The sequence below is a fragment of the Amphiura filiformis genome, unplaced genomic scaffold (assembly GCF_039555335.1).
Source record: "Amphiura filiformis unplaced genomic scaffold, Afil_fr2py scaffold_149, whole genome shotgun sequence".
NCBI lineage: Eukaryota > Metazoa > Echinodermata > Ophiuroidea > Amphilepidida > Amphiuridae > Amphiura > Amphiura filiformis.
The window spans coordinates 57,733-129,821 of NW_027305613.1; the positions used below are offsets into that span (position 1 = coordinate 57,733).

At 36.4% G+C, this 72,089-nt stretch overlaps 1 protein-coding gene across 1 annotated transcript; it reads right to left on the bottom strand.

The window, feature by feature from the left end:
- Positions 1–3,037: 3,037 nt before the first annotated feature.
- On the bottom strand, positions 3,038–47,258 carry LOC140145146 (receptor-interacting serine/threonine-protein kinase 2-like). Its single transcript, XM_072166924.1, has 4 exons — positions 47,186–47,258; positions 46,408–46,604; positions 4,740–4,900; positions 3,038–3,365 (listed from the first exon to the last, which is right to left on the bottom strand). Exons 1-4 carry the CDS (start codon positions 47,256–47,258, stop codon positions 3,038–3,040), a joined length of 759 nt encoding a protein of 252 aa, XP_072023025.1.
- Positions 47,259–72,089: the final 24,831 nt, after the last annotated feature.

A 72,089-nucleotide genomic window follows, 5' to 3' on the forward strand; every position in this document is an offset into this window, starting at 1 on the left:
TAATATGTTGTGAACTGACTTACACTGTTGTTGTTGTGGCCATGCATGCATCCCTTCCACTGACTAGTTCATATGTGGTGACAGCAAATCTGAAACATCAATTTAAATCACTGTTGTGAAAAATGATGTAAAACTACTGCCCTTAGAAAAAAACTTTCAGTTTAGCATTTCGCCATCGTTAGCCATTGTTTCGATGGCAATTTTAGTTACCAGAGGGAGTCTCATCGGTTGATTTTTTAAATTTATGACCAATTGATCCAGTGGGCATCATCAACTGATGACGTCATTTCATACAACAAAGGATCAACTGACATTCACTATTGAGGAAAGCAAAGAATTGCCGAAACTGTACATGGAAAACTGTGCGTTTTTCTTGGAATTTTACAATGAAAACTTGGATTTCTCAATTCCTGATGAATCTCTTCAAAGATAAAATAATATTTATCTTACGTGTATATATCCCAGAATTCATCTGGTTCTGTAGCTGTAGGGCTTGAGGCTTCAGGTGGGATGTGAGATCGTGTTCCAGAAACATGAGCGTGTTGACGAGATGTCATACTGCTAACGGCAAGACCCAAATCTCCTATCTACATAAATATATAAATAATAATAATAATAATAATAAATAACCCTGAAGAAATTGTAAACAGCAACCGAATTAAAGTTTTTGTATTTAATAAAATTTAACATCAACACATGTGATGTGATCAAACAAAATTAAGTTCTTTGCTCAAATCTATTTTCACTCAGTTTAGGCTAAATATGTTACAATAGCTGCCCTATAGACATTTGACAATTTCTGCATTTTATATACAGTACACACCTATAAATATGACACCTGGCAGCTATTACAGATGGAAATTTAAACCCTCAAAATGAATTGGTCAAGTCTCTTGTACCATATTGTTGTCATTTATGGGAAATAATTAATTAACAAACAAACAAATTAAAACACATGAATTTGCAAGATCAACATATGACTCGCTTTCAAATATCATGTCACACATTCTCTTCACTTTTACTTTCCTATGTAATTTACTGAGAAACCAAAACATTTAAAACTTTTTAAAGTAATTATGGTATTAAAAGCATCTCTGAATGGTTAAATTGATTGTAAATCTACTGCTGCAGTTAATCAGCACTGCCACAATGAGTACCAGTATAGTACCTGGCACCTGCAATGATCCATTTATGTATCCCATGTAAAGTTATATTTTTCACATATTCTTTAAAACTTTGAAAATCTAAATCTTTAGGGGTTAATTGCAAGTGTCAAGTTGATGGTGCATACCTCTAATGTCTCCAGAAGACAAGTTGCTTTTCGTAAGTTTCAAACAAGAAATATTGGCATAGAGGAGTGTCAGTTCTAGTTGTCACACCTGCATGCTTTCCAAACTTTTGTATTGTCATGTATCCATTAAAGAAAGCGACCTCTTGGAGTTTCAGAGTTATGAGACGTATAAGCTAGCATGTGTGAATGCTTGCACGTGATGACCTGCACGCATATACTGATGTTGCATGCATGCAGGACACCATCCATGCATGTGCTTCCCTTGTTATTTGTACCAAATACTGTCATCCGAACACTAAAAAACTGCATGTGTGCATTACACATCAAAGCAAAAGTGCGGATGCTTGCCAAAAATGTGTGCTTTTCATCCTACCTTATTCTCATACTGTGCGAGGGATAAGTAAAAGAAGGCCCAATCTCTAATAGCTGGGTTTGTAAATCAAGGTTTGTATATACTTTTTTAATACAAAGATTATGCAAATAACTCATTAATATTCAAAATTATGTAAATAACTCATTACTATTCAAAACTATGCAAATAACCTGACACAAAACTATACAGCACAAGAGGTGATCATAATCTGTCATCCTACCATCATCATTAGCCTTTGGCTGCAGAGTAAAACACTTGCACAATCAACTCAAGAAAAAATATTTCACACTATGAAACTCAACTAGAAAAGTATGTCTCCTGCGGTGTATCTGTTGTTTTACTGTGAATTCATATGTTAAAACCAGGTGAGGTTTTCACAAGCTTTGCTGTCTCACCTGCCCCATTTTACTTGTTTTGTTGTTTATTGTTGTTTTGATATGGAAATAAAGTTGATTTGATTTGATCAAACAAAACTTTGATGCCTGAGCTATCAGTCAGTGACGTGATTAATGACTTGTAAAGCAACACAACCACTTACAGCTACTCTGAAGTACAAAGTTCAGACGCGACGCACACATTGTGCCCACTTTGAAGGCACGAATACCTACAGCACAGCACTACGCACTGTTAACGCGCTGTATACGCGCGCGTTGTCACTTTGTACTTCAGAGTGGACAAACTGTACATGTATTACTGATTACTGACTGGTGACTATGGCTGCAAGTTTCTCATTACAACACTGGAGATTATAGTCTGATAAGCTGAACTAGCATGACACATGCACCTAGTCCTACTTTAGGGGGGTGCATATAATTTTGGATGCGTTATTCCTAAGTGTTCTGCTTGTCAGAAATAAACATACATACACAAAAGGGTTTGTCTGCACTAACAATGTTTCAGACTAGCAGCTAGTATATGGAATCAACAGGCAGGTCCCATCAAATTGCAATTCTTAATGTTGAGAAGATGTTTCAACTCCGGGGGGGGGGGCACTCACATTTCGGTCTGTACGCATGCGTGACCAAAAAAACAAGGAAAAGGCGGTGTTTTTTTAGGCAAGGCAAGTTAGGCGAGTGACACATTTAGGGTCTAAAAAACACTGATTTTCAAGAATAAGGGTAGTTTTCTGAAACTGAGCAACTTGTTTAGGGTACCTTTTCAAATTTTTGGTAAATTACGAGTTCAAAAAGGGTACATTTTTTCATTTTTACTAGCCAAAAAACTCATTAGTGGGTAAATTTTATATTAAATTACCTTATTAAGGGCCTAAATTTGCTGTTAGGGTAAAACTCATTTAGGGGTGTTCATCAAAGAAAATTTGGTCACGCATGCGTACCCTATCATACTTGAGTGGCCCCCCTGGGTTTCAACTATTAGACAAATCTATAGCATACCTTTGCATCAAATGCATTGTCCACAAATACATTTTCTAGTTTCAAATCGCGATGTATTATCGGCGGGTTAAGGGTGTGGAGATAATTCATGCCGAATGCTATATCTTGAACCATTTTGACCTTTCTGGACCAGCAGTCACACTTCATGTACTTCTTCTCAAATTCCTTCAGCGAGCCATTCTCAAAGAACTCCATGACGATGCCAATATCCCCAGGATTCTTTATCAAGCCCATGATCCTAACGAGGTAAGGAGATGACACCACTCGAAACATCCTATCTGCCTCTTTTTGGACATCTGCTGTAAGGCTGTAATTAACAAAGAATCCAAAATGATTTAGGAAAACAGTACAGAAATGCTATATGTAAAGAGTGATAATTATTGCGCAGCCCCATACAAGCTTCCACACACAGGAAATGATTTAAATATGTGGTAATAGATTTTGTCCCCATACATGTTTCCATGTTCAACTCGCTATACTGTATATCAGCTTTTATCAAAATATATAAAATCTTCCAAAGCCACTGCATGCATGCATTCCATGTGATGCAATGCTCAATGCAATCACCCTACATTGTAAGTAATAATAAATATGCACAATTTCGTTGGCTGGGCCAGCAAAACAGCGGTATCATGCAGTAGCCGATGACGTGTTTGGCACCCGAGGGGTCTGGGGTTCAAATCCCAACTTCTTTGTTCGTTTTCGAAATATTCAATGCAGAAAAGACCCAAAATATGAATATTGATCCAGGTCTTATGAGAAATGTCACCTCCCTGGTGGGGAAAATATTTTAATCATATTATTTATTTTTTCTCTTTCTGACACCATTCAGTGGGTCATACTTTCTTGATGAAAATGACCCAAAATATGTATAATTATTGACCCGGGTCTTATGATGAGTGTCACCCATGGGTGGGGAAATGTTTGTATTATATTCTTTACTTTTTTCTTTCATTTGACACCACTTGGGAGTCATGACTTCTTGGCATTTCGAGATTGCCTCATTCATAGGAAGTCATATCAAGCTTCATGTTACCGAGAATTGCAGAAAAAATCCCTCACTTCAAAGTGAATCTTTCTGGCGCCTTTGTTATTTGGCCTAACATGGTATAAATGTTTACGTTTATAAGTATATGCTTGTAATTGAATTATTCTGCATACCTATTGACCACTTTTGACCACAAAACTCTGAACACCCCAAAGGCACACTGTAACAACAATGCATGTGTGCAAGAGATGTCACTGTATGATGCTGCTTGTGGGAGAAGCAGTTTGACAGAAGAAGAAAGAAGAACTAGAAGATAGTCATTCGTTGTTGCCAACCGGGAGTGACCTCTTTGTGACCTTTGACCCTAAATATGTGAAAAACCTACAGACACTAACTAATGACGGCAATGCATGTAAGTCAGTTAAACTAATACCGTAAACGTTCGCCTAATGGAGCACCTGGGCTCCTTTGCCTTTGAGTAAATTTCATATGCAAATAGAGAGCTCCCTCCTCTGAAATCCCAACAAGAATTAAAGTTCCGTGCCCTTCATTTGATGGTGGGAATTTTACGGGAGGGCACTTTTAGGTTGTGGCTAAAATTCCACTTATGTCAAGGGAGCCCATAGCACCATTAGGCGAACGTTTACGGTATAGGCTGATACCATTTCATGGTTCAGCAAAATGATAACTTACCTGACTCCTGTTAATCTCTTCACAGCTACATGTCCCCAGTTGACATGTTTGGCTTTATACACTGCTCCAAAGCCACCTACTCCAAGTACCTTGCCTAGGGTGATGTCTTTGAAATTAATAAGGGTCAAACCAGGACCAGATGTAGATGCCATTTTGTCTTTCTGTGTTAGAAAACAAAATTGAGGTATCATTATTACAACATTCTACAAAACAGCAGGAGAAAAATCGCAGTCAAAATTACTCAATTTTAGTGGCCCAGAATTGGCTGATTTTACATTTTACAAGATTTTAGCAAAAAGTAAAAAAAAAATCTCCGAAAATGCACAATCGGGCTCGTTTTGTTTTTCTTTGTCGTCTTATGCAGACATTTTCTGTATTAGATAAAAAATTGGCTACCTGGAAGCTCCTGGAAGTGTTTTAAATCTATGGAAATGGTACTTGGTAACTGAACACCAAGGAAACTAATTTGAAAATTTAAAGTGCCAAAAATTGTTAGGTGCCTTTATTTTAAACTTCCAACTCTGATACTGAACTAAAAGAATCATTTCGTATTACTGATGATCCCCAAGCATGCTCTGAAAGACCATCAGACTTAACAGTAAAAATTAGATGCTAGTATATTTTGTTTAAAAGTTAAAATGCATTTTATTACTTTTCATCTCAATGTTTGGTTCATATTTGATGTCCAGTTATATAATCTGTTAGTGTTAGCATAAACATAACCCTTGCATATCAAGCTAATCTCGTAGGAGGGCTACACACATATGATCATGTAATGTTTTATGATTTTTTACCATCGTTTCAGGTTTATCAAATCTTATTTTGGTTCTCAGGTCCCCACAAAAGACCTGGAAAGGTATCAATATACATCCCCTCATTTGTAGATGACATTCCAATGTATAATCATGTTAAAGTTTGAAGAATTAAGCTACCATTTACAGAACCAAAGTTATAAGAGAAGAGGTAGAACTTATTGAATGACCCTCATACTTCCAATACTACTTAACAATGAGTAGAATGGGCCAAAAATAGGAAAATTATGACAATTATAATTTTCCCCGGTATTTAGACCATTTTGTCCCGTACCCCTCCCCCTTAAACAGAAATCATTTTAGAGTCTAGAAAATTATTATTATATTTTAGGTTTCTTTTTCATTAAGGGATGGGGTATGAACGTTTGGACAGTATTTATTGTGGGACATTAGAGCACATCAGACATATCGAATTGCATTCTGAATACGAAGAATGTCCTTCTGATATCAAATAATTTTGATTTTTTGAAATTAGCAATTTAATACACATTTTATGGCAAATAATTAAAAATTGATATTTTTGATATTTACCAGTACTTGAAGTAAACTTTATAAATCTGATGATTTATACTTAAAGTGTATGTAGGTGGGATGAAAAGCGGATCAATTGAAAATTTTGACCTTTTGTATTGAAGATATGGATTTTTTTCCCAAAACACAAAAAAAAATTAGGTCTTTTGGGGAAAAAATCCATATCTTCAATATGAAAGGTCAAAATTTTCAATTGATCGTCGGCTTTTCCTCCCAGCTACATACACTTTAAGAATATATCATTAGATTTATAAAATTTACTTCGAGGACTGTTATATATAAAAAATGTGAAAAATATCAAATTTTAATAATTTGTCATAATATTTGTATTATATTGTGAATTTAAAAAAATGAAAATTATTTGATATCAGAAAGACATTCTTCGTATTCATAATGCAATTCGATATGTCTGATGTGCTCTCATGTCCCACAAAAATACTGTCATAACGCTTAAAACGCTCATTCCAGATCCCTTAAAGGGGCAGTGAGAGATTTCGCAGGAAAATTGAATGAGAACATTTCACTTTATATTGATAAAAGGGATCCAGAGAAACCTACCGCAGTGGTAATTTCAAGAAAAAAAACAGTAAATAGTAAAATAAACGACATTTTATGAGCGTTTACGTTAGCGTGCCTAGATCTTGAGTTTTGCACTCGCGTTGCATTATGGGATTGAGCCAAGGCAATTCGGTAACGATTTGACAGCTGTGGTGACAACTCGCGATACGTAAACAATTGACCGTCGATCGGGCACATGGACCCCGGGACATGGACCCCGGACATGGACATGTGTACAAACTATGTAAACAGCAAATTACGCCGTACTAATTATATTCATTTTCTTTTGAAAAGATAAATGATTTCATGTCAATATATCCCGGCAATATATTGTCCACTATCGTGTTTAATTTCCCACTATAAAATTCAAATAAGAACAGCTTATACATGAAGAACCATGCACGTACATGTAAAGGAAGTATTCCAGTAAGCTTTAATATGTATACAATTTCCTTCAGTGCATGACGATTACGTGTAATCAGTGGCAGACCCAGGATTTTTTTCGGAGGGGGACTTGGGGAAGTGAATTTCAGGGGGATCAACCAATTTTGTAGCAAAAGTTGCAGCAAAAATTGGAAATGTGTGTGATTTTTTTTTTTGGGGGAGTCAAGTTGCCTAAAAAAATGGGGGGCAAGAGAAATACCCCTTGCCCCCCAGTCCCAAATTTACAAAAAGTCAGCATCAATAAAATTTCGACCCCCTTATTTCGACAACAATTTTATGACCCAAACACCCCCTCCCCACCACCACAGTCCACCACCAATACACCTTACCCCCGGCAGGCTAAAATTGTATTGAAATCTGTCTTTTGAATAACATAAATACACTATCTGTGGACATCTTGTGACTTCCTACATTTTGGTCATCACAAATTTTATGACCCCCCATGTTTCTTTATGACCCCCCCCCTCCCCCGTATATTTGGGACCCCCTTCCGAAGAAAGTGACAGCTCCCTAATGCGGGGTCATACGATATCAGAAAACCCTAGAGAAAATCCAATCAGGATCATAGTAACACATTGACCCTTTATGCAAACCACAGATACTGTATTCAAACCCACATCCTAAACCTAACCAATAAACACAATCAAAAGCCAGAAGTGTAAACTAAGTCAGAATTTTGTTTCAACTTATACAAATTGCATTTGCGGGTTAAACAATTTCACAAAGCACAAACTCCTAGAAACACAAGTGCATACCCACACACAAAAGTATCCATAAATCACTTGCAAATATAATTTTCTAAAATTCTGACATGCTTTTTACACTTCTGACTTTTGCTTTTTACATTTACGCTTCAACCACTTGTGATATCAAGTGACTTGAAATGACTTGACTTGCCCTGAATTTTTGGTGACTTGTTATAACTGGGGTCTGGGGTGGACTCAACATTCATACTGGTATTCAGTGCTTGGGTAAGCTTTTTGAACTCAACAATGTCATCAGGGTGCTGCCAGTTCTTAGGAGGGGTCCCAAATAAGTGGAGGATCATGATAGGTTTGGCATAGGCTACAAAAGGGGTCAAATTGTTTTCCACTAAATGTGTGGAACATGGAGGGGTTTTTTTACAATTGAAATTGAAAAATGAAAAAGATTGTAAATGAGGTATCATCATGGCCCTCCAACCTATCCAATGCTTAAAAACCTTGTTTACTTTCAAATTTCAGGGACAGGGTTCTGTCCCTTGTAACTGACAGTGCCCATATAACTTTATAGTTGCTGATATGGATAAGGGGGGTGGGGTCATAAATATTATCAACTTCACTTCAGATACATGTAGGTGACAAAAACAATGCAATCTGGTCACTGATAGCCCCCCCATTCCTTTCCAAAGAAAATAGCCCCACAGGCCCTTCACTGCATGCACACTATAATATCCCCATATTATATAGCCACTCAGTCAATGCGTACATCTACCTGGAAGACACAGGGCATGTGTATGCCAAAAATAATTTCTCTCTTGGACCACTCACAGAGTGAATGGGCCATGTACTGTATGAACACTATGTGTTGATGATCCAGGATCAAACCACTGGTACAGCTACAAACATATAAGAACATGGAAAGTGGACACAGTATTGAAGAAATTGAAGTCTTTTATGGAAATTAATTTAATTACTCTTTTATTTTATTCTGCTCCTTTTCTTTTAATATATCACATTGTAAATTACAATAATTATACAAAAACACCTCACTTTTCCCAGAACATGGGTATAGTATTATAGTATAGTATAGTATAGTATAGTATAGTATAGTATAGTATAGTATAGTATAGTAAAGTCCCATGTTTGAGTAAAGTTCCACCCCTAGTTTTTTGACAAATTCCACAAATTGTCCAAAAATTGGATTTTATTTTTGGATTTGGAGTGTCCCTGGACCAAAGAGCTAAATGCTAGGATCAGCCATGGTTGACTTTTCAAAAATTAAAAAGTTACATTTTGTGTTTTCAATATGCAAAGTTATAATTGGCACTTCAAAATGCATTGGATTTGTATCCATTTTGAAATATGTCAATAGACTAATGACATGAATAGGCCTACAAATAATAACTTATGTTAAACTTTTCATAATTTAAAACTTTATGCTTATGAACACTGCTCACGGGTTCCCGCCCAAGATTAGATAACCCGGGCAGGAAATTCCCTGCCCAGGAACCCGAAATTTCAACAAAAAATTATTTTTCCAGTATTGGAGTGTGTCCCTGGACCTAGAGCTAAATGCTGGGATCATTCATGGTTGTTGTGTTGTTTTTTTATGCGAAGTGATATTTGTGTTCATGTTATACCGGTACTCGATTTCAATATATATATACAAATTCAATGCATTTTGAAATCATTAAGGGGGTACTACACCCCTGTGGTAAATTTGTGACTATTTTTGCTTTTTCTCAAAAACTTATAACACACTGGTAAAAAAAGTTATGTATAATATAGGGGCAATGAATCCAGTTCCTACACTGGAATTTCAGTGACACAAGACAAGCGGTTCGTTATTTAGGATAAAAAATGAGGTACCGCTAGGATGTACCTCGTATCCGATCATATATACTGAACCGCTTGTCTTGAGTCAATTAAATTTCAGTGTAGTAATTGGATTCCTTGCCCCAATAATATACATAACTTTTGTTACCAGTGTGTTATTATTTTTGAGAAAATGCAAAATGGTCACAAATTTACTACAGGTGTAGTACCTTAATAGAGTATGAACAATGGAACATGAATACAAATTATCAATTTGTATATTAAAAACATAAACCTTTTTTTTTGTAAGTCGACCATGAATGATCCTAGCATTTATAAAAAATAGCTCTACGTGTAGGTCCAGAGACAACCGAAAAAGGAATAAAATATTTGTTAAAAAATTTTGGGTACCATATTACCAGCCCGAAAAATGAGTCGGTTACCCGGGCACAAATTTATTACCTGAAAATCCATGGCTTAAGGTGGTACTACACCCCTAGATAAATTTGTGACTATTTTTCTCAAAAAATAATAACACACTGACACTGGTAGTAACAAAAGTTATGTATATTATAGGGGCAAGGAATCCAGTTACTACACTGGAATAATTATTTCAGTGACTCTAGACAAACGGTACATTATTTATGATAAGAAAAGAGGTACCGCTAGAGTACCTAATTTCTTAATGTAAATGAACCACTTGTCTTGAATCACTGAAATTTCAATGAAGTAATTGGATTCCTTGCCCCTATGATATACATAACTTTTGTTACCAATGCATAGCTATTTTTTGATACCAATGCATAGCTATTTTTTGAGAAAAATGCAAAATTAGTCACAAAATTTATCAGGGTGTGTAGTACCACCTTAATGAACACCATTTACTACTTGTTGTATGTAGTACATGATCAACTACATAACAATACGATGACATTTCATCAACTTTGAATGTCAGTCAAAGGTCTCATATCAGGTGTCACATCCCCGGGGTCACATCGCAAAAAAGAGCTATCGATCATGCGATGGCATTTCTTCTTGAATTGAGTCCCTGCTGGCATGGCTGGCAGCTGCCATCAAGTCATTTCCAGTTTATCACCATCCCATGCCATGGAAGCTAGAGTTAGACTCGAGTAAATCATTCTTGAATGCTCCGTTGATTTTCCATGATGTTCCCCCCCTTTTCATGTTTTTATCATGTACATTAGAGTACATTTGCACCCCATTCATGCATTTGCTCCTATTTGCCCAGCATGTGAAGTAATGCTTTGATCACTACTAATTCATGTGCAATAGTTATAGCACTGACTAGTCTGGTAATAGTGGTATTGATGTACTTCACCATTAGGCTCATCAGAATGTTTATCGCGTCCTCACTTACACAGGATCGGCTACATACATACATGGTACTAGTAGTTGATGTTGCAAATAATGAAATTGCAATGCATATTGAACATGCATCCAGTTGCTGAACAGAGAGAAGAAGTGCATGCTGTCGGATTCTACACTCGTGCGTAGGTACCGGTATTTTCGTCTCAGACTGAACACAGTACATACATCGTCATCACACGCATAGCGGTTGAAATGTAAAGTTTTCCAACTTCAGTTGGTTCCTGAGGATGACTAAACTGAAGCGCAAGCAAACTGACCCTTGAAGCTAAAGAAACATATCGTCCTGGGTGTATCGCACCATGTACAACAACACTGTTTCACTCGCTCGCCAACTCATCATCTGCCAACATCAACATCAACAACGTAACGTAAATGTTATGGCTCATTCCCATGATGCAATGCACGCATTAACCTAAAATCAACGGGAATTTATGTATAGATCTATACTTTTATTAGAAAATCATGAAATTTTACCCGAAAGACGCCGAATTTCGCTTAACTATTTCAGATTAAGATTTGTATAATATGTATAACCATTACGTATATGTAAAAAACCAGACTTTGAGCTAGTTTGACCGAAATTGAGGGCGTTCTGTGCGCGATATCTCTCAATGCCCCTTTAAGTTTGGTATATACTTTGGGGTGAGTTTTAAGAATCCCAGCTGCACACACACCCAAAATCACACCTACATGTACAAAATCAACAACCTCTCCCCCATAAATGAACAGTCTGTATCGACTGCTTGCATGCCCAGGAAACACTGCCGGACCAGGCAGCATGTTGCCTGCCCAGGCAACATAAGCCTTTGTAAATCTTCCGAATTTGGCAGACTAAGCTTTCTGGCTAAACTGCAATTTGCTCTGTTGAGATGTGGCTAAGCACTGAAGCATTATGAGGTTTGATTGGGTTAAAGCTTTTAATATGGTTTTAAGAATTTTAAGAAACTTCAAAATGGCCAAAAAGTGAGTTAATTTAAGGCTTTCTGGTTCTCAACCCCAAATGCAGTCAGTGTATTAAAGACAAAATAGGTTTCAAAAATACCTAATGACAATTACTTATCATTCACTTCAAGGCATTAGTAACTATTTTCAACTGTTACGATTTGGTTGTTCTCAGCATCTTGTGAATGGTAACTTTGGCAAAAATTACATTGATCATTTCATAGTGAGTGTGTAGAAGGATTCAAATATCAGATATACTTTTGTAGGTTCTGTGGCTCTATAGTTATGTTGTAAAGAGGGCTGAGACCACATCACCTTTGTAAAACGCACATAACTCATGAACAACAATAAATCACTGAAGCAAGTTTTCAAAGTATATAATTTGTAGACTGAACTTCTGCAAAACATCAAGGTGTTATTTTTCAAAAATATATTGATTTAGCCAATGAAAATGGATCTTTTTGGCGGCTTCAACCAACAATACTTAGTCAACCCTTAAAGCAATTTATAAACAATGTTAATTTGTTTACTGTTCGCAGCATGGGATCACTGAATGAATGGGACCTTTCCAAAAGTAATAAAATTTTAACAGAAAGTCATTTGAAAGCAGCACAAGTTTATGTTTACTATCAGCCGACACAGTGTGTTTACCTGTTAGTATTGTTAAGGGTCAATGATTTCTGAACGTCACTGGTATGTATGTCTATTGTGTTTTGAAATCAACTATCAGCCCAATATTTCTATGAACTTATACATTTAGTAACGGTATTTATTACACTGAAATTGAAGTTCTCTGTATAATAACAAGCAATGCTGTAACTAATAAATAATAATAAAGAAATAAATGTGGACCTAAATAAAACAATTTAAAACAATAATATTTATCTGAATTACTTGCAAAATACAGAAATAACAACAAATAATAATACATAAGTTTACCCCTGAGAGCACATCACCCACAAAATTGCATTCAGAATACGAGAAATGTCCTTCTAATATCAAATAATTTTGATTTTTTTTTAATTTGCGATATAATTGAAATTTTATGGCAAATTATTAAAAATTGACATTTTTGACATAACAGTCCTTGAAGTTAACTATGTAGACTTTATAAATTTATGCTACATACTTCAAGTACTTCTTAATTGCAAAGATAGTCTACCTATTATATTATACTTCAAGTATATGTAGCTGGCACCTGGCAGGGTTGGCACGATCAATTGATTTAAATCAAATGATTCTGAATTGATATAAAGTACTCTAATGCTACACTATAATTATCCCTAAACCAAATGCTAAACTGAGTCATAAACCTAACCATAAACTGAACCCATCCAAAATTCTAAACTATAGGCTAATCCATAAAATGATCCTGATCCTAAATGCTAATCCCAAAACCTAATCCTAAACTGAACCCAATCTTAATTCTAAACAATTATCCCTAACCCAAATTCTAAACTGAACCCTAAGCCTAATCCCATACCACATTTCTTTTAATTAAATACTAACCTCTAAACTGAACCCATCCTAAATTCTAAACCAGAACCTGACACTAAACTATCTCCTCATCCCAGATGCTAAGCCACAATCTCTTAACACAAGCCAATGCTAAACCCTAATAACTGAACCTCAACCAATCCCTAAAGGTAATCATAAACTGGACTAACCCTAAATTCTAAACCATAATCCAAACACCGTGAGTCCTTATCCGAAGTGGTAAACCCTAATCCCATAACCTGATCCTAAACTGAACACTTACACTAAAGTTATTGATCCTGCCTGTATCCCTAAATCCAAATCTAAACTACATGGATACAATCCCTAAACAAATGTTCAACCCTTCTCCCTAAACCTTAATTATTATCATTGAATATGATAAGATGACATAATAATATGATAACAGACAAAGGTAAATTGTCTGACTGTCACAGATACAACAGGCAGCCAACAAAAAATAATATAGAAATATGCAAAAGTAGAGCAAACTTACTGCAACTGACTATAGATTTTGTCTCATCCAAGTGGTATATTCCCGGGGCACTCAACTTTGGACAACTAATTAATACAGAGTCAAGTTCAATTGAACACAGTTGCCATTGTGTGGCTAACACACATATTTGGGCTAATATTGACTGCTAAACACCCTATACTAATTGCATAATTAGAAATTGGGCTCCTTTCCAGCTTTGCACAAGTGTGAACAAAGTGGCAACTCTGTCATAACATTCACAAGTCAAAGGAATGCTACAATCCAAGTTACTTTCATGTGACCACACCACTGTGCTTTTTCTTATTTTCATTATTACACAAGTTTACATTGTTCTTCTCTGTAAACTAAAATAATAACAAATAAACATAATTTCTTTTGAGTTCATTGATAAAAAATAACAAATATTGCTCACACCTCTGAGTGAAATAATTATTCAAAACACAGTCACTGCTTGTTCACTCTTTGATGTGCATTGCAGGATAATCATACCCAACATACACAGTACAAGCTTGATACTTGAAAATGGTAAAAGTGGCTTCACTCATGTTCAGATGCACCCAAAGTATTATAAATAGAAGCCAACTAAAGTGCTTCTGATAGCCTAGATATTACTTAGGCCAAACAAAATTGTTTTATTGGAGTAACCGTAATCCGACCTATTCTAAAATTGGGCCAACCCTAGACTTTAAAAAAAAACACCTACCCCCCATGCTATGCAGTGTTCTTCTTCAAAAAAGAATACAACTAACACGAAAAACTGCAATTGCAGAACACAAAGGAAACTGTTTTTATCATTGTGTGATTTATTTGACTGTGAGATCATGTATCGTATTCATTCCATTAACTGCCCATGCCCCTATAAGTGCCCACCCAGTGCCTTTATACAACAAGCAAACTGTGATATTAATTTATTAACTGCCAGTGTAAATCTGAATCATATGGTCTGAAACCGCCCATGCCCCTATAAGTAGGGATGCCCACTGTCAATACAGTTTACACTAGAACGATTTTTCATTTACTGTGTGCGTGCAGTCACACACGTATTGTCTATGGAGAAACTGATCGATACAAGAAATCCCAGGCCTGTTAAATGGCGTACATACTTGTTTTGATCCAAATGTAGGCCTATATCAGGGTGTTTCAAGAAATTCCTGATTCCACCAGAAAACATTAACCAAACTTTTTCCTGTTTGGTCAGTAAATAGAGAGGACATTCCTTCATGAAGAGATCAACTTTTTTAATGAAAAATTTAATGAGATGAGAACTACAACAGGTTGAAGTGACACCATTCCGTGCATCAGGTGTTCAAACGCAATTATCTCCGAATTTGGAGTGAATCAGACAAGCAAACTTACATACTCATAAAATTTAACTATTTTTGAAGACAAAATGTGTAGGATGTTAAGAAATTTAAGAATGTTTAAGCCTACCACGGCCCATCTCAAATCGTGCACTTCTCACTACCATGTCCATTTCATATGCTGGGCATATGCTATCCATCATGGCTTCCATGCACACACAGTGTATTGCTCAATGTAGTAAAGATAACCTTTGAGTTGGAGCAAATTTCTCAAAATTGGTAGTGATTAATGTTACCAAACTTATGCCATGATGAAATATAATAATTTTTGAAGATAAAATGTGCTGACCTTAAAAGATTGAACAATGTTTAAGACTACCGCTTTTCATTTGAAATAATGCACTTATTGTTCATCTCCTCTATGGAGATATTTTCCATGGCGGCCATCTATGATCATGCTTGAGGTTTCACCAAACAAACCATGGGTTTTGAGGTCTTATATTTTTTGTTGTATGTCAACAAAATTGATTAAATTTTCAGGATGATCTTATTTTCATGTTGTTATAAGCAAATATAATGTTCCAGATAAGCTAGTTAATAAATACATTAAGAAAAAGTACCTTAAAGTTGTACTTTCTGTTAGTATTCCTTTTTGGACTTTAACTTTTTAAAATGTTCTAGCAGCCCTATATAAAACCGTGACACTCGAAAAGGCCATATCTCTGGAATGAAACGTCCGATTAAGATTATTTAAACGCCAAAATGTTTCTTTCATCAATTCCCAGCCAATAAGTTAGGTCTGAATCAATTTAAAAGTACTTCAATTTTTAGTGGACATGCCTACTATAAGTGCCCACCCAGTGACTTTACAACAAGCAAACTGTGATATTAGCTTTATTAACTGCCTGTAAAAATCTGAATCATATGGTCTGAAACCGCCCATGCCCCTATAAGTGCCCACCCAGTGACTTTACAACAAGCAAACTGTGATATTAGTTTATTAACTGCCAGTGTAAATCTGAATCATATGGTCTGAAACCGCCCATGCCCCTATAAGTGCCCACCCAGTGACTTTACAACAAGCAAACTGTGATATTAGTTTATTAACTGCCAGTGTAAATCTGAATCATATGGTCTGAAACCGCCCATGCCCCTATAAGCGCCCACCCAGTGACTTTACAACAAGCAAACTGTGATATTAGTTTATTAACTGCCTGTGTAAATCTGAATCATATGGTCTGAAACCGTCCATGCCCCTTTAGCGCCCACCCAGTGACTTTACAACAAGCAAACTGTGATATTAGTTTATTAACTGCCAGTGTAAATCTGAATCATATGGTCTGAAACCGTCCATGCAAAATAAGCGCCCACCTAAAATGACAATGTTAAGGGCCCTGGGCGGTTAATACGGTATATTCAATATAGTACAGGAAGTGGAAAAGGAAAAAAATGCCTGCCCTACCCTATTTTGCAATGGCCCCTTACTCCCATACACCAATTTTATTTTTTAAACAGGAAATAGTGTGCCATTGTGTTTTGTTTTGTTTTTTTACTTTTTACTTGAAATAAATTTATGCAACTGTATATTTATTTTTGTTGCAGCCCGCAGTTAACTTGCACAGTAAACAAGTGTTATTAATCATCAAAATTCAGATTTTGGTACCTTTGTCATTGTTATAGATGTGCTAACATAGCCTGCGAGTGGTTCAGCCGAAAGACGTATATTTAAGACAAAATAAGACATTTTACACGAATCTGCAATTTAGATACTGACAGCTATCTAAATTAGATACATGTATTTCATAATTTGAATGGGGCTTCAACTTCATCAGTACTGCTTTTTTCTTTGTTTTTTGCCAAATTTGTCATTTCAAAAATACCAAATGACAATTTGAATGACTTATCCTTCACTTTTAAGCAATTTATAAACAATTTGAACTTTTTTTACACTTGCACTGGGATCACTGAATGGGTCTTTAATAGAAGCATACATTACAGCAATATCACTTTCACTATTGCCACCTTTGGCCTGGCTGCACTCATTTTGGTGAAAATCGTACCACAGATTCTAGAAGGAAGGGGGCCTACTACCATGCTCAAGGGTATAAGAACAACCATCAAATAACATGGCTTAACTGTGACACTATACATTGCACTCATTTTGGTGAATATCAGACCTACCACCACTGATACTTCAGGGTATATAAGACCAACCATCAAATGACATGGCTTAACTGTGAAATAACTGGTGAATATCAGACCTACCACCACTGATACTTCAGGGTATATAAGACCAACCATCAAATAACATGGCTTAACTGTGACACTATACATTGCACTCATTTTAGTGAATATCAGACCTACCACCACTGGATACTTCAGGGTATATAAGACCAACCATCAAATGACATGGCTTAACTGTGAAATAACTGGTGAATATCAGACCTACCACCACTGATACTTCAGGGTATATAAGACCAACCATCAAATGACATGACTTAACTGTGACACTATACATTGCACTAATTTTAGTGAATATCAGACCTACCACCATACTGCAGGGTAGGGCCTATAAGACCAACCATCAACAAACCATGAGGGTGAGGGACTCGGAGAGATTAAAAACCAACAAATCAAACTTTACTCCAATAAAAATATTGGCTAAGCTTTACTATACCCTACCACATTTGGCCGTCGCCGAAGCTACCCTAGTTTTAGCCCTGCTACACCGACGGCGCGAAACTCGATGATAGGATTACATTGAATGATGTATGGATTAACTCAGTGCAATAAATAAATCACTTAATTCAGCAAATTAACGAACGAGAGAGATTCAAAACAACATTGTAGTAATTTAATTAATAATGCCACTATATAATAAAGTTTTCAATCCCATCAATTGAAAACCAATTTAACCCCTGCAGAATTAATACTGTGGTCCCCCGTTGGTAGGGCCTATTGTGTGAATTTGTGTACTGTTGCTAAGTCGCGTGGTACACAGGCGTTGTTTTGCATTCCGATCATTTCTTGTTTCGTCATTATTTTGTCAGATTCAACAAGACTAGGTTGTGTTTAAAAAATTTTCTTTCCGAAGTTTTTTAGTGAACATATTTTTACAATTGAACCATCGTTCATAATAAGTAGTAATCCCAGTAGCTTTATATATTAATTTGGTTAGTGTAATTACAATATTACGTGGATTTTCATTGATGAATTTCGTCGGAAAAATACAACAAAATCTGTGCGGCGGTTTGGAATTCAGTTCAAGAACTTTGAGTGGAACATTGGGGAGAAAAGCTGGACTTAAAAGGATCGAATTTTATGTCTATTTGCACTATCACCGAGCATCTCGCCAGGTGCATGATGGCTGATAATTCATCAGTTATTGAAGTGCGATCATAGGCTGTAGTATGATAGTTCCAGTTTGGACTCCTTTCTACGACTCCTAAGTCTTTTTACGTGAACGGAAAATCGATGTTTAATTGAGTTTACGCACGAAACAACCAGCTGCAGCAAGGAGTATTAAAAGTCATCAATATGATAAGTGGAAATTGTGACATTGGCTGAGATTCTCTTAATATTTTTGTTATAAAATGATAAATATTTGGAAAAAACTAACCCGAGTGATAGAGGCGAAGTTGCTGGTATACATGCGGTATGTGACAATTCTACGTGAACGGGTCACCCAGCAAATGCAATTCAATGACCAAGCAAGGTGTCCGTCGGCCGTCATCCGGCAGAGGTGTTGAGATCCCGAGTTGAGATCAAGATGACGAGTTGATTTGGTGAGAAATTTGCTTTTATAATCAATCCCGGTTTTAGTAGTAAAGCCTAAAGGTAGAGCACATTTGTAAAAAATGGGCATTGGAAGTAATAACATTGGGTCGCCTGAGTGCGATTTATTTTAATAATTTCACTTCACAAAAAGGAGTTCAAACTTTTTTCAAACTGTGAGATTCGCATTCGCAAAAGCAGAACGCAAAACCAGGTTGCCAAAAAATTTCTGCTTGATTTGCTGGCCAAATAATCGAAGTCTCCAAAAATTCTTTTAATTTGGTTTATGGAACAGGAAACTATCTGAAGTCGCGGGAGCCAAATATTGTAAAGTCGTAAAAAATTGTCCTTAATCATTGGTTTTGAGACAGGAATTGTCAAAAGTCGCGAAAATAAATAAATAATTTTTTTCAAAATTCGCCCAATTGGGCTACCAAATCGCGGGTTTGGCAATACTTAATGGCGGTCTCGATGATTGAGTAAATTCTTTACCGTCAATCAGTCCTGGGGTTTATGCAAATAGCCAATTTCTATGGCGCGTTATCAACCCCATAGATTAAATGATCAAACCCATTTACGAAATTACGAGAAATTACATCAGTAATTCATTAATGAGATGACGTCATTCGAACATGTACCACGTATACAAAGATATTTACATTGTTGAATGCGATATCAAGTTGTGTTCGGAACGAAATTTGAGTGCCAATAAAGAGCAGTTATGATTTAAAATGTTTATTATTTAGTTTAAATTTGGGTTTCCACATATAATTTGCATCGTTCACAGAATGTATCAACTTAATTGTAAGTAAAACATCGGACTTCTGCAGGATGAAATAGGCGCGTGGTATAGGTTGCAGAATTCGACATGCTTGATTTTCTAGAATCCATGGACGGGAAAGATCGAATCACTTCCCTGGTTAAAAACACATGGATCAGAAACAACAACCGTGGGTGGTCAAAACCCTTTATATAATCATGCTGATGCACGGCGTGCCTGGTTTTAGTTGAAAACAAACTGTATTGTTGTGGCTGCAATATCCGGGCATTGTAGGGATTATAAAATAATCCCAGGGTTTCAGTCCTGAAAAGGTTAAGATGCGGAGCCATGCGAGGTGTGCTGTGACTCCTGCTTTGCATAAAACATATAAAATGCCTCTTCTTTGTCCAATCGTGGGACAGGAGTCATTCACAGGCCGCGCTTGGGAGGCGTTGGCGTTTTTTCGGTAACTAGTGTCGGGAAAATTTACAAGCAGTTAATTGTATTCCCATCCGAAGTAAAAAATAATAATAATAAAATAAGATAAAATCTTTGCGTCCATTTACATCAGTGAATAGAGCACAAGCTTTTGCTGATACAAGCGGCAGCCAAAAATCAGTCAATCAATAAATATGAATAGTGCTCCAAGTTTTTGCTGATACAAAGCGACATCTAAAAATCGTGCAATAAATAAATAAATAAAATGAAATAAAATGAAAAAATAAATAAATAAATAAATAAATAAATAGCCTATGGGCATATAAATAAATGGGAAATATATATATATTAATCAAAATTATATATAGCCTATGGGCATATAAATAAATAAATAAATAAATAAATAAAAATTATAGCCTCAGGGCATATGAATAAACGAAAAAATTAATAAATAAATTGAAAATAATATATAGCCTATGGGCATATTAATGAAAAAAAAAAAAAAAAAAAAAAAGTTTCTGGTAGGGCATATATGGTAGCCAGTCACTCCGTGTGGAGACACACTCCGTCCTGATGGGACCAGGCTCAAACAAAATGTTCAAGCCAGCGTTAAAAAGCCTATAAACATACTGGCCTATATGCAAAGAGACGTGAAAAACTAATTTGAAGAACAAGAACAAGGAAAGGGGTGTCACATCCAGACTTTGCAAGATAAAAGTGACACTGAACGCTGATATAAATAATCTGTTTACATTTATATAGTAGGCATTTTGATCTGCCAAGATCGTAAACAAGTGTTGTGCGATATGCAATATAGTAACATCGCTATGCGGTGCATTAGTGATGCGCGGTATATGATATCCTGGATATTACAAGTGGGATATTCGTGAATCATTTAGTCTGATTAAATAATGTTAGTGGCTTTTGAAAAAGCTTGAAATTACTGGAAGTCAAATTTTGGTTGGATTTTCATGAAAATTCCTGGACAATTGTTTAAAGCAATCGGTAAGGGTTAGGATAGGTGAACAGATTTCCTTTTTAGCGTAAAATACTAACATCGAAGGGCAGCATTATAATTTAACAATTTTGGAGGTCGTATATACCTGTAAATTACAGAAAATATTAACAGTGAGTGGCAGCCCTATAATTTAACAATTGGAAGATCGTTTTATGGGTTTTCTGACATATGCATAGGTGTTGGCACACAATGTCATCGACCCTATATCTTCATAGCAGAAATCGCCATGGTAGGTTGAATCCACAGCCACGATTGGCCATTTGGTTCAGACCTTTGAAGCTCTTTGAGACGAATAATTAGTCGAGGGACATGACTAAGGCTACTCACAATAGCGGGGTAATTGATCTTGGTTTTGCGTGAATAAGCTTGTATACCCCATTGAAGTCAATGGGCATCGACTTTTATACTGCCTGGTAGTGCGTGCAGCTGTACTACACGATGTAGTGCATCCAGGTCCAGCGCAATATAAAATTAGAGTTTTGGTCCGATTTTGAGTTCAAAGCGCATGGCCAATTTTCAAAGCGCATTCTAGCGACCATCATATCTGTTCAACACGTATTTTTCAAGTGTATGAGACCACATCTGGTTTCTTGAGAAAAATTCATTTACGGGAGATATTCATCATTTTCTAACCCGGTATCCGAAGATTTTCGTCTGATATCAAAATCGTGCATAGCAATTCACGTATCGATCCCCTGTATTCATTTTAGTGTCTCTGCTACACCAAATAATTATTAGCCAGGCGGTGTCGGTGTGTGGCATTTAAGGAACTCATAGAAAATGTATCATCAGGAAATTGTAGAGTCATCTGATGTAAAATAAGTTTGGTGGATCATGGTACGATTCCTTATATTTACTTGCCCAAATTAACTCGGCATAGTGTTTTATTACATTTGGGTTTAATCTACTTGGCAGCATCTTTGTGAAGCTCGCCTAGATAGTGGGAACAGAGCACTGCCTTTCCACTTGGACCTTCTGGCATATTTAAAAACGTTGAAAAGTAAATAAAGAGGTAAATAAATAAACAAAATAAATGGAAAAATAATCATGTTCAAGATCAATTCAATTTTCAACTTTTGAGTATATAGTAAGGTAGTTTTATTAATCATCAGGCTTGTATATATGCAAAAGCCTTTGCTTGCACAATTTGCTTCCCTTTTTCTGTCTTCTTCATTGCAGATTATATCAGGTAACAGAAGGGAAGACGTGTTGCTTGTTGTGAGACTGGAGATTTGTTTATGACCACAATATTTGACGGTGATCTCATCATCAAGGGTTTACTTCAGTTTAGACCATAGACCATTTACATGGAGCCACATAACAGCTACATTGCAGCAATCAATGACTTATATTTGCACATTTTGAATTAATATCGAATGTTGCACGTTGCTTTATTTACAAGCTATGTACAATGGAAGAATCATTTCAAGTGCTTTAAAAAACCCAACATAAAATGGAGACAATCTGGTAAGAATCACAAATCACGTTACAATTATTGTACGTCGTCGTTGTCTTGTGGGTCATAAGTAATATGACTGACCTGGTATTGTGATTTTAAGAGTGTTGTTTCAACTCTGCCTGTCCAATCCAAGATGATGCATGTTGAGCATTCACAAGTTGGTTTTGAATGTCATCTGACCAATAGACCTCTGTTCCCAAAGTCCTGCAGTTGCTGCAGTCAATCTTCTGACATTCTGAACATTTGACAGGTATGTACACTTGTACAGCATCATCAATTATACTTTCAGTTGTCAGGTACTCAAAATTCTTGTTTAATGTAAGTATCCATAACAGTTGGAATGCACACTGAATATGTGCACATGATATAGTGGATTAAGGAGATGTAAATTTAATGCCAAGAACACTTAAGAATTCAATTGTCAGATTGGTATAAGTTAATAAGCAAGGAACGTGTCAAGTTGCTGCTTGAATGTTTGTTTTGGTTTTGTTTTGTATTGTTTTAAACAATCTTCTTGTTCAGAACCATGAATTGACCTATTGTATTTATTTAATAAATATTTATTGAAGACCGGTCTAGCAGGTGGGATCCTTATTTGGTTAGAATTTTTCATATTCAATTTGATACAGTGTTTTGCCAATTTTGAGATTACATTGAATTGATCATGTGTTTTATTGCTTCGCTGTATACTTCATTTTCATTTTTGTTTTCTACTCACGTGTTTATCTATGTGTGTACAGCTTGGCTTTTTAAAAATTCGTGTTTTATGATTCTAATTTCATCTTCTGCTTGATATTTGTTAGCAGTATCTTGCTGTTGTTTATTCAATTGTTGTCTGGTTAAACTTATTTTGCTTTAGTGCTTATGCCGTCACTTTGAACATTTCACTTAGTTGTTTCTTTACTCATTTTGCATGTATTTTTTCCGTGCAATACCTTTTTGTGCAATGTTCATCGTGTGCCTATTTCAATTGTTTCTTATTTCTTAATGATGTATATTTATATTTTAATGGGTATTTTGTTTTTAAGTACACATGTTTTAATTGTAAGGCGCCTTGTGGTCTTTGATGTAATGCGCTATATAAGAATAAATTATTATTATTATTATTATTTGGTCGATTAGGTTTGTTTGTACTAAGGAAGGAATCAACTCCAGGTTGGCATGGGATAGCCTAGGCAGGGGCCAAGTACTATGCCCTCAAAATTTTTCTTGTTCAACAAAATTCAAAATCAAAAAATTGTGTTCAAGTTTTTTCGTGAGGTTGCGCAGCCGCCTAGTTATCACGTTGATAAAAGAAGTAGGTTGACCTATTGTATTTTATAGAATAGGCATGTTATCCTAGTTCTCTGTACACTTTTATAGCATTTCTCGTTTGATGAGAAAAACATGGTGCGGGGCTTAGATGTACCAGAAATATAAACGAGTGGCACACACAATTTGTAGAGCAGAGTTAACAAACGCACATGTCATTACCCACAGATATAGTTCATCCAGATATGCGTAATATTGACAAACCACTATGGGTAGGGGATTGCACCATAGACCATTTGCACTCGCAGGCCCCGTTTGGTCTCCTATATATCAGGCAAAAGAACATCCAGAGAGCTTCCCATATCCCCAGGCTTAACTGACGAAAATAAATAAAGAATCAATAGAATATGTTTAAAAATCTGGGGGATTGGGAAGTTTATTTCTCATTCAGTTCTTGCATGATCCATTAACTTCTTTGGCAGAGATTTTCTAATTTGAAACATATATCTATTTAAGTATGGATAAGAAATGCACACAAATTAAAGTATGTAGACATTTTAGTATGGATCAAGTATCCAATTTAACCTGTCAGGGAATTCCCTATATGAATGTACGATTCCTGGAAACCATCTGACAGGAATATATATTATATATTTTGCATGCACAAATATTGTTAAAGGTTTCAGCCCATATCATTTTATATAATATTACTGGCTGTGCTCTTTGTTTGGATATTTATAATCTCCCTTTTTGTAGTTCACTGGGGATGTGATTTCAGATAGGTCATCTGGGGTGCTATATTAAATATTCCTTATTTTATATTTATATTTTATATTAACAAGATATTATTCAGCTCCTCTGTAGGGGTCACGAGGGTGGTGACTTAAGATAGGTTTCATCTAGGTCCTCTAAAATATTCTTGTTTATTTTAAGATATTTATAAGCCCTTATTGTGTAGGTCACTTGGGTGGTGACTTTTGATAGTTCATCAGGGTCCTTTGTAAATCTAAATATCGTTTTGCTAATAAGTCCAGGTTTTGGGGGCTGATTCCTTATATGCATGCTATATATTTTTGTTACATACTTAGTGCAAATAAATCATATATGTCTGTTGAACGTCTGACAAAGACGCAAATCATTGCTTCCAATTTCATTATTTTGTCTGGGGTTAATAAAGTTTTCAATCCCATCAATTGAAAACCAATTTAACCCCTGCAGAATTAATACTGTGGTCCCCCGTTGGTAGGGCCTATTGTGTGAATTTGTGTACTGTTGCTAAGTCGCGTGGTACACAGGCGTTGTTTTGCATTCCGATCATTTCTTGTTTCGTCATTATTTTGTCAGATTCAACAAGACTAGGTTGTGTTTAAAAAATTTTCTTTCCCACCCACCACTCCCTTTGCAATTTTTCATATTGAGAGTATGGTAGTGGTGGTGCGGAAAAAATTATAAAGAAAATTTAAAGTTTTTATGTTAAAGTTAAAGAAGCAATTCTAACGTAATTGATAGAGCAAAGATTCGGTCACGATATTCGTGATTTGATGATTGGTTTGGTGCAGTCGTCTAATTCCTTTTGAGAGCGGTAAATTGCTCAAATCATGAAACTCTTGATAGGTGCCTTCCTTTGCTTTATCAATCAAGAACTTCCTGCTGATACTTTAACTTCATCTTGTAAAATGTACAACTCGGCGGATTCTCTCTCCTTGGGTTAATAAAGCATATAGTTAAATGTTATCTCATATGTTATAGCTTTTCAAACAAAAAATTAAAAGAAAAGGACGAGATAGCTGTAGTTGATTAAAATACACACATGTCTAACCATGTCATTTGAAGTGAGCAATGCTAAAGCATTAGCAGCAATTTAAACAAATTTAAAATCCGCTGGCAGAGATTTTCTAATTTGAAACATATATCTATTTAAGTATGGATAAGAAATGCACACAAATTAAAGTATGTAGACATTTTAGTATGGATCAAGTATCCAATTTAACCTGTCAGGGATTTCCCCTATATGAATGTACGATTCCTGGAAACCATCTGACAGGAATATATATTATATATTTTGCATGCACAAATATTGTTAAAGGTTTCAGCCCATATCATTTTATATAATATTACTGGCTGTGCTCTTTGTTTGGATATTTATAATCTCCCCTTTTTGTAGTTCACTGGGGATGTGATTTCAGATAGGTCATCTGGGGTGCTATATTAAATATTCCTTATTTTATATTTATATTTTATATTAACAAGATATTATTCAGCTCCCTCTGTAGGGGTCACGAGGGTGGTGACTTAAGATAGGTTTCATCTAGGTCCTCTAAAATATTCTTGTTTATTTTAAGATATTTATAAGCCCTTATTGTGTAGGTCACTTGGGTGGTGACTTTTGATAGTTCATCAGGGTCCTTTGTAAATCTAAATATCGTTTTGCTAATAAGTCCAGGTTTTGGGGGCTGATTCCTTATATGCATGCTATATATTTTTGTTACATACTTAGTGCAAATAAATCATATATGTCTGTTGAACGTCTGACAAAGACGCAAATCATTGCTTCCAATTTCATTATTTTGTCTGGGGTTAATGAAGAGGAACATTAGTAAATTTTAAATTTAATTAATATTCATAATTATTGCTTTGCTTCCCATAATCAGCCAGGAATCATAAATCTGCATAATGATCAGTTTCCATTCATTAATTATCTTATTTAAAGAAGAGATAAAAAATTATTAATTAACTTAAAAACATTAACTTTTAACAATAGTCAGTCATTAATTATAATATGTAAATTTTCTGATGCACACCAGGAAGGTTACTGTTGTTGCAGGGCTACAGCGACTTCGCCGTTTGATAATTAATCAATTAATTAATGTTCTTAAACAATTAACTTTTATCAATATTCAGTCATTAATACTATGCCCATGAGGAAGGTTATCGTTGTTGCAGGGCTACAGCGACATCGCCGTTTGATAATTAATGAATTAATTAACAAACAAACAAACAAACTTTATAAATATTCACTCATTAATGCGATGCCTATGAGGAAGGTTATCGTTGTTGCAGGGCTACAGCGACATCGCCGTGTGAACTTTGAGCGACAATTTCTAAACAACCCTACTACCGATTTCCATGATTTTTGTACCAAATTTCTTCTTTTTAAAAGACCGTGCTAAGTATAAATGATAAAATTATCATGATTATCGTCGTTCATAAAACGCTCCTACCACTCACAAGCTTTACTTTACATTGACCGCGTTCTTACGTTCAATACAAATCTGAATAAAGATGGAAGATAATTACAAGTTCTGTTTCATTCACAATGTTTTTTTGAACTTGTAAAAGAAATGTCTTATGATGCTTATTTTTTCACCACTTTTCAGTGGTCACGGTCCTGTTTTTATTTATAACAACTGCAAAGTATGAAATCACATAAACCAGTGTATACGTCGTTCATAAAAGGCCCCAACCAGTGATACCCAGGTGCAAAAGTTCTGTTTCTTCTTAATTAATTTTTCAGTGGTCACAGTCCTGTTTTTATTTATAATATCTGGAAATTATGAAATCACATAAACCAGTGTATACGTCGTTCATAAAATGCCCCAACCAGTGACAACCAGGTGCAAACTAAGTTCTGTGCATTATGCGCTTACCAATAACAACAACTTAATATTTGCTCATGTCAACAAACAAGCAACTCCCCATTTCACATGTGCATCATATGTATATCTCCCAAGCATCATCATCTACAATCCAACGATCACTTGTATCAATATGCAAATATATGATTCAATACGTGCATGTTGATTAATAGGGATTAGTTTTTTAACGGCTTTTTTAATAGTCGGGCATGGGCGGGCGAAGCGTAAATAAACATGTGTTGGTTAATAATCCTAAAACCAAGCAGGTCATTAATTTTTATTCTTTAAATAATCAAATAATAAAAAAAAATCATTCATTCATGGCGTCGCTGTAGCACGGCAACAGCGGTACCTTCCTCCTCTTCGTTACATTTATTTGCTAACATGATCAATTCAAGTCATTACAAACTACGCAAAAAGTCTAGCTTTGCGCCGTCGCTGTAGCACAGCAACAACGATAGCTTCGCGCCGTCGGTGGAGCCCAGTAAAAGGTATAGCCGCTTTTGCGTCGCTGTAGCACGGCAACAGCGATACCTTCCTCCCCTACATTAATTTGGTGACCAAATAAGGTATACCTCAGTGCCGTCGGTGTTACCATACGGAAAAAGGTATACTTTCGCGCCGTCGGTTTAGCCCTTCAAAATTGAAGTCTAGCTTCGCACCGTCGCTGTAGCACGGCAACAACGACACCTTCGGCGCCGTCGGTGTAGCCCATTAAAAGGTATAACCGCACCGTCGCTGTAGCACAGCAACAGCAATACCTTCCGCCGTCGGTGTAGCCCTGTAAAAAGGGTCTAGCTTCGCGCCGTCGCTGTAGCACGGCAACAGCGAAACCTTTGCGCCGTCGGTGTAGCCCGTAAAGGTATAACCGGCGCCCGTCGCTGTAACGCAACAACAGCGATACCTTCAGCGCCGTCGGTGTAGCCCTGTAAAAAAGGTCTAGCTTTGCGCCGTCGCATGACAACAACGATACCTTCCTCCACCACACTCATTTGCTAATATGGCAACTTTAACAATTAGGCCTACATAAGGTGCACCTTTGCACCGTTGGTGTAGCCTTACGGAAATAGGTCTACCTTACCGCCGTCGGTGTAGGCCCCTCATAAAAGGTCTAGCTTGGCGCCCGTCGCTGTAGCACAGCAACAGCGATACCTTTTTGGCGTCGCTGTAGCACAGCAACAACGATACCTTCATTCACCATCACATCAATATTCAATATTATGATACGTATTTACTCCATGAAATAAATGCTACTCATTCTTAATCAAACCACTCATTAACAATTAACATTCCTCTTATCAATATAACTTTAATCACTATTAACAATCATTGTTAATTACTTACAACAACCCTCTTATCCCTCACTCATTATTATTATGTCATAATTATTAATTAACTACCATAAGCCCTCTAATCCATCATAATAATTAGAATTATATAATCATTCATAACCAATTACAATCGGCCGCTTGTACGTCACACTAATTATAATTATATCATGCTTATTAACATCATCTTTTGATGCGATCAATCATTATTACTTGAGTACATTAAAATCTATTACGCATAATTAATACTTCTAAGTCATTATATGCAATATAGTTATTTCATTATGCTTAAATTAAATTCAAATATGACATTACTACTATCTAGAAGTAACCACAATAATTTAATCGTACTAACACTTATTACCTTGATGAATGCAAACTTCATTAAGTCAAGCGCCGACATATACTTTATTAAAAACCTGACTCATATACCTCTAATCTATCCCATTAATAAGTAATTCTCGCCGACCGACGTCGGTGTAGTTTTACCAAAAAGGTGAAGCTTAGGCGCCGTCGATGTGGTAGGGTATTCTAAAGGTACTCCCAAATATTTTATGCTGAACTGGCTTTTTATCAATTTTTCTTCGGCAATTTCCCCTATCCAATGAGTGTTGCTAATTTCACAGGGGCTATATATCTAGAAAATACAGCCTGTCTCAAAAAAAATTGTGCAAGTGAAAAGCGCCCTCTTTGGAGATTAGAAAATACCGTTGTGACATGATGCTTACATCAACGTCAAGGGCACAGTCTTAGCACTCAAATACCGCTTGTTCTGTTCAATTTGCTCTTTTTAATCTCGAGATATGCTTAGTTAAGAACGAAAGGGTAAAATCACAATTGTGCCCCTTTTACTAGGGAATAGGGCTGTACATGTAAATCAGCGGGGATCGTGCATTAGGCGCATCAACACCTCTTACGTGCATTATTTTGTCTAATTTCATTAATTTGTCAAATTTCATGAACTTGTCAAAGTTCATTAACCTATAAGTGTGTAATATTTATTTTTTTTTTTAAACATGGTTTTGAATGACAAAAAGAAAAGTATTTACCATGGTAGACATGTACATGTATTTAATTTTACAGCAGAATGTGAATTATTTATTTATCTTTTAAAGGTCCGTAACCCGATCGACAGCATCATCCCCCCGATTTTTTTCATTGTTGATGAGGTTTTGGTATCACATAATAGATATTTTTCTCATTACTATCCTGAAATTTGACGCTCCAAGTCGATGTATTTCCGGAGAAATCATGAAACACAGCGGTTTTTACAGGCTACCAGTTGTTAGCATTTTACGACACTGGAGTTTTGGGTAGTCATAGAATGAAATCGGAATAGATTCGGAAGACTTCACCATGTTCACCCCAGTACCAATTCGTCCGCAAAAAATACATCAAATAGGCCCCCCTAATGTCAAACTATAGATGGCGCTATAATGATATAAAACAAAAAACAAAAATAAAGAAATACATAAGAGGCGAAATAAATAAGGAAACATGACCTATATTGTCAAGCATGATACAAGGAATATGAAAAAAATTATGAGAGCACCTCCCCCCCATTAAAAAATTAGTTAAAAAATAAAACGCCCTAACCATTGGGCCACCGTGAGACCTTCAAGCATATACTACATGAAGGTCTCAAGTGAAAATGCAACTAAAAAACATGATTAATTTAAGACATAGAAAGATGCAAAGAAGACCATTACTGATAATTAATTAACATTAACAATTGTGCACTTAGCCCTTGGGCCGAGAGGTAGGAAACTGGAAATTCTTATCCCATGCACCGATACAAAGGTTGAGGCATGTGTGCATCCATCATAAACATGAGTCAAATCTATGCAAACTGAATTTAATAAATTCACAATGAATAAACTTACCATATCTAAGTTGTTGATTATCAAAGTAAATTACATGCCAGCATGGCATTACTTACTCATATAAACTTGCAATGTGACATGGTATACATACCTGTGATTATTACTTCTGGTAAATCCTGGGATTCCTGTATGTCACTGTAAGTACCGGTAGTCCGTATGCTAGCTGGTTAAGGTGTATCTCCTGTATGATATACCTGTGATTATACTTCTGATAAATCCTGGGACTCCTGTATGTTACTGTAAGTACTGGTAGAGTCCGTATGCTAGCTGGTTCAGGTGTGTCTCCTATGATATACCTGTGATTATACTTCTGATAAATCCTAGGATTCCTGTATGTCAAGCGTTGTAAGTACCGGTATAGTCCGTATGCTAGCTGGCTTAGGTGTGTCTCCTATGAAACAAAATCAGTTTGGTATACCAAATTATGTGGGTTGTGATTGGGGAAGAAAATCTAAATAATAATAAAAAAGATATATAACCAATGGCATGGCTTGTCGTGGCAAATGTCCCAACTATTTTGTACAATATTAGATAGCAACGATATCCCATAAATAAACTTATTGTTAACGTTTCTTTCCAGTGACTACCTCAGAATAAAAGGTTACTGCACAAGTTCATATTCACAATCGAGACTTTTACTATGGTTCATACATGGTTCATATGACTCCATGTGATACATAGTATAGGCAGGCCATATCACAATATTTAAAGTAAACTCAAAGCCAATAAAAAAGCTGTAAGACCAGAAAATAAAACTCTGAAAATCACACTGAAATCAACACTGAAAATGAACACAATAGAAAGCAGCACTGAAAATAAAACTGAAATAGTTATTTTGTTATCCAGGTATGCTAATGACAATTGTCCAGCCTGGCAGCCACACTGAAAAATGAACTTAAACACTTCTATCATTGGCCATTCAATAATCCCATTATGTAATCACACTGAAATATGCTGGCCAGTTCTATTGTTATGGAAATTACTGACCTGGATCAAGGCTCCATCTTATACGCCGTAGAAGTGACGTAGTTAATCGGATTAACTACCATAGCAATAGATGAATACAATTTTGACTATACCGCCCTGCACTACAACGATCACGCGTTACAGATGCATTGAACCATAGATGTCAAAGAAAGGCTGATTACTCGCACCTGTAATTTATTTATACTTTCTTTATAAATAAATTACAGGTGCGAGTAAGATAGGTATCTTTGAAAAGAGCGGTGTTTTATTCAATCTATGTTTGCTGACATACACGTTTGACTGCCAAAAATGGCAAAATATAAAGTTTCAAAAAATATTGTTTTAAATATGTTTTCTAGACAGAAATTTTGTGCAGAATTCATTTCTGAAGTCAGAAATGCACAATCTGTCATTGTTTTCCTGATATGAGCATTACAGTAGAGGCATATGCTTTTGACGGAAATAAAAATATGAGATCCATAAGTGACAACATCATCACAACATATTTGAACTCTATTGGCACACTTATACCCTCTCTTTTGTTCCCATGGAATAAGGCTAATTTATTTAAAGTGTTGAAACTTGAATGTAAATTGGATTCAATTTTGGGCAATTAGCACTTTAAACAATTTTTTAACACTTCAACGCTTTTATTTCTGTACTTTACAAATGAAAGTATAGGAGGCGTTGCTTATGATTAACACTACAACGCATTTATAAGGGTATTTTTCATAACAATTATTAACACTCTAACATATAAACATGTTGGTATGTTGATAATTGTTATGAAAAAGATCCTTATAATTGCGTTGTAGTGGAAAATCATAAGCAATGCCTCCTATACTTTACATATAAAGTAATGAAATAAGCGCATTGAAGTGTTAAAAAAGTGTTATCCAAGAATTTTTACTTTGTAAGATTCTTTCAAAAGGACAGTCACCTTTATTAGTGGTTATTATGTCCTGCCTAGGGGGATAACTGACATCAAAGTATGGAAATAAAAATGAAAGTGTTAAAAAGTGTTATCCAGGAATTTTACAGTGTAAAACTCTTTCAAAAGGACAGTCACCTTTATTAATTATTAATGGTTGTTTTGCCCTGCCTTGGGATAACTGACATCAAAGTATGGAAATAAACACTTTGAAGTGTTAATAAAGTGTTATCCATGAATTTTACAGTGTAAGATTCTTTCAAAAGGACAGTCACCTTTATTAAATATTAATGGTTGTTTTGCCCTGCCTAGGGATAACTGACATCAAAGTATGGAAATAAACACTTTGAAGTGTTAAAAAAGTGTTATCCAGGAATTTTCCAGTGTAAGGTTCTTTCAAAAGGACAGTCACCTTTATTAAATATTAATGGTTGTTTTGTCCTGCCTAGGGATAACTGACATCAAAGTATGGAAATAAACATGTTGGAGTGTTAAGAAAGTGTTATCCAGGAATTTTTACAGCATAAGATTCTTTCAAAAGGACAGTCACCTTTATTAATGGTTGTTTTGTCCTGCCTAGGGATAACTGACATCAAAGTATGGAAATAAACACCCTGAAGTGTTAAAAAAGTGTTATCCAGGAATTTTACAGTGTAAGATCCTTTCAAAAGGACAGTCACCTTTATTAATGGTTGTTTTGACCTGCCTAGGGATAACTGACATCAAAGTATGGAAATAAAAATGTTGAAGTGTTAAAAAAGTGTTATCCAGGAATTTTTCAGTGTAAGATTCTTTCAAAAGGACAGTCACCTTTATTAATGGTTGTTTTGTCCTGCCTAGGGATAACTGACATCAAAGTATGGAAATAAACATGTTGGAGTGTTAAGAAAGTGTTATCCAGGAATTTTTACATAAGATTCTTTGAAAAGGACAGTTACCTTTATTAATGGTTATTTTGTCCTGCCTAGGGATAACTGACATCAAAGTATGGAAATAAACACTTTGAAGTGTTAGAAAAGTGTTATCCATGAATTTTACAGTGTAAGATTCTTTCAAAAGGACAGTCACCTTTATTAATGGTTGTTTTGTCCTGCCTTGGGATAACTGACATCAAAGTATGGAAATAAACATGTTGGAGTGTTAAAAAAGTGTTATCCAGGAATATTTACAGTGTAAGATTCTTTCAAAAGGACAGTCACCTTTATTAAATATTAATGGTTGTTTTGCCCTGCCTAGGGATAACTGACATCAAAGTATGGAAATAAACACTTTGAAGCGTTAAAAAAGTGTTATCCAGGAATATTTACAGTGTAAGATTCTTTCAAAAGGACAGACACCTTTATTAAATATTAATGGTTGTTTTGTCCTGCCTAGGGATAACTGACATCAAAGTATGGAAATAAAAATGTTGAAGTGTTAAAAAAGTGTTATCCAGGAATTTTTCAGTGTAAGATTCTTTAAAAAGGACAGTCACCTTTATTAATGGATGTTTTGTCCTGCCTAGGGATAACTGACATCAAAGTATGGAAATAAACATGTTGGAGTGTTAAGAAAGTGTTATCCAGGAATTTTTACAGCGTAAGATTCTTTGAAAAGGACAGTCACCTTTATTAATGGTTATTTTGTCCTGCCTAGGGATAACTGACATCAAAGTATGGAAATAAATACTTTGAAGTGTTAAAAAAGTGTTATCCATGAATTTTACAGTGTAAGATTCTTTCAAAAGGACAGTCACCTTTATTAATGGTTATTTTGTCCTGCCTTGGGATAACTGACATCAAAGTATGGAAATAAACATGTTGGAGTGTTAAAAAAGTGTTATCCAGGAATATTTACAGTGTAAGATTCTTTCAAAAGGACAGTCACCTTTATTAAATATTAATGGTTGTTTTGCCCTACCTAGGGATAACTGACATCAAAGTATGGAAATAAACACTTTGAAGTGTTAAAAAAGTGTTATCCAGGAATTTTTACAGCATAAGATTCTTTCAAAAGGACAGTCACCTTTATTAATGGTTGTTTTGTCCTGCCTAGGGATAACTGACATCAAAGTATGGAAATAAACATGTTGGAGTGTTAAAAAAGTGTTATCCAGGAATATTTACAGTGTAAGATTCTTTCAAAAGGACAGTCACCTTTATTAATGGTTGTTTTGTCCTGCCTAGGGATAACTGACATCAAAGTATGGAAATAAACATGTTGGAGTATTAAAAAAGTGTTATCCAGGAATATTTACAGTGTAAGATTCTTTCAAAAGGACAGTCACCTTTATTAAATATTAATGGTTGTTTTGCCCTGCCTAGGGATAACTGACATCAAAGTATGGAAATAAACATGTTGGAGTGTTAAAAAAGTGTTATCCAGGAATTTTTCAGTGTAAGATTCTTTCAAAAGGACAGTCACCTTTATTAATGGTTGTTTTGTCCTGCCTAGGGATAACTGACATCAAAGTATGGAAATAAACATGTTGGAGTGTTAAGAAAGTGTTATCCAGGAATTTTTACAGCATAAGATTCTTTGAAAAGGACAGTCACCTTTATTAATGGTTATTTTGTCCTGCCTAGGGATAACTGACATCAAAGTATGGAAATAAACACTTTGAAGTGTTAAAAAGTGTTATCCATGAATTTTACAGTGTAAGATTCTTTCAAAAGGACAGTCACCTTTATTAATGGTTGATTTGTCCTGCCTAGGGATAACTGACATCAAAGTATGGAAATAAACATGTTGGAGTGTTAAAAAAGTGTTATCCAGGAATTTTTCAGTGTAAGATTCTTTCAAAAGGACAGTCACCTTTATTAATGGTTGTTTTGTCCTGCCTAGGGATAACTGACATCAAAGTATGGAAATAAACATGTTGGAGTGTTTAAAAAGTGTTATCCAGGAATATTTACAGTGTAAGATTCTTTCAAAAGGACAGTCACCTTTATTAAATATTAATGGTTGTTTTGCCCTGCCTAGGGATAACTGACATCAAAGTATGGAAATAAACATGTTGGAGTGTTAAAAAAGTGTTATCCAGGAATTTTTCAGTGTAAGATTCTTTCAAAAGGACAGTCACCTTTATTAATGGTTGTTTTGTCCTGCCTAGGGATAACTGACATCAAAGTATGGAAATAAACATGTTGGAGTGTTAAGAAAGTGTTATCCAGGAATTTTTACAGCATAAGATTCTTTGAAAAGGACAGTCACCTTTATTAATGGTTATTTTGTCCTGCCTAGGGATAACTGACATCAAAGTATGGAAATAAACACTTTGAAGTGTTAAAAAAGTGTTATCCAGGAATTTTTCAGTGTAAGATTCTTTCAAAAGGACAGTCACCTTTATTAATGGTTGTTTTGTCCTGCCTAGGGATAACTGACATCAAAGTATGGAAATAAACATGTTGGAGTGTTAAGAAAGTGTTATCCAGGAATTTTTACAGCATAAGATTCTTTGAAAAGGACAGTCACCTTTATTAATGGTTGATTTGTCCTGCCTAGGGATAACTGACATCAAAGTATGGAAATAAACATGTTGGAGTGTTAAAAAAGTGTTATCCAGGAATTTTTCAGTGTAAGATTCTTTCAAAAGGACAGTCACCTTTATTAATGGTTGTTTTGTCCTGCCTAGGGATAACTGACATCAAAGTATGGAAATAAACATGTTGGAGTGTTGAAAAAGTGTTATCCAGGAATATTTACAGTGTAAGATTCTTTCAAAAGGACAGTCACCTTTATTAAATATTAATGGTTGTTTTGCCCTGCCTAGGGATAACTGACATCAAAGTATAGAAATAAACACCTTGAAGTGTTAAAAAAGTGTTATCCATGAATTTTCCAGTGTAAGATTCTTTCAAAAGGACAGTGACCTTTATTAATGGTTGTTTTGTCCTGCCTAGGGATAACTGACATCAAAGTATAAAAATAAATGCATTGAAGTGTTAAAAAAGTGTTATCCAGGAATTTTACAGTGTAAGAGCCTTTCAAAAGGACAGTCACCTTTGCAAATGGTTGTTTTGTCCTGCCTACTGCCTAGGGATAACTGACATCAAATCTGTCTCTCCAGATTACAACATTTGATGACGATGATGATGAACTTGATGATGATGATAATGATGATGCCTGGATGATGATGATGATGATGATGATGATGATGATGATGATGATGATGATGATGATGATGATGATGATGATGATGATAGTACTCAAATTCAACCAATTTGAGTGGTGAAACTCTCATCCTAACCGACACTAACACTATACTGTCCATATCATGTACCACTATTTTTCACATTCAATTGAATAACTTGTTAACTTATGAACTTATTCAAGTCATTATTTTGCTAAAAGAAATTGATATGACCATAAATAGAACTTGGTGACCAGATTTCTCATCTAGGGACCAAATAATATCAGTCTATACACTGGCATTCAAAAGAATACCCACACAATACCTGTTCAATTTGTGAAATTACCATGAACTTTAATTCACAAATTTCTTAATACAATATACATGTACCTGATCAAAGGACCAGACTGTGCCATGGCACTCCAAAAATGTTTGTAGCCACTGGTAATATTATGCAGTGCAAAAATGTGCATTTGAAAAAAATACACAAAATTCAACTCTAGTCATGGGTCAGAATTACCACAAACTGATGAAAATTAAGATTTAATTGTTTAATGCAAAACTGCTCAAATTTATATCACCACTATACTACATTATTTTTTAATCTCATCCAGTGGGGTCTTTGCATAAATCCTTTTGGGGGGTCCAAGTATGTATCAGGGTCAGTTGTCTGAGGGGGCAAAGACACAAAATCCATAAAGGCCAGAGATGCCACACTAGGTGTGTGTCAAAAAGTAGAAAATACCCGGCTGGGCTCCCAGTGGGGTCCAGGGGAAGCAAACGCCCCTTTGAAGCTGCAGCTTTTTATCAATCAGAACTGCCCAGAAAGCCACTGGTGATTACTATTTTTCACAAGTATATATTTTCACATTGAATAAATGAAAATAGCAAATGGCATTCATAGATTTTTACATATTTATGAACAATGTAAGACACACAAAAGACCGCGAAAGCACAAAATCGGGTTGACTGTTCCTTTATAAGCCTTTTATATTTCGAAACAAATACGAGCCGTGAAAATCTCAGATTTTACGGTTTTCTCTCAGACTTGAAAACTCTTAGCCTAAAAAGTCGGACATGTGGCATCTCTGAAAGGCATCATTTTGGTCTTATGTTAACTGTGATGATTGTGCACAAGGCACTGTTTTAGCCCAAAATTAAGGTTAATTTTGTGTTTACCAGGCCAATTTTAAAGTATTTTGACCAAATTTCGTAACTTACCGGGCCAATTTTCTGTAGGGGAGGGGTTGAAATTTTCTTTTTTGGGGTTGAATACCCCCAAAAAGACCACATAGATCTTCTCACAAAGCCAACACTAGCCCTATGGTCAGACCACTTGAGTATTGACTGGTGAATATTATAACTGTCTACCATCATTTAGCAACAATATTTATCATATATCTATTTACTATCATAATGCAGCTGTCAGTTGCAATCCTTGCCCCCCTGCCCAACCTGGCACTAGGTTGGGACATAATTTATGCAAACTGTTACAAAAATGTTACAGTCCTGGCTAAGTCCTGGTAGGGTGGGGCACTATTTTCTTGTTCATCCCCGGCCAAGTCCCCACGCCCATACCCCTGGCAACTGTCGGAATGATCACAAAGCGTGCATGACTTCTGAGACTCAAATCATAATATCAAAGAACCTGGATTCCCTGGTAAATTGAGAGAACAGATCAGTGTTTCCCCCGAATATGACCCGGCACATTTGAGAGTACTCTTTTAATCCCGAGTAGACCACTGCCTTTTCAAGATGCATTAGTACATCCTGGCTATGTCCTGGTAGTGAGGGGACACATTGTGCTGACATTACATCCCTGGCCAAATCCCGACTAAGTCCTCGCTTATTGCCCGTGTCCTGGGGGGCAGAATTGCAATTGACAACCGTATAAACGTTACAGGTTTAGAACTCTTGCACGTCAATTTAATATTGGCACTGTTACCACAACACCCACAAACAAATACATGCACGTACACACAGACAAATAACTATAATGCACCCCAACAATAAATTCAGCATGCGTCATAATATTCCAATAACAATGAAACTTTGACAGTGGAATTTGTATTCTGATTTTGTTGTTATTATCAAGGCCATTTCCTCATTTTCAGTCTCTCGTGCCAATTTCTAAATTTGATTTTTTTTAAAGAAATATTCTTTTCCTCATAGTTTCCATGTTATCAATTTTTAAAACATATATTCATCAAATTTGTTGAAGTTGATGAAAAAAGCCATAACTCTTCTATTCAATTTACTTAAAACATTGGGGTTTTTTCAGTTATTGATCATACTGTAATTCCTTCACTCATCAGTGTATTATGCAGTGTATCATTTATTATGTATTGTATCTGTATCATGAATTATTCTTTCTTATGTATTATTCTTTGTATCATGTAATGGGAGAAAAGATAATAATAAATCTATCTATCTGAAGAAGTTTGCAAATTGTGGAGGAGGATAAAATACCACAACCAAAAAACAGATAAATTAAGAAATCCCAAAAATTAAAAATATGACAAAAAAAGAGATATATTGAAACAAAAAAAGCCAGGGGAATGAAGAGGCCTGCATTGGGCAGGATCATGGTGCCATATATGCCTGCAAGAGCAGTGGATGTCCAAATTGGGACCAGGGGATCAATAAAGGTGAATAAAGTCACCAGAGCACTATAGAAGATACAGTCCATTAATTATAAAAAAATTCAATAGAAAATAGAAAAGAAAAGACATTATAGAAGAAATATTAATTTTTGAACACCAAAGCAAGGAGCCAACTTTATGCTCATTTTGCGAGAGCTGGTCATAGTGAGTTACGACTTTCTGGTTCTGAACCCTCGATTTGTCTCATGTCCCCGCACACATTAGATTTATGCTGCGCGTTTGCTCAAAAATTGCAGAAGTTGAATTTTATTTCTTATTTTTCATTTTAACGAAAATTTTAACTGAAAATCTGCTATAATATTAATGTCCAGTTTCAAATTTCCTTCAGATTGAATCGTCAACTTAAAAAATGTATTACATACAGCTTAAATGCAACATGAATACTTGAAATCCATGAAGCTGCAGAAGTGTAGGGTGAAATGTCATTTCAATACTATTCTGTAGGCCCTACTATAACATGGGGTGTGCAGCTGTATTACTCTCTAAATGTGAAAGAGTGAAAAACAGCTCAAAAAGAGTGGTTTTTCCACTCCTCCTTGGAGCTGTATGAGTGACCACTCCTTTTAGAGTGAAATTCACTCTTCAAAAAGAGTGAGGAAATTCACTCGAAAAAAAAGAGTGAATAAAATCACTCTTTAGGGAGAGTGAATTTCACTCCAAAAGGAGTGGTCACTCATACAGCTCCAAAGAGGAGTGGAAAAACCACTCTTTTGAAATAAAAGAAGTGAATGAGACTGACAAAAATAATCACAGAAATAGGCACAAAATGTTCATTCATTCATGTATTTTTTTGTTCAAGGAATTACAACACAGTAAGTATTTTTACATGTTAATTAAGATTAAAATGGTAATTTTGGCATGCTTAAAAGCTTAGTGATGTAGGACTATAGGCCTAGCATCACACATGCAGGTAGGCGTGCTGTACTATAGTAAAGCCTTTTGGAGACTGGTCAGACATAGAGGCCTATAGTCCTCTGTGACTTTTGGCATCACACATGCAGATATAACATGCTGCAGTATATAAACATGATAAATTAGAGACTGGTCAGAGATAACATGCCTGGCCCTATGGCCTAAGCCTAGCTAGGTATGGCCTGGCCTTGCTGCATGTGATCCTGTGGCTACTGGTATGTATAGCATGACTAGCGCATCGGACTCGGAGATGTGATCGGGTACATACTAACAATAAAAAGGCTGACGCAGTATAACAAACATTACAATTATTACACAAGTACACTCAATCATTTACAGGTTTATGAAGTAATACATGTACCAGGTATGCATAGCAGTCCATGAGTGTGCCACCGTAATGCCGGACGGACAATGTGAATCAATGTGTTCAACAAATGAAGAAGCTTCATGGGTACAATTATCACCTTTGAGACAGTAACATCAGATTTTTAGTTGTCGATTACAATCTGCAATGATTCAACATATAAATAAAATAGTTCAAAGTATACTTACCGACGAAAATATTGGCTATTTCTTCGGCAAACTGCCTCGCCCATTCCTGACTACTGACAACTCCACCGCCATTGCTGCAACGATTAATTCGCCGAATGAATAATCACAATGTTTTCATGCGAACATCCGGCTTTATGATTGGCTGTACGAACTGTGGATTCACTCCGCAAAGAGTGATTCTGATTTCACTCTGAAATTGAGCGGTAATTTTGGATCACTCTGTAAGGAGTGAATCTAGATTGACCGAGTAGAGGCTTTTTTCACTCTAAAAGAATGACTAACCACTCGAATAGAGTGAGAATGAAATCACTCCAAGTTCCGAGTGAAATTTTCACTCTTTTACATTTAGAGAGTATGACAAAAATATAGAATTGCATTTGGGATATAGGCCTAATATGTACAATACTTTTAGTACCCCAAATTGGTATTGTTAAATTATGAAAAATAAAATAAAAATGCATACCGCATCATATTTTCAATTCCCATGGCACATGAATCAAGTCAATTAATTTGTTTGGCCTTGTCACTCAATCATAACACAGGCTATAGGGACCACCTCTTGCACTGTGAAAATCACTAGACTGCCACTGATGCACTACACTGCAGGCCCATACTATCATCAAATTATGGCATTACGAGCATAGTGATTTGCAAGTCAGAAGTCTGTTTTTAAAGTGTCACATGAATGTGGACCAGTGTGACATCAAAGTTTTTTAAATTTGAGTTTGAACCTGAGTTTGACCGCCCAGGTCAAAACGCTCGTAAAGTCGGCCCCTTGTCAATTTTGTTTTCTTCCGTGTTTAGAAAATATATATCATAAGCTTTACAATGATATATCATTTGACAATATCCAGAAGCGGAGTTATTGCTTGTTAAAGTTTGCTCCTTCAGTAAAAGGGTACATTATTTTGGTGCTATATTATTTCTCTTTTTCCACATCGCTGGTATTACATATCAAATTGTCATAATTGGCGGTCACTTCAAATCATCCCCAAGTGAACGCGAGGTTCAGGAATGTCCTCTCATTGTTTGTTGTTAGTTAACCCACCACTTGAACAGGATTTGGCCAAAGCAAACAAAGACTACAGCTATTTGCTAACTCTATACATAAGTATAAGCTTATTATCCTCTTCAACAATAGGATTAAAGATTGGCATTTGACTCACACTAAAATGAGAAACATGTTGGACAAACATTAGGTAAATATGAATACAACCGTTGTTTATTTTGCACTGAAACTCGAAATACAATTTGTCGATTTTACGAGCGGTTTGAGATGGATGGTCACATATAATTATTACGATGAAAGACATGAGCAAGGGGGCACTTGACCACTTAAAACACCTGTTCCATATTCACCGATCGCACGGTCATCTCAAGACGAGGTTCTACCCGTAAAGTGTGTGTTGCATGTACATACGCCTGTCAAACGTGTGCTTTGCAAAAGCCTTCTGCCGCGTTGTTATAGAAAAGGGCGAGAAAAAAAAGGGCACTTTTTGTGCATGCGTTTGCAGGTAGTACCTCGTTTTGGTAGCAAGATTGTGGATCCATGAAAAGAGTGAATAACTTGCCTTATTCAGCCTTTATTGACAGATGCCAGTCAATATTGTCAAAAAATCCTGAAATGGCAAAAAAATTCCTGAAAATGTACTTTGCTTATACATTTGTACAGTATCATCCGAGTAAAATTTCCTGAAATCAGGAAATTTCCTGAAGACTGGCAACACTAAGATATGAGTATGATTGACAGGCTAATGACAGCACCCTTAATTACCACCCACCTCTATTGAAATAAGATGCTAACAGGAAGTCAAAAGACAGATCAACTCACATAATCTTTAAAAAAAAAAGCGCAGTGATTTATAGTGCGCCATGCACAGGCACAATGCCTAGACGTTGATCCACAAGCCTCAGCACACTTTACAGGTTGTCACTGACCACTACATTTACATCATTCCATAAACCATTTAACAACAATTCAGGGACTTTGCTGCTTCAAGAGCACACACCCTAGACATTCCACAAATAACCTTCGCAACCAGGATCAGTTCCCGAGTTTACGTAAGGGTTACAACGAGACATTTAGCAGTAAGTTCCTTGTCCAGGGGAATTTCAAGCTAACTCAATGTTTCCAGGAGAGCGTAGGCACCACCAGGGTTCGAACCCGCAACCTCTTGCACCATAGTCGAATGCCTTATCGATTGAGTTAACTTGACTACTAATCTACTTAATCTCTTGCGTTTTTGTTTCTGGGCACTCCATCCTGTAAGAAATACAGGTTCGACCCCTTTACCCAATACACAACGGCCTTCAAGTGCGCAGGGCAACAACTAAGCCAACTTTGATTAGTGCCAGGGAGGGTCTGCCAGATCAGCACTAAACCAGCCTGAGCTACTGTGGACAACCACAATTTTTGTATGAATAATGAGGATATTCTAAATCAAGTCAGTGGGTGAAGGTAATTGCACACATAGGCTAAATACAGTACATCACAACTTACCATTTTGTGATGAAATGATGATCTCGGGATTTTGTCAGGTGCAGGGGCAATTCCTGGGCTCCTCCCTCACCCAGATTGGCACATCCCTTCCATCTGAAACTAGTCCCTGTTTGTGGACTGCTAAGAGCTTGTCTCCTTCCATCTCAGCTGTAATTTCAAGTTCATACATGTATTATGTACAGCGTTCGAAATTTTGGTTGTCCGTTCGCCCGGGACAACTCAAAAAGTCGCCGAACAACCAAAAATACTGATTCGGTTGTCCGTCGGACAACCATAAATCTGTAGCCAAAAGGGACCTTAATACATACAGACAACCAAAAACCTAGACGGACAATAGGACAACCATTTATTTTTCCTTAATTCGAACGCTGATTATGTAGTTAGCAACTTTGAAATACTGATGAGCAAAATGATGTCTAACTGAGGCAGTCAGTGACATCACCAGGGGAGAAAGAAAGAAAGAAAGAAAGAAAGAAAGAAAGAAAGAAAGAAAGAAAGAAAGAAAGAAAGAAAGAAAGAAAGAAAGAAAGAAAGAAAGAAAGAAAGAAAGAAAGAAAGAAAGAAAGAAAGAAAGAAAGAAAGAAAGAAAGAAAGAAAGAAAGAAAGAAAGAAAGAAAGAAAGAAAGAAAGAAAGAAAGAAAGAAAGAAAGAAAGAAAGAAAAGAAAGGAAAGGAAAGGGGGACATTTTTGAATCTTGCTGTCAAAAAGGGACACCATGAAGGGGGGAATCGCCGAATCGGGCATTTTCCTCCACAAGTTCTTGGACTTTGCTGCATGCCAGTTGTCCCTGTCAATAGGGGCAACACAAAGGGGGCATTTATGGAAAGAGTGACACATGAGGCATTTATCCCTTGCTTTACCCCAGTTGCCCCCTTTCAAATAGGGAGGGTGCAAAGTGGACATTGGGGCATTTACCCCCTCAATTTTGGGCTTTTCCTAAGTTTTGCCTCCCCTGTCAGATAGAGGCAGGATGAAGGGAACCATGGCCATTCGCTCCTCAGCCTAGGGACTTTTCCCTGTTGCCCATCCCCCTAATATAAATCAAATAGGGGCAACACACAGGAAATATCAGGGAATTTACCCCTCTTTTATGGCTTTGGTCATAGGCGTAGATCCCGGGGGGATGGGGGATAAATCCCCCCAATATTTTACCAGGGGGGATGGTCCATACAATCATCCCCCCTCCACAATGTTGATGCCTGTATGTAGGTTTCTGACCAAATTAACCTCATATTTGGCCATTTTAGCCCTAAAAGTGCCAATTTCTGTGCTTCCGCATGCATTTATTCCCCTTTTGCACCATTTTCACAAGTTTAGCTTCAATATGCCAACATTTTTCGTGCATGTACCACTAACATTTTCTGTCGCAAAAAGGTGCTGGATTCACTACACTTCAAGAAATTTTTTCAATCCCCATCACCCCCCCATGTGAAAAAGAAATCTATGCCACTGGCTTTGGCGCCCCCTGTCAAATAGGGGCGGCATGAAGAGGGCATTAGGCATTCCCCCCTTAGTCTTGAGCTTTTTCCCCAGTTTCTCCCTGCCAAATAGGGGTGGCATGAAGAGGGCATTGGGCATTTGCCCCCTCAGTCTTGAGCTTCTTCCCAGTTTCCCCTGCCAAATAAGGAAAATTTGGAGGTAAAACAGACACAATATTCCAAATGCACAAAAGGACATGTGAGAATTCCCTCCCCCAGGCTTGGGCTTTTCCCTCCAATTTGTTAAAACCCAGGACATGTCACGCAGCCCTACAGAAAAACTTTCTCAAAAATCTGCCCCTTCTTTACCTCTTTTCATTCATCCCTCCCTCCTTCCTTCCCTCCCTCTATTTCCACTCTTTCTTTCTTTCTTTCTTTTTTAAAACAACAATTTATGAAATTGTGGGTGCTGGATGGGGTCCCCCTTCCATTCCAACCTTGGGCCTAGTTTTGACTGGGAACTTGTCTTCCATCTTACCTGTGGGGGTACTGGCTGGGGTCCTCTTCCATTTAAACCATGGGCCTAGTTTTGACTGTGAACTTGTCTTCCACCTTACCTGTGGGGTCTGAGACTCAGGTGGGGGTACTGGCTGGGGTCCCCTTCCATTCCAACCTTGGGCATAGTTTTGACTGGGAACCCAGCAAACACAAAACGTTTTCGGCATCATTCGCAAAAGGTTATAAAAGGTTGTCAGAAAACGTTTAAATGTCGGGTTATATAAAGGGTATAAAAACATTTTAATAACATTCCAAAAACATTCTTGAAAACTTGATACAAAACATTTTAAACAGAATGTTATTTTGGGGTTGAAAAAATATTTTCCGAAAAATGTTTGGCCAAAATATTTTCAATAACGTTTTAAAAACGTTTTCATGATCTTTATATAACCCGACATTTAAATGTTATTAAAAGGTTTTGAAAAAAACATTTTAAGAACATTTCTGTGTTTGCTGGGTTCAAATATTTTAACATAATGTTATTTAAGTATTGACAAAATATTTGGCAAAAATGTTTTCAAAAATAGTTTACAATAACATTTTTTGAAAACATTTAAAAATATTGTTGTAGTGTGTTTTCACAAAAAACGTTTTAAAAGCGTTATCATGACCTTTATATAACCCGACATTTTAATGTTATTAAAACGTTTTTACCTAAACCAAAAGCCAAAATATAACTTATTTAAAACGTTTTTAAAACGTTTTTGTGTTTGCTGGGAACTTGTCTTCCATCTTGACTAGGAGTGTCTGAGAGTCAATTGGGCGTACTGGATGGGGTCCTCTTCCATTCCAACCTTGAGCCTAGTTTTGACTGGGAACTTGTCTTCCATCTTACCTGTGGGGTCTGAGACTCAAGTGGGGGTACTGGCTGGGGTCCCCTTCCATTTGAACCGTGGGCCTAGTTTTGACTGGGAACTTGTCTTCCATCTTACCTGTGGGTCTGAGACTCAGGTGGGGGTACTGGCTGGGGTCCCCTTCCATTTGACCCTTGGGCCTAGTTTTGACTGAGAACTTGTCTTCCATCTTACCTGTGGGGGTCTGAGACTCAGGTGGGGGTACTGGATGGGGTCCCCTTCCATTTGAACCTGGTGTCTAGTTTTGACTGGGAACTTGTCTTCCATCTTACCTGTGGGGGTCTGGGACTCAGGTGGGGGTACTGGCTGGGGTCCCCTTTCCATTCCAACCTTGGGCCTAGTTTTGACTGGGGACTTGTCTTCCATTTTACCTGTGAATAAACAAAAAATACACAATTGGCATCATTTTTAAAACTTCACAAACACTGTACAAAAAAGAAAAGAAGTTGCCTACAAGTAATTGGGGCAGTTTTAGCCTCATCCAATCAAGTGTATCCTATATCTGACTTTCTTACTGAGCTTTACTGAATAAGGACCTATTTATTGTCTTTAAAATGTTGTACTCCACGGTCCATGCTAAAAGTAGGAGATAACCTACATCAGAGATGCCAGTCAGTTTCACTCAAAAACCTGAAAAAGCATGTGCATTGCAGGCCAAAAGCCCCCAAACGGGCTGAAAATATATAAAAACACGGGAATTTGGATTCACAAAAAACCTGAATTCAGGTTCAAACCTGACAACTGGCATCTCTGCTACATGTACTATACCAAATTCATTTCTGTATCACTTATCAAACTCAAGTGAAAAGTACAGGACCTTTTAGATGGCCTATTGTTATGACTGACATTTTGATTTATATTGCCATTAACAAGCTCAACTCAACTCTTGTTCATTTAACCCATAACACCATTCAGGGGTGGCATGGTTGGAGGTACCCTGTGCGCTGCCCACCATGTGCGCTGCCTACCATGCCCACTGTTAGGGAGATACCAAGATGGTAAGGTTCTGTATGAAGTGATTCCATCAATTAGGGTCCCAACTTGTGACATGTACATTTTAAATTATCCATCAAAATTTAAAAGATGTAATAGTTAATATGCATGATACACTCAATGGTAAGGTTCCCAGTGTAAATCTATTTGGGACGTACACCAACGTTTAGATGAGGACCCAATTTTTGTGAATTGTTTATAAATTGCAAGTTTTTATTGCCAAAATTGGCATGTTATCAGCCATTTTAGAAGAGAACATTTCAAGTTTTGATGCCATGTTTTAATGTCACAATTTTAAAAAGTGAAAATTTTAGCTTGTATTTAATTCAAATTAGTACATATTGATGGTGATGATACAATAAACATATAAAAATAAATATCTGAACTAAACTAACATGACAATACACCATTGTAGTGTAGGAATGTGCATTTCTTACCACTGGCCTCCACATATATGGAATATGTCAGGATTCAGGGTGGTTAGGGTTTAAAGCCATCTACCATGAATAGCAAAAGTGCACTGCATCATGTTACAAACATAGAACTAATTAATTGCCTAATTAAGTGCTAATTAAAACTATACATCACTGTACTAAGTGTATTTCCACTCTGAAATTTTCTGAATGGCCTCTCTCTTGAAAGAGTCACCCCTTCTGTAAAATATTTTTTTAAAGACATTTGATGAGGAATTCAAATATGGCATTGGTTTTTGTGTAGGAGATGGAGTACAAAAGTTTTTAAAGGATAATGTTGTGAAAATTATAAATATTGTTTATGATTTACCCTGTATCTCTCTCTGTTTGATAATATAGAACTCATTACAAGATTTTTAAGCCTAGAATATATGTTCCCCAAACACATCTAACAAAGGTTTCACCGGAGTTAATTTACATGGTAAGAGTGGGACAACAATTTTACCTTCCACCCGATATAATTTACAGACATTGACTTTAGCATATATGGTATCCTTGTGTAGCGCCAGCTTTCCAAATATGTTTACTTTCATACACATTCAATGTACACAATAATAGTTACATGCTCTGTTGAATCAGAATCAGGTGATTTTTGTCAAATTTTGCAGAGTGTAACTTTTTTATGACCAACTATGGCCAGATGCCAAAAAATGGTTAGTAATAAATTTATTATTATTTGAGTGAGTTTAATTTACCATTTGACTAGTATTTCACATTTCAAGCAGTTTACAGCAGTTTGCTTTTTAATTCTAAAATTTATCAATTCCATTATTTTTATTTGAATTGAATTTGGTTGATCCAAATTCAATTTCATAACACTGCTTAATTTTACCAGCGCTTAATCAGCATACCAAAATATGCTTGCATTCGGCACAATTAATGTATACCCTGCCCTCGGGGCACATTCTTGTTGCAATGCACCATGGGATACTGTTTGCATTCACCACAATTTACTCTGCCCTCAGGGCACATACTTGTTGCAATGCACCATGGGTTATGGTTCATAACACAGTATCAATCACTATATTACGTAGGCCTACCTACAGTCCTACACTATTAAAAGTATAAAGTATTATGACTTTTACTCTTCATATCAGCTGGCAAACAAACAAAAATAATATGAAAATTCAAGAAATCTTCTGAACTTTCTTTAGTAACAATTTAATTAACGCATAGAATGGGCAAGTTATGAAATGTGGCAAATCCTTCCACAGATAGATCTAACAAACTGCTAACTCAGTGATGAGGCTAAAATATAGTACAGGTAAAACACATGGATTGATGTCCACATTTCCAATTAAATACAGAAATTTAGTACACACATAGTATAGTAACAATGAGTTTCAGTGGGTGTTTTTAGAGGGGAGACGAAAACGAAAGAGAAAAGTGCCTCTCTGACAAAAAATGAAAAGCAAAAGAAAAGGTGAAAAAAGACAAAAAAAATGGAAAAGAAAAGAAGAAAAACAAAAGAACCAGAAGCCAAAATTGCCCAAGGTGCATCTTCTGTGCTGCCCGTTTCCCACCAAAATTTCACCCTGATCATGAGCTTTTTGCACGCTACGAGCGCATATTGTCCCCGGATATTGTCCCAATATTTGCCCCTGACACAAAGGTACGTCCACCCACCCAACCAAGAAAACCTGGTTACGTCTCTGCTTGTGTTTTTGCTATGATGTTCACAAACAGACTTGTTACAAAACAGTACAAAAAATAAAGAAAAGCAACAACTGGTCAATCATGTAAAAGCCTTGTTTATTGTAAAATTAAGAAACATAACAGGCCTAGACACCATGATACGGGATTGTGTGTACATCAAATGAAAAATAACTGAAACTGAGGACCTAGCTGATTATGATGCAAATTGTCAACTCTTTTCTCCTTTATTCCCATTTATTTTTCTGAGCAGTTTGAAGTGCCCGTCAAACACATAAATTCTTTTAAACTTGTATCGCAACCCATGAATTTTGGAGTGCAAATTGCACTGTGATAAGGCTTCAGTATTTCGAACGCTGCACACTTAACTTGCACTGTCAGTAACGACAAGGATTCAGTCTAGCACAAGTACTTGTAATAAACTCAGCTTTCAGTACACAATGACTAACTTACACAAGAACAAACAAGAAATGTCTTTAAAAAGACAACGCCATGGATGAAGATCATGTTTCATAATTTTGCATTGCAAGTACTTGGAAAGCTAGTAAATTTGAATGTTTGGCACAACTAACCGGGTGCGAAATATTGGCATTTATTGGTAAATACCACCAATGACATACTAGGAAATACTCAAAATTTTCATGTCGAAAAAGCTGAATTGGAAAATGTGTGCTAAATTGGTCTACATTTAATTCATACTTGTAACAACTTGAACGGCTCAATTGAAATCACATCCTCTGAGTTTTACAACAATCCAACAATCTATATTCAGATAACCTTAAGAATGTTTGCTGCTTAATTAAGGGATTTCATATCAACCACATTTCATGACAATCCAATTATCTATTATCAGTAACTGTTAACCTTGATATTGAAGCATGGTAATTAATTTTAGATAATTCATTCGCAATGTATAGTTTTAATACTGGTAGTTACAATCACATCATAAGGCCACTAACAGTCAATTTTGAGTTTCCCGTCACATAATTTCTGAAAACAAGTGAGGTAACTTTTTCATTATTCATTATTTTTCTGCCTTTCGTTATAGGCCTATGACTAACACGAATGTAAAATGTGTTGTTATTTGCCACTCATTCACTTGAAGATGGATGTTTAGCCCTAATGAGATTCAAAAGTATATTAAAAATAGTCACAATAATGAATTCAAGTGAGGGTCAGAAAATGAAGTGAGGGCGCACACCGACATCGCCTGGCTAATAATTATTTGGTACAGCAGTGACATTAAAATGAATACACGGGATCGATACACGTGAATTGCTATGCACGATTTTGATATCAGACGAAAATCTTCGGATACTGAGTTAGAAAATGATGAATATCTCCCGTAAATGAATTTTTCTCAAGAAACCAGATGTGGTCTCATACACTTGAAAATACGTGTTGAACAGATATTATAGTCGTTAGCGTGCGCTTTGAAAATTGGCCGTGCGCTTTGAACTCAAAATTTGACCAAGACTCTCAATTTTATATTGCGTTGGTCTTGTATGGACTACATGTACAGCGCGCAGCAGGCTATAGCGGCACTCACTCAAGTGGAGAGAGTATAACCATTGACCGCAATGTCGTATACAAGCTTGCTCACAGAGCGAGAAATCAATTACCCTATGTCAGTAGCCTTAGTCAGGTCACTTCGCTAATAATATGCATCTCATAAGGTCCGAATAAAATGGTCATGGGTGGCTGTGGATTCAACCTACCATGGCGATTTCTACTATGAAGATATCGGGGCGATGTCACTGTGGGGCGGTGACGGGAAACTCAAAATCGACTTTCATTGGCCTAATCAAAAAGACTGATTACTCAATCCCAGGGATTCCCGGGTGCTCTACACGTACCAAAAATGTATAAAACCAAAGCCACTATCTACCCCAATTACTGGTATCCCCCCCTCGACGACTAGTGTCACTCCCAACATCAATTAGTGTTGGTAGTAGTGCACTATTTATACCCAGCTCTGGTCAGATCAGGGAATGGTCAGATAATGCTCATTATTATTGTTTAATTAGTGGTCACACTTTACTTGTCAATGCTTGTTGACAGCTTATCAGTAGTCAGATCAGCAGGGGTGCAGTATTCTTTTTCATAGAGCAAAATTGTTCAAATTGTTCTAAAAACCTTATTTTTGAACGGATTTTAATCGTTAACAAAGCAAAATGTATGTTTAATATATTAATTATTTCATTAATAGCAATTTCCTAAATTTCCATCCATAAATAACCACAGAGCATTATCTGTTTACAAAATAAGTGTTTATTTTCAATTAGCCATCTTATCAGTAAAACTGATAGGAGGCCAAATTATAGTCAAATCAATTAGCCATCTTATCAGTAAAACTGATAGGAGGCCAAATTATAGTAAAAATGCAGATTCTTTGTCTGGTAGTCCCGGCAACCCAGTCTATATGTGGCTCAGTTGTAAACATACACAACACAAACTGACTGTGAAGGAGCCTATATGCACGTAAACAACTTTCTAGTACATGTATAATAAAATCCGTTTTTGAGTATAATAAAGAAAGTCATGCATTGGCAACATGAAGGAAATACCTATTGCTAACTTGGTAAAATGCATACTCGTAGCCCAATCTTGTACATCATAGCACCCAGTTTGGGTTTGTAGTTTCGAAATGTTGCAATTAAACATTAGTTCTTTCAAATATGAAACGCTAAAACACAAATCTAGAACAAACAATCATTATATTTAGAAAGATATAGCAAACTTTCCATGATAGAGATTGGACCCAAGACAAAGTACACCCAAATTAGGTGACAATTCGGAATTAAGCCATGGCTGGAAAAATGTTTTCATGTACCGTTACTCAGCCAAACATCTGCACGTGACAGAGTAGGGCCCGGATATCCAATCTTTAACAACATTAATTTTCTCTCTCAGCATGCACAGCGATACGAACAGCTAGTCCGAATATTCTGTCCCAGAACAAAATATTCAATGATATTGATTGTGTTCTGGGTCTGAAAGTTCTGTTTTACACCCACACACAGAACACGATCATGTCAATAAATGAATATTTTATTCTGGGACTGATTATTTGGACTAACACCCAATAACGAACAGCAAGCGTCTAGCTAATTAATGGATCGTAGTTAGTCATGTTAGAATAGTTTCTTCTTGGGTCTTATTACTGACCAAAAGTTCGGGGTGAAACCCCAGATGTTTTCAATGCATCACTTCAATCTTTAATGGTGAATCCTTTTGCAGCTTAAAGCTATACTAGGATGGTGCAGAGGTGACGTTAACAGGCAAAGTGCAGAAAAGTGTAGGTGAAGAGTAAGGTAACGACAGTACCAAACAAAGAACTTCTAAGGGTGCGGGATAAAAACATACTTGCAGTGGTGATTGCAGGAGTCTTGAGACAACAGGTAGCTTCATCCCCCACACAGCTGGTAGGGCGGCTTCCTTGAAAGTAGCTAAAGATGGTGCTAATACTGTTGCTCAGGTTCCACAATCTGACAGCTCTGGGATAATATGCATATTTGTAGCAGTCTATGATATTGACAACACGAATGCTGGACGGTTCGCACCCTTTCAATTTCGGACCCGTGCACTTCCGCCCCCTTTCTATTTCGCACCCGTGCACTTTCGCCCCCTTTTTACCGCGGGTATTGTGCTGCTGTCACGCTGTTGATTGATGCATGATCGATTGCTTGAACGCCCGGCGATGCGGCGTAGTATGTTTATAGTACTGGGCCGTCGGGCATGCACTTATTAAGTCATGATAAACCCGGGAAGGAAGGAAAGAAAGGATATTTTAAAACAAAATAGAGGAACGATTTTTTATCTCAAAATACACTTCTAGTGCCCGTTTCTATTCATCGTTATGTATTCTTCTCCCGTGCATTATTTTCGCGAACTACCCTTCACAGCCCAAATTATATAAACCTGCACGCTAAACAATGCATTATCTAAAACCTGCACGCTAAACAATAGATTCTAGATAATACGTGCACGCTCAAATACTAGAAATACTACTTTCACATAACCATAAAGTAGAGTTAGGTGGCGCTTTAGACACAGAGATCACATAACTATATAATTGTCTGTTCGATATATATACCAACAAAAAAGTACGAATATACATTCTGTGGTGTTACAAACGGTGTTCTATAATAGTGTACAATTACCGAATAAGGTGCAACTCGCTAGACTTGAGTCCAGTCCTCGTTTACGGAGTTTAGGATTAGGGTTTAGGGTTGGGATAGGGCAGTCTTGTAATAAGACTAGTAGAGTTGCACCCTTGCAAATATCATTGTCATAAATTATGATTAATGACCTCAAATAAATCAAACATCAAATGAGAATAATCGAGCTTCTATTAATTAAATAGGGCCAAAAACAGGTGGATCATAATTATACAAGATGACACCATTGCAAAATATTCAGCATTTTACAAATGAAATACATGTAGGCCTATATCTAAAATAACATAGCCGGGCCTGGAAACACACACTAGCGCATAATATCATGATCATGCTTTATAATACCATAGGCCTTCAAACACATGTGTTTGAAGGCCTATGATAATACTGAACAAATTGTTAAATCCCAATGTCGTGTGTTTTAATATAAGTAGTTCAAATTATAGAGCTATAAAGTCCAGTTGATATTCACCGTAGTACTAGTCTGACATCTAAATCGATCGTTTCCAACTGGTTCAGTGCTCTCTGTGTTCGAAACCACGATATTAAATGATCACAACATAAAGTCAAGTCAATTAAACCATGCGTGAATAAGTTACCTAAGTATGACGTATGGCGCAATCGATACCATTGATTACAGGGATTGATTTTCTTTACCAGTTAAATGCTACGTAGCTGGTCAATGTCCTGACGGTGTTTTTAAAATGTAAGATATTTTCCCTAATATTAAAACTAATATAATGAATGCAGCAATTAATATTGCCTATTGTTTTAATAGGCCTACACTCAAAAGTGTATGACGGATAATGTACTCGTGCAAATGCATTCGTCAAGATAATTGCACTTGCCATGGAGTTATTGCATTTAGCTTTCGAGCCTATCGGCTCTCAAGCTAAATGCAATAACTCCACGGCGCGTGCGATTATCTTGACGAATGCATTGCACTCAGTTCATTATCCTTATCATATATTACACGCCAGATATTAGCAGCAGGCTTACCCAAAATAATGAAATAATTAGAATTCAGTGATAAAAATAGTAATAATAATAAATAGTAATAATAATAAATTTATATTTAATTATTAATTATAATATGTATAAAAACAGGGGAAATTGGATCCAAAAGGATACAAGTGTCAACAAGCAATGGATAAAATTAAAAACAATGAAAGTATGACACAAAATCCAATGGGGGATATAGTAACACAAAACATATAAACAAAGTTAATTTAATAATAATAATAATAATAATAATAATAATAACACTAATAATAATAATAATAATAACAATGATATAATATAAACAAAGTTAATTTAAAAATATAATATGATGATAATAATAATAATATGATGATAATAATAATAATAGGCCTAATAATAACAATGATAACAATATAAACAAAGTTAATTTAAAAATATAATATGATGATAATAATAATAATATGATGATAATAATAATAATAATAACAATGATAATAAGGGCTGTGCAATAATTATTCCTCCCGGTTAATTTCCGAATGGCCCGCCAAAAACCGCTTGCCCCCCCGGCCTGCCAAAAATCGCTTGCCCCCCCCACCCTCGGCACGCCAAAAAATCTTTGCCCCCACCCTTACACATGCCAAATTTTTGGGATCCCAATTTTCAAAGCGTTTTATTTAAAAGGCGCCACATGAATGTGTGCCAAAAATCACTTGCCCCCCCCCCTCTCGGCTGGCCAAAAGTAAGAAATAAAACGGGCCCATGGTCGGAACCTGAATTCAGTTTAAAATCAAACCATAAAGGGGTAAAATTATATATTTAAAAGAAAATGTCCAAAAATTTGTTTCACTCTGTGAAACTTATATAAAACGAATCAAAATGCATAATTTATATGCAACAAAAACACTACTTTCTTAAACGTGTCTATAAGGAAAGTATATGTGTTTCCCAAAATCTGCCACTAATATCTTCTGAATTAGAAGATTAGTATAGTTTTATATGGACATGTTGAAGTGACCTAATACCACTTATAAAATTGTCTTTCTTAAAATAAACCATCATGTATTTCAAGCTTCAAAAATAATTTTGTTTCGAAAACTTTCAAAACCATAGAAAATCTTACAAATTTCCAAATAAATCTACTACCCAACCATTTGTACTTCTTTCTGTTTTTATATATATAAATTGAAAAGACCGTCTGCGTAAGCAGACTTAAAAGTGTATATTGACAACTAGAAAACATCAAGGCCGCAGGGCCGAAGGCCCGAGGCCGGTGACTCCCATACGACGACTAAACACTCCAAGTGAGTTAATTTTATATAGGCCCCGCGGGCTAGAAAGATCGGTAGAACGCTAAAGCCCTAATGCATTCTCATGCCTCTAGAGCTTCCGTAAACTACAAGGTTTTTGATTTTATTTATAATAAAGCCCTAATGCATTCTCATGCCTCTAGAGCTTATAAAGTAAAACATTTCATTCATATATATGTTTCTATTTGTAAAAGCAAAACATTAAAAGGGGCATTTTATTGACACAAACTCATCTCTCGTTGGAATAGAAGAGAGCGAATTTTCTGTTCCGGAAACAGCAGTCACAGCGGATGGTGATGGGACCGTTGCTTTAGAAGAGCAACCTGAAGGCCGTCCTAACGAACGAATAAGATCACAACAAGAAGATTTGGAAAATAGACATGGCGGTAATTATGCTACGAATGAACATGGTCGCTCCAACGCCCAACCTGGAGTCAGAATGGTAGAAAGGAAAAGGATTTTCCGAAATCGCTAAGAGTAGTGCACGCTGATATTCCAAGAAGTGATAAAACTACATTACTAGCACATTGTACTTTTAGTGTAACATTTCGCATAGAGAAGAGTAGTACACGCTGCTATTCCAAGAAGCTGTAAAACTACATTACCAGCACATTTGTCCTTTTAGTGTAACATTTCGCATAGAGAAGAGTAGTACGCGTTGTTATTCCAAGAAGTGGTAAAACTACATTACTAGCACATTTGCACTTTAAGTGTAACATTTCACATCGAGAAGAGTAGTGTACGTTGCTATTCCAAGAAGTGATAAAACTACATTACTAGCACGTTCGTACTTTTATACCATTTCACATAGAAAAGAGTAGTACGCGCTGCTACTCAGAGAAGTGGTAAAACTACATTACTAGCACATTTGTACTTTTAGTGTAACATTTCGCATAGAGAAGAGTAGTACACGCTGCTATTCCAAGAAGCTGTAAAACTACATTACCAGCACATTTGTCCTTTTAGTGTAACATTTCGCATAGAGAAGAGTAGTACGCGTTGCTATTCCAAGAAGTGGTAAAACTACATTACTAGCACATTTGTACTTTTAGTGTAACATTTCACATCGAGAAGAGAAGTACGCGCTGCTATGCCAAGAAGTGGTAAAACTACATTACTAGCACATTTGTACTTTTAGTGCAACATTTCACATAGAGAAGAGTAGTACGCGCTGCTATTCCAAGAAGCGGTAAAACTACATTACTAGCACATTTGTCCTTTTAGTGTAACATTTCACATCGAGAAGAGTAGTACGCGTTGCTATTCCAAGAAGTGGTAAAACTACATTACTAGCACATTTGTACTTTTAGTGCAACATTTCACATAGAGAAGAGTAGTACGCGCTGCTATTCCAAGAAGTGGTAAAACTACATTACTAACACATTTGTACTTTTAGCATATTATTTCATATAGAGAAGAGTAGTACGCGCTGCTATTCCAGAAATGGTAAAACTACATTACTAACACATTTGTACTTTTAGTGTAACATTTCGCATAGAGAAGAGTAGTACACGCTGCTATTCCAAGAAGCTGTAAAACTACATTAACAGCACATTTGTCCTTTTAGTGTAACATTTCGCATAGAGAAGAGTAGTACGCGTTGCTATTCCAAGAAGTGGTAAAACTACATTACTAGCACATTTGTACTTTTAGTGCAACATTTCACATAGAGAAGAGTAGTACGCGCTGCTATTCCAAGAAGCGGTAAAACTACATTACTAGCACATTTGTACTTTTAGCGTAACATTTCACATAGAGAAGAGTAGTACGCGTTGCTATTCCAAGAAGTGGTAAAACTACATTACTAGCACATTTGTACTTTTAGTGCAACATTTCACATAGAGAAGAGTAGTACGCGCTGCTATTCCAAGAAGTGGTAAAACTACATTACTAACACATTTGTACTTTTAGCATATTATTTCACATAGAGAAGAGAAGTACACGCTGTTATTCCAAGAAATGGTAAAACTACATTATTAGTACATTTGTACTTTTAGTGTAACATTTCACATAGAGAAGAGTAGTACATCCAACTATTCCGAGAAGTGGTAAAACTACATTACTAGTCTGTAGTTTTACCACTTCTTGATATAGTTGGATGTACTATGATGAACAAAATATTATTTTAATAGACACGGCTGTTGATGTGATCCATCAATCTATTATGAAATCAGTACGGAACATTGTTTGTGATATATGAGTATCTGGAACGTCTTTGAGTAAATCAAGGTCGAGAACTACAAATTAGTAAATGCGTAATATATAATTTAATAATTTTATACGACAATACATGTGCACATATACCTCTAGACGATAGAGATATGAATATGATAGTGATGTACAAATTTTGTTCAAATTCAAGTTAATTGTTCCTATTATCATGATCATAGTGTCAATCGACCTGAAATGATATTAAGCATATTTGGTTTTATCTCCATGAATCGTAGTCAGAATATTTACTCAAAGACGCCAGATACTCAACATAATAGATTGATCGACCACGTCAGCAGTTTGTCTATTAAAATATTTTGTTACAAATTCAAGTTTAATGTTGCTAGTATGACCATAGTGTCAGTCGACTTAAAATAATTAAGATAGTTGCTTTTATCTCGATGAATTGTATTGGAAAGCCGTCACGTTGATGCCGTAAAAGCATGTAACCATTAAACATCTCAAAAAAAGTTTTGAAATATTTTCTCAAAATATCAAGGGCTATCTTAAAAACTACTGGACCAATACTAGGCTTGTTTGTACTCATTTTAATGCATTTTTCATGCTTATTCCAAATATGGTCATGACAATTTACATTACTGAAATTTTAGAATTTTTAAAAAATTTTGAATCTTGTTGTCTGCAGTCGACACCCGCGTGATGCCGTAAAAGCATGTAAGCATTATACATTTAAGCATAGGAGTATTCCATGCATGTAACCCCTGAGCATGATATGGTGACAGGGCCTGCTTAGAGAACGACGCACAGTCGCACTTCTACGCACATAGATTTCACCTTACAGCAATTCACTTTTCAATTGACATTCTACTGTGTGTAGTCGATGTTGAGTCTCTATGAGAGCTTATGAGTAAATATGTCTTTTGGAAATGTTACTGATTTGGATTTATCAAGTTCAGCAAAAACTCCGGAAACAGAAGCAACAATTAACTACGGGCATCTTGCCTTTACAAGCATTATAACAATAACTGCTATTATTGGAAATGGTGCTATGATTATCGCTTTTCTGTTTGAGAGAAAATTACGATCAAAAGATAGTGATCTGATTCTGTTCGCTCTTTCTCTCGCTGATTTTGCTTTAGCGGTTATTGTTTTACCCATTGAAATTGAAGCAATTGTTAACGCCAGCTTATGGTCTCTTGGGAAAGTTGCATGTCATTTGCTGGTATGGTTAAGCTATCTCTTCGTTACAATCAGTGTTTATTTTATCGTCATTCTTAGCTGGGATCGCTATCGTTTGGTTTCCTTGGACTACTCCAAGTACATCAAAAGCCAATCATTCAAGAAACAAATTGTTATAATTCTAATTACAATTGTCGTTGCATCAACTCCGGGTAGTGCTGAAAATGCCTTGTGGAATCTTCTTCTTCCCCGTACAGAAGGAGAACCATTTTACTGCATCGTTCCATCCGCGTTTTACCCATACTTAAGCGTAGCACTGATTGCATCATATAGCGTTATACCAATTTCTTTAGTAACTGTGTTTGCAATTTTGTTTTTCATCCATCTACGACGTCGATTGGTACACCACGCACGCGTTGGAATAGAAGAGAGTGAATTTTCTGTTCCGGAAACAGCAGTCACAGCGGATGGTGATGGGACTGTTGCTTTAGAAGAGCAACCCGAAGGACATCCTCACGAACGAAGAAGATCACAACAAGATTTGGAAAATAGACATGGCGGTAATTATGCTACAAATGAACATGGTCGGTCCAACACCCTACCTGAAGTCAGATTGGTAGAAAGGAAAAGGATTTTTCGAAATCGCTACATTAAACCTGCAATTACTTACTCAGTTTTGGTTTTATCTCTTATAATTTGTACTTCACCATTGGGGCTATATTCAACGATAACAGCGTTCCTTTGCCCTGAGTGTTTTAATGCGGAAATACATTTGTATTTCATTTACCTTGCGTATTCAAAAGCTAGTTTAAATCCATGGATTAATATTGTAACTCATCCAAAAATACGAGATTTTTTCAAGAAAACGTGGAATTCAATCAAAAGGCGCTATGGACAAGCTTGGATTGCGTAGTACGTTCTGTTTGACCTCTTTCTCTAATACAAACATGGGATTCAGTAATTTCATCCAGCATTTCCGACTATTCATTCATATTACTTCATTTCTAATGTTTAATAGCCAAACACGTTACTCACAAGACGCTATCATTGGTTAGTGTATTTACATCGACGTTATATTTTGATAACACGCTACACGAAATAATGCTATACGCTTTTGGTGTAAAAAATAATAAGACTTTAATTATGAAAGTGAGCTTTGAGGCCCTATGGAAATTGAATTACAATTAGTAATGGGTATATAATTCTTTAATACAGTTTTGTCCAGGGTTTGTTTCTTCAGCGACGGCTTAATATTGCTTGTGGTAAATACTGCCACATAATGTACGGTTGCTTAAACCTTTCATGCAAAGAAAAGTAGTACACGCTGCTATTTCAAGAAGTGGTAAAACTACATTAGTAGCATATTTGAACTTTTTAGCGTATCATTTCATATAGAGAAGAGTAGTGCACGCTGTTATTCCAAGAAGTGGTATAACTACATTACTAGAATAACGATTAAGCATCATTAATTTCACATTATTGAGAATAGTACATGCTGCTATTCCAGAAATGGTAAAACTACATTACTAGCACATTTGTATTTTTAATGTAACATTTTATATAGAGAAGAGCAGTACACGTTGTTATTCCAATAAGTGGTAAAACTACATTACCAGCACATTTTGTACTTTCACTTTTCATACAGAGAAGAGTAGTACACGCTGTTATTCCAAGAAATGGTAAAAGTACATTACAAGCACATTTGTACGTTTAGTGTATCATTCCATATAGGCCTAGAGAAGAGTAGTACACGCTGCTATTCCATTAAGTGCTAAAACTACATTACCAGCACATTTGTACTTTTACTTTTCATACAGAGAAGAGTAGTACACGCTGTTATTCTAAGAAATGGTAAAAGTACATTACAATCACATTTGTACGTTTAGTGTATCATTCCATATAGAGAAGAGTAGTACACGCTGCTATTCCATTTAATGGTAAAACTACATTACAAGCACATTTGTACTTTTAGTGTAACATTTCACATAGAAAAGAGTAGTACACGCTGCTATTCCAAGAAGTGGTAAAACTACATTAACAGCACATTCGTACTTTTAGTGTAACATTTCAGATAGATAAGAGTAGTACACGCTGCTATTCCAAGAAGTGGTAAAACTACGTCATTACTAGTAGGTATGTCACAGTGGCTGCACAATAATTCTGTCATACTATGCACGCATACATAACAGTGAATCAAAAAGCGCGCGGATCAAAGTTGACCAATTTTTGAAAACATACATGTCAAAAAACGATTTCCTCGTTATGTTTCATTGATCACAATAATTTGTCTTTTAAATATATGGTAGGTGAAACATTTCCTAAATCACTATCAACTCCGCCGAAATTAAACACTGCCTAGTTTAAGAGCTAAGACCTGTTTTATGAATTTTTTAGATCGTCCATAAATCAATAAATATAGGTCTCTCGAAATAGAGGACCTAGTACCACCGGTCTGAAATACCAGTGTTTGTTATCATGTATTTTTTCCCTTGGACAATGAGTGAAACACTTCCCTATACCAATTGAAAACTCGGTGCACTTAGGCAATTAACTGCAGTTTCTTTATTCAACATCACAGCAGGTTCATATTTGACAAAATCATGCTGTATGAATAAAACATAAATAAAACATTGAAAAAAGTAAAATTACATATGCCTAATTAACATAAGAATGGCATAAATATATAATTAGATGTAATTAGCTAATTTGCATAATTAATGACTTTTTGTGTATTTTTTGTTACCAAATGAAAGAACTTTGGGTAATTATGTGTGCAAAAAAACCCGCATCCTCATATCATGTACGGTTCTCTGTTGGCATTATTTTTGCATATTAATTAGCTGGACTTAGTCATTTTTAAGCTTTTATTTGTCTGCAGATTGGTCAAAATGGCTAAAATTGTATATTTGGTGGATTTATTACATTTATTCGAGGAGAGATTTTTTAATCTTGTTTTCTTTAACGAAGTCCGGAAAGATATGCAATTAATCTGTGATACTTAAATCAATGCTACCTTTTCAAGTAAGTGTCCGAATAAGCATTACAAATCCCAAAAATTACCATTTTGCCATCTATAGCAATTTGTGGCAGGTTTTCACCTGATTTCCGGGTATCTTCAAGTTGACGTTACATCACTTTGCATTATCCGATTTTAATTCTGTTTTTTGTTTTTTGAAGCATTCATAACGATGATTCGATTAAAAGCGTCAAATAACATGTTTCTGCTGCGCTTATTTTTGGGGTGATATACCTATTACTAGCACATTTGTACTTTTAGCGTATCATTTCATATAGAGAAGAGTATTACACGGTATAACTACATTACTAGAATAACGATTAAGCATTATTTATTTCACATTATTGAGAAGGGTAGTACGGTACATGCTGCTGTTCCAGAAATGGTAAAACTACATTACTAGCACATTTTGTACTTATAGTGCAACATTTCATATAGAGAAGAGTAGTACACGCTACTGTTCCAAGAAGTGGTAAATCTACATAACTAGCACATTTTGTACTTTTACCTATACATTTCATTTGAAAAAAAAAATGTAATACACGCTGCGCCTCCAAGAAATTCTTTCCCTTTACATTGCATTGCATTGCATTGCATTGCATTGCATTGCATTGCATTGCATTGCATTGCATTGCATTGCATTGCATTGCATTGCATTGCATTGCATTGCATTGCATTGCATTGCATTGCATTACTTACTTTACATTACATTACATTACATTACATTACAACATACATTACATTACATTACATTACATTACATTACATTACATTACATTACATTACAATACATTACATTACATTACATTATACATTACATTACATTATATTACATTACACTACATTATAATTCTATTGTCTATTCTTTTCTATTCTATTCTATTCTATTCCATTCCATTCTATTCTATTCTATTCTACTTATTACATTACATTACAACACAAAAATCATAAACATCGAATAAAAATGCATGTACTAGTAGTATAGACAATAATTAATATACGGGATTAGTACATCTTGATGCCGTTTAGAGCGCTCGGGGAGTGCGTAATACATGGATAACAGTGACATAACACTTCTCAATACGGAATAACACGGAACCTTGATGCAGCATCGTCCATTGAAAAGCGTTATCCAATGATTACGCATTTCTATAACAGCGGAGCGACGGGAATAAAAGATGATTTCCTGATATAAACATACAACTTCTAACCATTTAGAAGTAGTGACTGCAAGGTTCTACCACCCCTTGAGATTTAGTTCATGGTACTTTCAAGCGACAATAGTACATGTTATATTCAAATCTTAAAGTACAACTTGGTTCACATAAATGAAGACAGTCACTTATTTGAATAATCTGCATAAGTCTTAAAAACACAAAGGAGCAGTTTGAAATGATATTAATGATTTTAGACTTCATTTATATGATGTTGGGCTCTTCCAACTTCTGATAGCACTGTGGATGAAGTAGAACTACCTTTGATAGCACTGTGGATGAAGTAGAACTATCTCTGATGGAACTGTGGATGAAGAAGAACTATCTCTGATGGAACTGTGAATGAAGTAGAACTATCTCTGATAGCACTGTAGATGACGTAGTACTACTTCTGATGGCACTGCGAATGTAGTAGAACTATCTCTGATAGCACTGTGGATGAAGTAGAACTATCTCTGATAGCATTGTGAATAAAGTAGAACTATCTCTGATAGCACTGTGAATGAAGTAGAACTACTTCTGATGGTACTATGGATGAAGTAGAACTACCTCTGATAGCACTGTGAATGAAGTAGAACTACCTCTGATAGCACTGTGGATGAAGTAGAACTACCTCTGATAGCACTGTGGATGAAGTAGAACTACCTCTGATAGCACTGTGGATGAAGTAGAACTATCTCTGATAGCACTGTGGATGAAGAAGAACTATCTCTGATGGAACTGTGAATGAAGTAGAACTATCTCTGATAGCACTGTGAATGAAGTAGAACTACCTCTGATAGCACTGTGAATAAAGTAGAACTACCTCTGATAGCACTGTGAATGAAGTAGAACTAATTCTGATAGCACTGTGGATGAAGTAGAACTACCTCTGATAGCACTGTGGATGAAGTAGAACTACCTCTGATAGCACTGTGGATGAAGTAGAACTACCTCTGATAGCACGGTGGATGAAGTAGAACTACCTCTGATAGCACTGTGGATGAAGTAGAACTACCTCTGATAGCACTGTGGATGAAGTAGAACTACCTCTGATAGCACTGTGGATGAAGTAGAACTATCTCTGATAGCACTGTGGATGAAGAAGAACTATCTCTGATGGAACTGTGAATGAAGTAGAACTATCTCTGATAGCACTGTGAATGAAGTAGAACTACCTCTGATAGCACTGTGAATAAAGTAGAACTACCTCTGATAGCACTGTGAATGAAGTATAACTACCTCTGATAGCACTGTGGATGAAGTAGAACTACCTCTGATAGCACTGTGAATGAAGTAGAACTACCTCTGATAGCACTGTGGATGAAGTAGAACTAGTTCTGATAGCACTGTGAATGAAGTAGAACTACCTCTGATAGTACTGTGAATAAAGTAGAACTACCTCTGATAGCACTGTGAATGAAGTAGAACTACCTCTGATAGCACTGTGGATGAAGTAGAACTAATTCTGATAGCACTGTGAATGAAGTAGAACAACCTCTGATGGTACTGTGGATGAAGTAGGACTACCTCTGATAGCACTGTGGATGAAGTAGAGCTAGTTCTGATAGCACTGTGAATGAAGTAGAACTACCTCTGATAGCACTGTGAATAAAGTAGAACTACCTCTGATAGCACTGTGAATGAAGTAGAACTACCTCTGATAGCACTGTGGATGAAGTAGAACTACCTCTGATAGCACTGTGAATGAAGTAGAACTAATTCTGATAGCACTGTGGATGAAGTAGAACTACATCTGATAGCACTGTGGATGAAGTAGAACTACCTCTGATGGCACTGTGGATGAAGTAGAACTACCTCTGATAGCACTGTGAATGAAGTAGAACTATCTCTGATAGCACTGTGAATGAAGTAGAACTAATTCTGATAGCACTGTGGATGAAGTAGAACTATCTCTGATAGCACTGTGGATGAAGAAGAACTATCTCTGATGGAACTGTGAATGAAGTAGAACTATCTCTGATAGCACTGTGGATGAAGTAGAACTACCTCTGATAGCACTGTGAATGAAGTAGAACTACCTCTGATGGTACTGTGGATGAAGTAGAACTACCTCTGATAGCACTGTGAATGAAGTAAAACTACCTCTGATAGCAATGTGAATGAAGTAAAACTACCTATGATGGCACTGTGGATGAAGTAGAACTACCCCCTGAACCCTCGGGGCCCATGGACTTCGTCCACCCTGTCCTCCCGCTTGCTACACCCCTGCTATGAAACCGTTAAATAGAGCCCTTTTGGCTGCATGGCCCCTATACTGCTACATTTTGGGCAAAAAAGTGCTTGGATGTGTCGTTTTCTACAGTTTTAGGCCTACCACATTCACCTTGTTATAAAAATTGAATTGCGTTATCTGTTGACTTCAAAAAAGGTGTTTTAGGGAAAGTGTTAGCTTTCGTTCGATATATTAAAAAAAAATCTGATTGAATGAAGGGAGGTTTTGACAAAACCAATTCCTAGTTCTAGATCAAATTGCCGAAATGGCTTATGCCCCCTCCCCATCAGGCCCAGTGCCCGCCCCCCTACCTAATTCATGGTCGGTGCCCCCCATAGGATGACTCACGCTACGTCACTGCACCTACCCCAGTACACGGCGTCACCAACTATCGACACCATAGGTGACATACGCCACCTTTCATCTTATTAAAGCCAGGGATGACCAATTTCTTATTTCACATCGTCACGCATTTTCCCTATATTAAAAATGGACCGTAAACGGATAGCAACAGGTCGATCGTGGATTTTCCACCCGTTTGGGATCGTTTGGAGATTCGACCAATCAAAGCAAGCTGTTGAGGAATGGTTGAGCGGCTTTTTAGGACATTTTCAGAGGCGTCTTGCCATTGGAAATGATTAGCAACACCGAAATCACGACAGGGACGCCGACAGACACCATCTGATACAGGTCTGAATTTATTATCAATCATAGGCCCGTTAATTATGAGAGGGGGGAATTTGGAAGGAAATAAAAAGAGGAAGGATTGAAATAAGGGAGACAAGATGAAGTCATTAGCTGAACATTTAATGTTAGCGGCAGTGCTGTCCCAAATTGAATGGTGTCAGATGGCATTGCTCTTTATATAATAGGCCTATATTTTAAAGACTATTGTATGAGTTATTTGCTTTCATGAGCCTGAATATTCAAAAACGGTTAACGCTCAGAACACTACCCTGGGGCTGTTCCGACACGTTCCAAACAGGATTGTTTTGCTTTTTAAACTTGAACTCGTGGGGTGAGTTGTATTCAAAGAACCAAAAATGGTTATCGCATGCTCAGAACCTACTGAGCCCTCATGGGGTCGGGGTGGCGTTGCCTGCTGTTACCACCGGCGCAGCGTAGCCTGTGGGGTGGAGAAGGGACCGTGGCGCCCGGTAGCATTTCATATTTTCGGTCTCAAACGAGGTGAATTTGAGTATTATGCGTGCAAAGCTCGGGAAAAAGGCTGAAATTGTACCCATTTTGGCAAAAATACCATTGTCTTTTGGAGCAAAATTTTTTTTCAAAGTTAATCAATTTTGGTTTAAAACCATCCTGAAGTATTTCTCTCATCCTAAGGATTCAAGTATTAATTTTTTCCTTTCAAATTTCGCTCTCCCATATTTCTTGGCCCTTAAGTGTATGATGTGATAAATTCAGATCTGTAGCCTATCAGACGGTGTATGTTGGCGTCCCTTTCGTGATTTAGGTGTTGCTAATTACTTCCAATGGCAAGACGCTGCTGAAAACCTCCCAAAAAGCCACCCAACCTTTCCTTAACAGTTTGCTTTGATACGGTTGAATCGTCAAAGGAGCCCAAACGGGTGGAAAATCCACGATCGACCTGTTGCTATTCCGTTTACGGTCCATTTTTGATATAGGGAAAATGCGTGTCGATGTGAAATAAGAAATTGGTCATCCCTGGCTTAAACATGATGAAAGGCGGCATATGTCATCTATACGGTGATGAGAGTGGGGGTGTGTCGTGTGAGGAGTGGGGTGTGTGTTGTGAGTGCCTGGTGGGGTGGGTAGCACGCGCGTGTGGAGGAGAGGTGATTCTTGTTTTTAATCAACAAAGCACGGAATTACGCTACAAAGTAGGCCTACACATAAAAACGCACAACAGCCTCGAAGTAGCTAAATACAGGTACCTTGCTATCTTCTGAAGATATAAACTGACACCCAACAAAACACAAAAATGTCCTTAAACCCTTTATTCAAAGCGTTTTAATAACGTTTAAATGTCGGGTTATATAGGCTTAAAGGCTATAGAGGCTATATCTCTGATAGCACAGTGAATAAAGTAGAACTATCACTGATAGCACTGTGAATGAAGTAGAACTATATACTTCTGATGGTACTGTGGATGAAGTAGAAGTACCTCTGGTAGCACTCTGGATGGAGTAGAACTACCTATGGCACTGTGGATGAAGTAGAACTACCCCTGATAGCACTGTGGATGAAGTAGAACTACCTCTGATAGCACTGTGAATGAAGTAGAACTACCTCTGATGGCACTGTGAATGAAGAAGAACTACCTCTGATAGCACTGTGGATGAAATAGAACTAATTCTGATAGCACTGTGCATGAAGTAGAACAACCTCTGATGGTACTGTGGATGAGGTAGAACTACCTCTGGTAGCACTGTGGATGGAGTAGCATTACCTCTGATAGCACTGTGAATAAGAACCCTGATATGATAGAACTACCTCTGACAGCACTGTGGATGAAGTACAACTACCTCTTACAATGTCTGATAGCACTGTGGATGAAGTAGAAATACTTCTGATTGCACTGTGAGTGAAGTAGAACTACCTCTGATAGCACTGTGGATGAAGTAGAACTACCTCTGATAGCACTGTGAATGAAGACGAACTACCTCAGATAGCACTGTGGATGAAGTAGAACTAATTCTGATAGCACTGTGTCAAGTTCCAATACTCACTCCAGTTGTGGAAGATATAGAAACAACCATAATTCAGGGGGAGTATGGGTTTCAAAATGATAAACTCTGACCAATTACATTTGAAAAACAAACTCCCTCTATGGAAGATATTTCCAAAATCTTCCACAGGGGTAGTGTGGATTTCAACTGGAAGTGCATTATTTTGTAAAATTTAGCATTAGCCTATTTCATAACTTTTACATAAAATCCCATGATTTTTGATATATTTATAACAAAATTGTCACTAAAAATGTTTGAAAATGTAAGCAAATATAAATGCATCAAACCACAAGAAAAATAAATGTGACTGAAAGCACTGCACAGAGTGCTTGTTAATACAATGGTATTTTTAGCAATAGATAAAATGTCATCATAGAGGTATTGTAATTGTGTCCAAAATCTGTAGAAGCATTATAATTTAATAGGAATGAAGTAAAACTGCCTATCTAAGAAAGAAATTAAAATAAATTTATCAAAAATGGTAAAAAATGAAAAAGTTGATTTAAATACTGTAAATGATTTTTTTTTCAACAAAAAAAATCATATGATTGCCCTGTTCAAAATTTACATTTGAAGCAAGCAGTCACTTTATATAGCTGAGAAAATAGCATTTGAATAGCTGCCATTTTACACAGTATGTATAAGTTAATGTACCCGGTACCGTAAAAACTCGATAGTTGGCATATGTGCTTACTATCGAGCGCTTTTGAAAACATGAAATTGTACCAAAATCCGGCGCTTTGCCAGGTTTACTTGTTCGTATATAACTATGTGTATCAATGATTTGCTCAAAACCCTTTGCACTTTTATGGATGGAGCTCTTCATGTAAAAGCACTCGATAGTAAGCACATATGCTAACTATCAAGTTTTTACGGTATTAAAGGAAGGTGACCTGATATATTTAGAAAATCAAATTCTTTAAAACTTACGTACCCGGTATAACATAAAATGTCATCCCTTTCAAGCACTCATGCAAAAAGAAAATGTAAATGTTTTTTGTAAATGTGACTAATTCCTTATGGAATTACCGATATTTATACAGTGTGATATTGGAAGTCTACAGTGTTTTTATCAACTATAATCATCATGATCATGTAATATATTGATTTAAGTGAAAGGCCCTATTTTTCTCACAAACATATTGAAATTAGAAGTTCAAACTCAGTGTATTTCCCAAGATATCATCAAAAAACTGTTGAATTAGTCAAAACTATGGTATGGTATACCATAGTTTTGACTAATTCGGCAGTTTTTGATGATTTCTTCAGAAATACACCGATTTAGAACGCCAAATTTCAATATGTTTATGAGAAAAATATCAGCATTTTGATGAGGTAAAGTGAGGGATAAGATTTTCAATCAGGTTACCCACCTTTAATGGTGTGGACCCACATTCTTATATATGCTGAGAGTCTAAACCTGTGAAGCATATGGACGAAATCCATGGGCCCCGAGGGTTCAGGGGCCCGAGGAGTGGCGTAGCCAAAAAAATTGGGGTCAACATTAGACAATTATAATTTGTGTGCACTGCTTGTCACTGCTTGAGCATGGTGAAGAACAAAGTACATGTTGCCCTAATCTGTCTGTTTACATTGGCACATAAGTTGATAATATATTAATGTGTGCTGAAAAATTATTGCTCTGCACTTTCATCTTTATCGTGTTAATGTCAAGACAATAACCCCAACAAGTTGTCACCGCTGAGAATAGGATCCAGGACCACACATCAAATGAGCTACTGTATACTTGTATTTGATTACAGACCTGCAAAACGTGTGATCCGACTTGCCAGGAGTGTTTTGGACCTAAAGAAAACCACTGTATAACTTGCCCAGAACACCTTAATCTCTACCGTCTGCATGTTAATCACTCAAGCTGTGTAAGGTGCTGTGAAGAAGGAGAGAACATTACTGATGCATGCTGTACTTGTAATGATCATAAAGGTAATACATATCGTCGGCAGAGTGCAACTCTATCATAAGTGCAGTAGAATGCAATAGCTGCTATTTGCAACATTTCAATAAATTTACTTACTTTTAACCAATAACACTAGAAAAAACACCCAACTATATGTAAAGGTGATATCTTGGGGTTAGCTCAGTGGCATCAGGAAAGTATACAAAACATCACACTTTACAGTGAGCATGATGAGGGGACTGTGCTGCAAACAATATGTGTTTTACAAGGGGGTGTACGTATCAAATGGAGTCTCCCATTCAGGTAAACCCATTTGAAATTCACACTCCCTGTGTGGAAGATTAAGGTCATGTCTTCCAGGGGTGTATGGAGTTCAACTGGAATAGCCCAAGGTGGGGGTGTGAGTGTGTATATCATTTTTTGGCCGGCGGGAAAAACTTGGCATACTGTGATCGGCTTACAATGGGCGGGACTCATAACATCATGGATTGATATAGAATGGTGTACACACAGTTGGGCACACCACCTACGCGAACTGTGCTTTGCTTATTGCGTGACATATGCACACTTTTGTGAATTTACATTGGCGTAAGTTGGAACTCTATTGACACGCGCAGTGTATAGTAAATCTTGGGCCACAGTAGTCAGCAAATTCTTGCAAAGTGTGCTGAGGCCTGTGGTTTTATAGATGGCAATATAAAAGGTCCTACAGTTCGCTGGCTGCAGTTTGACCAGGTTTGTCCTCTATCAGATAATGAAAGTCATGTCCTCGTTGTAAGGGTTTTTACCCAACATTTGATAGTAGAAACAAGTAGGTGTGTGTATAGGGTGAGATGTGTCTGTAGGGTTATCTCAAACACCTCTATATTTAAACTTAATTAGGGAACAGTCCAGTAGTTCAAAAGGTCATTATTCTAAAAAAAAGTTAAAGTTGCAGGCATGAAAATTTTCAGCTTTTATAGCCTATTTCTGAATCAAATTTACAGAAAATGGTAAAAAAACATGGTTTTCAGTGTTTGTTAGACCAGTTTTCATGCCTGAAGTTAGGGTTTAGAGCATTTTAAGGTTAGGATTAGGGTTAGGGATAGGGTTACGGATTGTGTTGAGCCAGAGTTAGGATTAGACTAGAGTCAGTGTTATGTTCAGGGCTAGGTTTAGGATTTTGTAACTAAAGGTCCGTTCATACTACGCCGCAATTGCTGTGCGATGCGGCGCGTTGTCGATACATCTATTACTTTTTGCCGCAAGTCATCGCATTTCCAAGTTAAAATGTATTTAACTTTATTGCAATACCGCAATGCAGTATTCTACGGTACAGTGCAGTGCGGCATCGCATTGCATCGCAATTGCAGCCTAGTATTAACAGACCTTAACCACATGAGAACTACCTGCCAATTGGCCAAAAAGAAGTTTTCATTAATATCAATTGAACCAATCAACAACATTGTTAGAATAATTTCACCACAGAAAAAAAATTGGGGTGATTTATTTGCAAAGCTCCATTCTGATTGGTTATTAAAATAAAGATATCATGTAATTGACCAATCAGAGGCAATGTTAGATCGGCAGGTAGTGCTCAGGGGGTTAAGGCTTTGTAACTAGACTATTGTATTTTTAAATAAGGACCCTTAGGACTATCAACTTATAACCTTAATATTTATAATATTACATTTTCAGATAAATGCATTAGATCGGGTCGCAACAAAGGTGAAAAGGGCAACAAAGGTTACAACCCTTCTCGGTATTCTTATCACCAGGGCCGTACTGTAGCCCTCGCTGTCGTCATCAGCATTGTGTTACTTTGTGCGGTCGTGATCTGCATAGTTCTGGTACGCACCAAGCAGAAGTG

Excerpts from the sequence above, each read along its gene's own strand:
- LOC140145146 (XM_072166924.1), bottom strand. The coding sequence starts at position 47,258 with ATGGAATCACTTCATACAGAACCTTACCATCTTGGTATCTCCCTAACA. Across the intron at positions 46,605-47,185 it reads CATGGTAGGCAGCGCACATG|GTAAAATGGAAGACAAGTCC; the intron begins GTGGGCAGCGCA and ends GTTTATTCACAG. Across the intron at positions 4,901-46,407 it reads TGAGTCTCAGACCCCCACAG|AAAGACAAAATGGCATCTAC; the intron begins GTAAGATGGAAG and ends TTTCTAACACAG.